We start from the raw sequence: 72,089 nt of genomic DNA on the forward strand, positions 1-72,089 counted from the left end.
AATTTGTTTGTCAATGATTGCATGATTGTTTAAGCTTGTTTTTCTTTAGTTAATGTTGTATGCAATTGTCGTATCATCAGATATGTATGTAATACCAACAATTAACGTTTTTGCTTGTTTATAATTATTCTATGAATTAGTAATAAGTTGTTATAGTTTTAATTTTTGTTTAAATGTATTTATTGTTATGTAATGTTTGTTTCAGATTATTTCCTTCTGTCTGATGCTGCATGGAAGAAAACTGCATGGCATCATGATGCATGACACTTTCTTTTCACGGGTTATGACATGACATGATGTAACTACTCTGACAATTATTTGATAATCTAATAACTTCTTCTTAAGAGTAGTTTATTCAATATGAACTTTCAAGTAATAGTAGGCATACAGTCTTATAAAATAATATTATTCAATTTAAGATGATATGATCATATGCTATGTTGGTTACTTAATATTGATAGTCACTTATGGACAGTAAATTGCAAAATGTATGTCAACATCAGCAACACATTAAAATGAATACATACATTAATTTCACTTTTGTAAAGAATTTATTGTTTGATGCCCTGGTTGAAAAAATGTTTTTTCTTTGTAGGCAATGGTGCTGGGATTTATAGCTGAGAATTCTCTTCCCTTCACCATGGCGCCAAAACGTGTGGGACTAAGCAAAGAGCTTGCAAGGGACCCTAAGGCTTTGAATGGACTGTCCATGGACCGAACAAGTGCTTCTTAAAAAATGAAGTATGGGCTTGCTGAAGGATGATACACTCCAGCATACTTGCCAACCTTGAGACCTCCAATATCGGGAGGTGGGGGGTAGGGGTGGGGCGTGGTTATTTACAGCTAGAATTCACCAACTCGAGTATTTCATATATATTTCATATATATATATATATATATATATATATATATATATATATATATATATATATATGTGTATGAAATACTTGACTTTCAGTGAATTCTAGCTATATATATATATATATATATATATATATATATATATATATATATATATATATATATATATATATATATATATACATATATATATATATATATATATATATATGTATATATATATATATATATATATATATATATATATATATATATATATATATATATATATATATATATATATATATATATATATATATATATATATATATATATATATATATATTTATTTTGTTTATTTTATTTACATAGAAAAAAAACAAAAAACTTGAATTTCAGTGTTCCGGTGGCTATCCATTAGATGGCAGTATTGTCCTGTTTAACTTCTCCGTTCATGATGAGTATATAATTTCGGCCACCGTGTTCAATGGAGAAGTCTGTTCTACAAAATTTACAGGCAACATACACCTTCCCCTTCGAACTGTCCTGGATGAACTGAAATTCTTGTTTCCATTAGTTTTGGAACTTGCAAGCGTATTTCTTCATCTTGCTCGTCGACGGCGTCGCCATGTCTGTAATTTCCTCGTTCTTCTGCTTCGTCTCCTTGTTGTGTGCGCAGTTGTGCACTCTACTCTCTAAAAGCCCTAGATGTTATGACGTCATTGGGCAGGCAAGCTGTTTATATTGTGGGAAAGTGGACGTGAGAACAGGCTGTCCCCACTCAGTCTCAGGTCCGCATTGAGCTGGAGGGGGCGTGGCCTCCAGCTCCGGCTGAATACCGGGAATTTGTCGGGAGAAAATCTCTGCCGGGAGGTTGTCGGGAGAGGCGCTGAATACCGGGATTCTCCCACTAAAAACGGGAGGGTTGGCAAGTATGCACTCCAGTCCCTACGATCCAACAAGTTCTCAATGAATATAGATGAGTCAACAAGCAACAACTTACACAGGGTTTTGTGCATCCTTGTGAGCTATTATTCACCATTGCTGAAGTCTGTCGTCGTGGAACACTTGACATCTCTGAGTGTCATTCGTGTAGATAGTCAGTCTCTATTTGACGAAATCTCTGACTTGATGTCAGCAAAGAAGATCCCGTGGACCAACCTTGTTTCTGTACTCATGGATTCTTGCAATGTCATGTGTGGTTCAAAGTCGGGAGTTGAAACGAGGCTCCGGGAAGGTCCAGCACCACATCTCCTTGATGTTGATGGGGACACATGCCACCACATTCACAATGCCATAAGCCGATTCTGTAAACCATTTGGATACAAGGTTGAAGGATTGCACGCTGATATCTTTGCCGATTTCAAGTGGTCCACTGATTTGAGGGAAGCCCTTAAAGAAATCTGTTTTCTCACAGGTGTACCCTTCACCATGCCAGAGAGATTTGTCAGCCATAGGTGGTTGTCCAATTATGATGTTTCCATGTCTAACCTGAGGCTCTGGGATGTCTACACACTATTTTACTCTACCTTCCTCAACAAAGAAGACAAAGCACTCTACATGCAAACAATGGTTCAAGTATTGCACAAGAAAGATGTTTCACAAGAGGCCAGAAGAAGGATAAGGGAGATCCTGTCCACAATTTCAAAAAAGAACATGACAGAAGAAGGCAAAGGAAGAAAGAAGAGGATCTGTGAGAAGATCTTTTACACCAGATTTGACACTCTTCTCACCCTGAACTTCTACTGTTCAGTATTGCCACTTCTTAAAAACTATGTCATGCTGTTTGAATCAAAGACTCCTCTGATCTATAAACTTCATGATAATCAACTAGATGTCTTCCGCAAATGTATGTCTTGTTTCATCAAACCAGAGGCACTTTTGAAAGCAACAAAACTGAAATGCCTTGATATTGAGAACAATATACTGCGACAGAGGGACATCTTCTATGGAGGAAGTACATCAAGCATCATGCAGGAATCTCACAAACACACAACTGTTAAACTGTTTCAAGAGAAGGTTAAGGAAGCATTCATAAGTTGTGGCAAGTACCTCCAGAAAAAGTTGCCACTTGAAAACAAACTTTTGGAGGCAGCCTCAGCAATTGACCCCCTAGCAAGAGGACACAGCAAGAGTTTGGGAATGTTGAAAATCTTGCCTTCCTTGGTAAGAAATGTGTTCAATGAAGATGAACTGAATACTTATGAACTTGAAAATCGTGGGTATCAGGTGGACACAACATTGCCTCCAGCAACTGACAAGGAAGGTGGTGAAATAGCACTTGATGTCTGGTGGTCAACTGTTTTCAGACAGGACACTTACCCTGCTTTGTCAAAGATGGTCAAGGCACTCATGAGCTGCTTCCATGGTCCACAGGTGGAAGGAGCATTCAAGACAATGGGAGATGTTCTTCATCAAAAAGCTTGTAGGATGGATATTTCCACATACAGTGCAATCCAAACAGTAAAGTATGGCCTAAGAGCTAAAAAGAAATCATCAGTTCAACATTTCTCAAGGAAAGACATTGTCATGGACCCTGTCAACGGAAAACTGTGTCTCAAGATCAGAACCTCAAGCAAGAGGTACAGGGATGATCTAGAGCAGATGGAAGAGGAGAGAGAGTCCAAGAGGCAGAAGTTGGCAGTGAAATCCAAAAAAGAAGCTACAAAAGCAGAGACCAAAAGGAAAATGCAGGCTGCTCAGAAATTTGCAAGGAAAGCTCATGTTAGGGCTCTCCGAGAAAGCTAATGTGTGAAGTGAACTGAAGTAATGTGGTAATACTGTAAATAAACTGTAGATAATAACACTGATCAATGTGACACTTGTGGATGTGAAATGAACACAAGATGTAAATATTAGTGACTAAATACTGTTGGGACTGAACCATATACAGTGATTCATTAGGATAATTGGGTTATGTATGTTTTATTAATGATGTTTTCATGTCTTTAAAAACTAAAATATTTTCTTCAAATGGTGCTGTCTTTGTTAATTTTAACATGTTAAATTGGTGAAAAACCAGGACCTTCGTCCCCCAGACCCCCGGAAATTTTGTCAGTCTTTTTCATTGTGGTCAAATCACATGCCTGAAAACATACTACACATCTCATGAACAACAAGATTGTTGTCTTTTTTCTTTAAAGTTTGTCAAATCACTTATATTAAAAGCAAACTAGTGAAAATTGCTGCTGTAATTTGATTCTTTCAATAAGCCATGTAACTTGCTATGATCCAAGGTTTTGAACAGGTGTGATACCGGTGTGTGGCCACAGCATGCATATCTGATGTTGCTCACAGTGGTCCTCAGTGTGCTCAGGGAGCTTGTGTGTATGCCCAGACACATAACAAATTAGAGGGAACATTGCTTGCACTGCATTCTAGTCCTTCACTCTAATGTTCCTCATCCACAAATCTTTCATCCTCGCTCAAATTAATGGGGTAATCGTCGCTTTCTCGGTCCGAATCGCTCTAGCTGCATTGAAAACAATAGGAAGATGTGAGGAGCCTTTCAACTGTTGACGTCACGCTACTTCCGGTACAGGCAAGGCTTTTTTTTTATCAGCGACCAAAAGTTGCAACTTTATCGTCGATGTACTCTACTAAATCCTTTCAGCAAAAATATGGCAATATCGCGAAATGATCAAGTATGACACATAGAATGGATCTGCAATCCCCGTTTAAATTTAAAAAAACATTTCAGTAGGCCTTTAAGGCTCTGGATGCTGTGGGGCTGTCTTGGTTGACAAGACTCTGCAGCATCGCATGGACATCGGGGGCGGTACCTCTGGATTGGCAGACCGGGGTGGTGGTTCCTCTCTTTAAAAAGGGGAACCGGAGGGTGTGTTCTAACTATCGTGGGATCACACTCCTCAGCCTTCCCGGTAAGGTCTATTCAGGTGTACTGGAGAGGAGGCTATGCCGGATAGTCGAACCTCGGATTCAGGAGGAACAGTGTGGTTTTCGTCCTGGTCGTGGAACTGTGGACCAGCTCTATACTCTCGGCAGGGTCCTTGAGGGTGCATGGGAGTTTGCCCAACCAGTCTACATGTGCTTTGTGGACTTGGAGAAGGCATTCGACCGTGTCCCTCAGGAAGTCCTGTGGGGAGTGCTCAGAGAGTATGGGGTATCGAACTGTCTGATTGTGGCGGTCCGCTCCCTGTATGATCAGTGTCAGAACTTGGTCCGCATTGCCGGCAGTAAGTCGGACACGTTTCCAGTGAGGGTTGGACTCTGCCAAGGCTGCCGTTTGTCACCGATTCTGTTCATAACTTTTATGGACAGAATTTGTAGGCGCAGTCAAGGCGTTGAGGGGATCCGGTTTGGTGGCTGCAGGATTAGGTCATCTGCTTTTTGCAGATGATGTGGTCCTGATGGCTTCATCTGGCCAGGATCTTCAGCTCTCACTGGATCGGTTTGCAGCTGAGTGTGAAGCAACTGGGATGAGAATCAGCACCTCCAAGTCCGAGTCCATGGTTCTCGCCCGGAAAAGGGTGGAGTGCCATCTCCGGGTTGCGGAGGAGACCCTGCCCCAAGTGGAGGAGTTCAGTACCTCGGAGTCTTGTTCACGAGTGAGGGAAGAGTGGATCGTGAGATCGACAGGCGGATCGGTGTGGCGTCTTCAGTAATGCGGACGCTGTATCGATCCGTTGTGGTGAAGAAGGAGCTGAGCCGGAAGGCAAAGCTCTCAATTTACCGGTCGATCTATGTTCCCATCCTCACCTATGGTCATGAGCTTTGGGTTATGACCGAAAGGACAAGATCACGGGTACAAGCGGCCGAAATGAGTTTCCTCCGCCGGGTGGCGGGGCTCTCCCTTAGAGATAGGGTGAGAAGCTGTACCATCTGGGTGGAGCTCAAAGTAAAGCCGCTGCTCCTCCACATCGAGAGGAGCCAGATGAGGTGGTTTAGGCATCTGGTCAGGATGCCACCCGAACGCCTCCCTAGGGAGGTGTTTAGGGCATGTCCAACCGGTAGGAGGCCACGGGAAGACTATGTCTGAGCTGGACGAAGTGGCTGGGGAGAGGGAAGTCTGGGCTTCCCTGCTTAGGCTGCTGCCCCCGCGACCCGACCTCGGATAAGCGGAAGAAGATGGATGGATGGATGGATGGATGGAGAAGCAAAGGTGGAGTGAAGTGATCATTTCACTAAATTTGCCCAGGCCTACGCCACACCAAACAAGTCAGGCAAAACAGCAGCATGCAAGATCTTTGATGACTTTGTCTTGAGATTCGGATTTCCTGGAAAGATCCATCATGACCAAGGAAAATCATTTGAGAATGAGCTATTCAAAAAGTTGCAAAAGTACAGTGGGATACAGCACTCAAGAACAACGCCGTATCACCCGCAGTCCAACCCAGCAGAATGCTTTAACAGAACATTACTTGGCATGCTACGGACACTGGAGGAGATCCAGAAACACCAACTGGAAGGACTACTTGAATAAAGTGGTTCATGCCTACAATTCCACCGTCAATGAAGCCACAGGGTTTACCCCGTACTTCTTGCTCTTTGGTAAAGAACCAACTTTGCCAATTTCAATCTCATGCAGCCTATGCTGAGAAATGGAAAGCGTCAATGCAAGAAGCTTATAACATCGCCCAGGAAAACCTGAGAAAATCCGGTGAAAGAGGACGGAAGTACTACAACCAGAAAGCGTGGAGTTCTGTTCTTCAACCTGGTGACCACATACTCATCCAGAACTTATCACGAAGAGGAGGACTAGGGAAGATTTGTGCGTATTGGGAGGACAAGGTTCACATCGTCAAAGAACGCAGAGGCACTGAAAGTCCAGTGTATGTGGTTCGACCTCTAGATGGAGAAGGAAGAGAAAGAGTTATTCACCGTAATCTTCTGCTACCCTGTCCTTACCTCATCGATGGCCCAACCAACAAACATTTTGGAAAGCCAGAGAAGAAAAGCAGACCCAACACAAAGACCAAGGTGCGTGAAATCCCTAGAGATGCAGAGAGCTCAAGTGAGGATGAGTATAACTTGTGGATCCCAAGGCAGTCTCAGGACACTCCCCTAAATCCACACGCACCAGTCTTCAAGCCTGTGGGTGAGAACCACTCCACAGTGGAACATGAAACAGAGGAACTCGACAACAGGAGTCGGCGACAAGATGGAGACAATGCCATTCAGCAAGGACAGCGAACATGACAGGACCAAGGACATGCAAGGGAGCAAAGACCAAGACATGGACCTTGACATCTCAGCACCAGAGCTTCAGGATGAAGATGGTGTCCTGTCTTCAGCAGATTCCACATCCTCAGATGACAGTGAACATGCCGAGAGAATAAGAACACGCCGACCAAGACATATCCTTTCATATGCTAGATTAGGACAACCTAGTAATGAATTAGTCTAAACATGATGTGTTTGTTGTATAGTAACCCCAAAAAAAGTTTGACTCTAGAGTGACATAGTTCATGTTTTGTAAATCTGTTCTGTAATGATTGAGTACTTCACACAATACTTAAATTATCACCAGTCTTTTTGTGTAAAGCCTTACAAAAGACTATGTCAGAGACTACACTGAAGGTGATGAGTGAAAAGAAAGAATGTCACCAGGTTTGAGTGACAAGTGATGGACTTTGCTGAACTATACTGAAAGCATGTATAATGTGAATACACATTAAGTATGGTGAAATAGTAGATTGCTATATGTGACTTAATGGACTTGGGAGACCTACCAACGAACCGTGAATAAGGACATTACACCAAACGCAGTGACAAATATGTGTTTATTTATACTGTGGTCATGCTGTGTAGTCAAAGTGTAGTCAATGGGATGTGAGTGTAATTGTGTTGTGTGTTGGTAAGTGGGTTGTGAAAAAGTTTGAGTTAAACAGACAGGTTTATGGGAACATATATTTTTTTTAGTGGGGGAGGGTGTAGCACCCTGACACTAGGGTTGGATGTAAAATCTAAAGTTGTATTAGTATGCATAAATATAATTATACTTATTCTATTTTTGTTAAATGCATTATGCAATGTTTTTAATTTGTCATATTCATCTCCGTGTATGATTCGTTATGAGTATTGGGAAGGGGAGCTGCGTCATTTCCGAGGTTATGTGTGTAATGTGCATGCTCGAGAAGAAAACTGGAAGTGAAACAGTGAGCGGGAAAAAGGAGGGATATCAGAAAATGCCTGTAATATGAACCGTGGGCTTGATTAAATATTGCACCAAAGAGACAACGTTTGGTCATTTTAAGGGTGCAACAAAACCCTACTCTATATTATTTTATTAGCCAAATCTTTTTTCAAAATGTATGTAATGCTTTGTATCCTACGTGTTCTAAGTGCAATCCTAAAATATCTTCCACTACTAACCGAACCTTCTCTTTTGCTATCTTATTTTCCAGTATTTCCCTTTCTCTATTGTATTAAAGCATGTCCTACACTTTCTATCTGATGACAACAGTCACACAGTCCTGTATTATGTTTCCCTATCAATTTCAATAAACTATTTAGATATGTATGTGCAGCTGAGATAGGCTCCAGGAACCCTAGCGACACCGAACGGGACAAGCGGTAGAAAATGGATGGATGGGATGTCCAAACCTCATTCTAGTGATAATGTCTTCTTCTTTCCTATTTCTATTCCCTCCTCTCGTCACACCTACTCTCCTCTGGACTTGTAATTTTCTGTACCTTATGTATCCTTATTCCAATTAGCCTGCCACTTTTTATTGTGTTCTGTCTTTATCAGGGGTGTCAAACTAATTTTAGCCGCATGAAGGAAAATCTATTCCCACGTGGGGAATAAATTTGGGGTAAAATCATGGCATAACAACTTAAAAGTACAACTACGAAAACTTCAGATTGTTTTCTTTGTTTTACTTGGGCCCAAAATAAAACAAGCACATTCTGAAAATGTACATATTACAAATAATCCTCTTGACAAAACACTTCAGGTTAGTTGAAAATTCTGAAGAAAAAAATTTGTGCAGTTTCAAATTCACCATGAAGAACTCAATGACTTCATCTCAATGTGTCCACAAAGCAATTATTTTTTAAGTCACAGCCCATCTAGTGTTGAACAAAACACAAAATAAAGCATAAATAAAATTGCTTCTATGTATCAACTACCTCATTTGTCATTTCCACTGTTAACTTACTTTAAATTTGCACAAAAGGACAATCATTTTCACTTCTCATGCAGCATTTTAAGTGGGCTTACCAATTGTTTGTTTATTTGCTTGCCTTACAGAATTGCTATTGCGACATCCAGTGGACACATTTAGAACAGCAGTTTCTTTCATTTAAAAATGCAGCTCAATTTTACACTTAGCAAACTCATCTCTGCATGTTTGACATCCCTGATCTCAACATACACTTCTGCTTTACTATGGTTAATCTCCATGTTTACTTCTGTTTTAGTGGTTGTTTGCTTTGCGTACCTATCTGCTAATTCATTCCCCACAATGAGCAGGTACCCAGAGAAATGTTACCACATTTCCCGCTTTATTTATTCTGTAGATTGCCTGAACTATTTCATATACCAAATATTGTCTTGTTTCTGATGTCGCTGATAAATGCACTGCTGGAGTCTGAGCACACAACTGCTTTTCTTGCTTCATTTTCCTCTACCCAATTAACTGCCATATAAATTCCGATCCATTACCCCGTAAAAAACGATAAATTGTCGGGGATTCTTTTATTCAATACTATGTTTCCTTGTGGAATAACTGCTGCAGCTCCTACTTTATTATTCATAGTTTTTGATGCATCTGTATATATTACGACATATTCTGAATACATTTCCTCAATCCATTTTTATATCTGGTAATTATTTAAACTTATATTATTCAATAACTGCATATCTACATTTGGGAAATTGTACATCCATGGTGGTATTGCAGGGATTGGTACTGTAGGGCTAACTTTAATTGTGTCAATTTGAACTTTTTCACATCAATCAATCAATCAATGTTTACTTATATAGCTCTAAATCACGAGTGTCTCAAAGGGCTGCACAAGCCACAACGACATCCTCGGCTCAGATCCCACATCAGGGCAAGGAAAAACTCAACCCAATGGGATAACAATGAGAAACCTTGGAGGAGACCGCAGATGTGGCGACCCCTCCCCCCCTTGGGCGACCGGTGCAATGGACGTCGAGTGGATCTAGCATAATATTGTGAGAGTCTAGTCCATAGTAGATCTAACATAATAGTGAGAGTCCAGTCCATAGTGGGGCCAGCAGGAGACCATCCCGAGCGGAGACAGGTTAGCAGCGCAGAGACGTCCCCAACCACATGTCTCCCATAGCTAACCTAACAGAAACTATTCATCTTTTTGTTCTCTTTTTCTTGGCAGTTTAGTAACACTTGGTGAGTTGGATGTCCTTGCCTGGACCCTTTTCAGTTTGATAAATAATAAATAAATGATAAATGGGTTATACCTGTATAGCGCTTTTCTACCTTCAAGGTACTCAAAGCGCTTTGACAGTATTTCCACATTCACCCATTCACACACACATTCACACACTGATGGTGGGAGCTGCCATGCAAGGCGCTAACCAGCAGCCATCAGGAGCAAGGGTGAAGTGTCTTGCCCAAGGACACAACGGACGTGACTAGGATGGTAGAAGGTGGGGATTGAACCCCAGTAACCAGCAACCCTCCGATTGCTGGCCCGGCCACTCTACCAACTTCGCCACGCTGCCCAATAAACTGCTGACAATTGAGCTCTTCTCATGTCTAAAGGTTTGTCATTTATTTCTACGTGTAATGCTGCCACTGGGGAGGAATTTGTAGCGCCACAACATAACCTTAATGCCTGTGACTGGATCGTGTCTATTTTCTTAAGTAATGTTTTTGAAGCAGATTTTTAGAAAATGGATGGATGGATGGATGCATCCATAATCAATTACAGATCAAATTAAAGCTATATATTGCTTTTAGTGTCTGTCTATCAGCCCCCCAATCTTTACCCCTCAAAGCCCTCATAATATTTAACACCTTTTTACTTCTCTCCACCAGGCACGTGCACACATGGCACCCTATGGGTGCCTGAGCCCCTGCCCTTTTTTGCCTCTTTTTAAAAAGTGCCCTCTGCCTGTGTGTGTGTGTGTGTGTGTGTTTTCTTTCTTTAAACAACATTAATAAATTCCTGTCAGGGATGTAAAAAAAAAAACAAAAAAAAAAACAGGGGTACAAAAACTCCACATTTTCTTGTAACACCGGGTTGTTTGAGCCTGCCGCTTCCTTTAAACGTTTAGCCCCTCCTCGATCTGCGGGCTGCAGCCAGGGTTACTCAGACGTGACAGTGGAGCAACTTGAACCTGTGAGTTATGGTCTAGTCGCTGTCCACTTATTCAGCATCTAATATGGGTAATATTTCAGAAAAACGCTGTATTATTCTATTAGTCAATGTGTCAGCTTCTGTTTTTGCCGGACGTCGGAGCACGGCGCATCAATTGAGCAGAGCGGATCGTGCGGGACAGGAAGTAATGTACAAAATAAAACACCGGGTTAATTTTCAAAATAAAATGCACGTTTATGGCGGATCACATTTCTCTCACAGTAGAGTTTTAGATATAAGGTTATTGTGACTTTGCTATTACTGTGTGGGTTAACAAAATAATAATAATCCATCCATCCATTTTCTACCGCTTATTCCCTTTGGGGTCGCGGGGGGCGCTGGAGCCTATCTCAGCTACAATCGGGCGGAAGGCGGGGTACACCCTGGACAAGTCGCCACCTCATCGCAGAAAATAATAATAATAATAATGATAATAATAACAATAAGAAGAAGAAGAACAATGATAATGATAATAATAATAATAATTATTATTATTATTATTAATAATAATAATAATAATTTCAGCATTCTGGGGATATAAGATGTAGGTTATCTGTTAGGAATATTGCCATCTGTATTTAAACTTGATTCATGTTGATTATGCCTGCAGCCCAATGCCAAAAAAAGAAAGGATACAGCCTTCTACTGGCCCCTGGTCCATATTTTTGGCCCTGTATTGGGTTTCAGTTGTTTAGTCTGAGCATTAAGTGAGATAGACCATAAGTTACAACTTGATGGTGTTTTCATCAAGTTAAGGGAAGAAGGACAGATTTTCACATTTAAGTTTTTTCCATTTGGGTATTTATTTTTGTATTTTTTTCAAAGTTCATGTTGCACTGTTCAATGTTCAATATTAAAGTGCTTATCTTTAACAAAAAATAGCCTAATAATAAACCAGTGTTTTGTTGCTTTTCATGTCTTCCAAGCCTATGATAATGTGAATTAACTCATTATGACCATAATTTGTTGACACAAAAGAAATGGCAATCACTTTTACCTACAAAGGACACACAGCTAAGTAGTTAGCTTCCTATTAGCACATTTAATTTTACATTAATTTCCATATTGTGTAAAGGACCAAAAAAAACATTCCTGCCCTTTTCTGACTTTGAGCCCCTGCCCCTCTATAATCATGTGCACGTCCCTGCTCTCCACAATTTTACTGATGTGGATTGACCAGTTAATATATTTATCGGAACATATACCTAAATATTTAAATACTTGTACTTCTTCTATATTTGGAGCTTGTATTGAACTTTCCTTTTTGTAACATTCATGACTTTAGTTTTCCCAACCGAGAATCTTAAACCCCAAGCTGTTCCCCATTCTTGAGCTTGATTTACCGCTTTTTGAATCTCCTTTTCTATATGATTTGTAATTCTACCTCTCTTCCACATCACTCCACCATCAGCAAACAGTGCCACCTCCACTAACCCTTCCACTTCACTAAACACTTCATTTATCCTTTTAAAAAACAGTACTGGATTTATTATACTTCCTTGTGGGGTTCCATTTTCCACTTCATATGTTATATTATATTAATTCTCTGTTTTTACAAAAAATTCCTGCTTGTTAAGAAGTCTTTTATCCATCTGTACTTTCTTCCTTTAATTCCAATTTTATTTGATTTAATCTGAAAACCCCTGTTTCCACAATATATCATAAACGTTCTCTTTGTCAAAAAATACTGCAATTATATTTCTTTATTCATTTGTCTTTTTCTAATTTCCTCTTCTAACTGCACTGCTCGGTTGTTTGTGTTATTTCCTTTCCGAAATCCACTTTGGTAGGTTTTTATTATTTCTTTTGACTCTAAATAATATACTACTCTTTCATTAATAATTGTTTCCATAACTATATCCAAATTTTCTGGTTTGCATATTGGAATTACTACAGCTTCTTTCCACTCTGCTGGTAATTTTCCTTCTTCATGTATCCTATTATATAATTTCAAAACCACTTCTTTGCCTATGTTACCTATACATTTTTGATCATCTGCTAACTCACCTTGTCTTTTCCTTTATCTATCGTGTTTCTAAAGTCATGACTGTTATCATCAGTCATTTCCCTAATATTTAAATTAGTTCTTCTCTCTTTTCTTTTTCTTAATTTCTCAAATTATCATTGCTGTGCAGTTTAACAAATGTTTTTCCTAAAAGTTCTGCCTTTGCTTTATTTCCTACCACACCCTGCGTCCCATCTTTCATCACATGATGTTTATGTTCTCTTCTGATCCCTGACGCCACCTGGCGGATTTCCTGGTCTTTCAGGAAATCTACAATAACAATCAGCAATTTGTGTTTTATCAATTATAAGGGAATGAGAGATCCAGGAGCGATGAGAAACTGCACCCCGCCTGCCTTACTTCTTGACGTCAAAGGCTGGATGACCTTCCACCTGCTGAGGAGGGGGGGTGACACAGGTGGAGGACTAAGGTCTCTGGACTCAACGGGCTTCAGGCGTTAGACATGGTAGACGGGATAGGAGTTGGGTACCTTGAGTCGAACGGTGGCACAGGGGTTAGTGTATGTGCCTCACAATATGATGCATGTTCTCCCAGTCACGGGACTGCGTGGGTCCCCTTCGGGTACTCCGGCTTCCTCCAACCTCCAAAGACATGCACCTGAGGGTAGGGACTGTTAGTTCATTATTTCAGTATGCACTAAGCATAAATAATTAGAATAAACAATTTATTTGGTTCGATTTATTGTTAAAATTATATACATATGCATTAGATTGTATATTACTGATATTTGGTGTAACTTTTTTCAAAATGAGAATAATTGAATATTCTGTGATATACATATACATTAGATTGTATATTGCTAATATTAAAACATATCAAAGTGTCATTTATGTTTCAAAATTAGATGTATAGAATATTCTGTGAACATCACATTATAGGATTACAGAACAATAACAACACCAAAATGTTAAATGTAAAAAAGCCACAGGAGATTAAATATTTATTTTCTCCACTGTATATGTCACAATGATATTTCTGTAGATTGTTGTACATTTATTAATTTAATACATTTCATAAGAACAGAGTCACTGTAATATTCCACCCGCATTCCAGTACAATTTTAATTATTAAATGTTTAAAAGGACCCTTAATGGAAAAATTGGGGATAGTCTCCTTAATTTCAGACTGCCTGTGTTGACAGAGACCTTGGTTGTACTCCCCTCCCTCCCCTCCCTCCCCCCCAACCTTATTTCCCTTTTTCCCTATCAGTCTTTAGTCAGCACCAGGGAATGTTCAGGACATGAATATACTGCTCACCATCCTATATGTGATATTTGACACTGCTGGAAGCGGGAAGGTTAAGGTAAGATCGATGGAGAGTTATTACCCAGATTTGACTGTATTTTATGAATCTGTTTAGGAAAAAGCATACCATAGAACACATAAATAAAATACAGACTAAGGTAACAGCATCCAACTTTTGAAGCATTCTTGATATTCAAAGTTGTAATCAGTATTTGAATGTGAAGCGGTTTAATATTCCAATGGATTTGACATGCATGCAGATAGTTTGATCACTTTGTTTAAATATTACCATTTTCTCACAGGGAGAGAAAAGAATAGAGAGTTCGTAACAAAAGATGGATTGCCGTTGCAAAAATGAGGGTGGGACTTGAGGCATTGAAATAAATACATAAATAGGTAAATCAATATTTAACAATAATAAATAGTGGCTAAAAATAATTCATAATTGATAATAATTAATAATACAAATATAATTGTGTTCAAATATGTGTCGGCTAAGCTAACGTGACATTTGAAAGTTAATGAATGTGACTTCCCTCATAAATGCTTAGCTAATTTACAAAAAATAAATGATCAAACCTCATCTAGTAAGCTGAAACAAACTAATTCAAAAAACTTGGTTTGAAATGTTTACTTGGAGCCTTAATAGGTCACAAGTGCCCATAGTGAAAACACCTCAGTGTCACCATATCAAACACTATTGTAATGTAAACATTAAAGCACCAAAAAGCAACCCCTGTGAACTCCTTCAGGAAGTATGGATCGCTCCTGTGTAAACTGCCTAAAAATTCTGATGATAGTTCTCAACTTTCTGTGTTGGGTAAGTGCTTAAATTTATAAATTGATCCTGGTAATATTGTTTATTAGGGCTGTCAAAGGTAACGCGTTAACTCACCCGTGTCAAACTCAAGGCCCGGGGGCCAGATGTGGCCCGCCACTTCATTTTATTTGTAGGTGGGATCTGTGTATTAGCGGCTGGCTGCAGCAACACAACCAGGAAGACTTTGAGTTGGATAGCAGACGCGCTATCAGACACTAGCCGCCGACCGCATCGATGATCGGGTGAAGTCCTTCGTCGCGCCGTCGATCGCTGGAACGCAGGTGAGCACGGGTGTTGATGAGCAGATGAGGGCTGGCGTAGATGGAGCGCTAATGTTTTTATCATAGCTCTGACGAGGTCCCGTAGCTAAGTTAGCTTTAATGGCGTCGTTAGCAACAGCATTGCTAGGCTTCGACAAGCGGCACAGCATTAACCGTGTAGTTACAGGTCCAGTGTTTGGTTCGGTGTCTCCTGATAGTAGTATTGTTGATCTTCTGTCTATCCTTCCAGTCAGGGGCTTATTTCTTTTGTTTCTATCTGCATTTAAGCACGATGCTATCACGTTAGCTCCGTAGCTAAAGTGCTTCACCGATGTATTGTCGTGGAGATAAAAGTCACTGTGAATGTCCATTTCGCGTTCTCGACTCTCATTTTCAAGAGGATATAGTATCCGAGGTGGTTTAAAATACAAATCAGTGATCCACAATAGAAAAAGGAGAAAGTGTGGAATCCAATGAGCCAGCTTGTACCTAAGTTACGGTCAGAGCAAAAAAAGATACGTCCTGCCCTGCACTCTAGTCCTTCACTCTTACGTTCCTCATCCACAAATCTTTCATCCTCGCTCAAATTAATGGGGTAATCGTCGCTTTCTCGGTCCGAATCGCTCTCGCTGCTGGTGTAAACAATGGGTAAATGTGAGGAGCCCTTCAACCTGCGACGCCACGCTACTTCCGGTACAGGCAAGGCTTTTTTTTATCAGCGACCAAAAGTTGCGAACTTTATCGTCGATGTTCTCTACTAAATCATTTCAGCAGGGTTACTGCCACTACAGGCACCAACTACCTTGCGGCCACAGCTCCAATTAGCCGCCTCAACAATAGAGGTGCGGAACATGGTCCACTCGGACTCAATGTCCAGCACCTCCCTCGTGACATGTTCAAAGTTCTTCCGGAGGCGGGAATTGAAACTCTCTCTGACAGGAGACTCTGCTAGGCGTTCCCAGCAGACCCTCACAATGCGTTTGGGCCTGCCAGGTCTGTCCGGCATCCTCCCCCACCATCGCAGCCAACTCACTACCAGGTGGTGATCGGTAGAAAGCTCCGCCCCTCTCTTCACCCGAGTGTCCAAAACATGAGGCCGCAAATCCGATGACACAACTACAAAGTCGATCATGGAACTGCGGCCTAGGGTGTCCTGGTGCCAAGTGCACATATGGACACCCTTATGCTTGAACATGGTGTTCGTCATGGACAATCCGTGACAGGCACAAAAGTCCAATAACAAAACACCACTCGGGTTCAGATCCGGGCGGCCATTCTTCCCAATCACGCCTCTCCAGGTTTCACTGTCGTTGCCAATATGAGCGTTGAAGTCCCCCAGTAGAACGAGGGAATCACCCGGGGGAGCACTCTCAAGTACTCCCTCGAGCGAATCCAAAAAGGGTGGGTACTCTGAGCTGCTGTTTGGCGCGTAAGCGCAAACAACAGTCAGGACCCGTCCCCCCCCCCCGAAGGCGGGGGAAGCTACCCTCTCGTCCACTGGGTTGAACTCCAACGTGCAGGCTCTGAGCCGAGGGGCAACAAGAATTGCCATCCCAGCCCGTGGCCTCTCACTGCGGAAGAGAGTCCAGCCCCTCTCGAGAGAACTGGTTCCAGAGCCCTTGCTGTGCATGGAAGTGAGTCCGACTATATCCAGCCGGAACTTCTCCACCTCGCGCGCTAGCTCAGGCTCCTTCCCCCCCAGCGAGGTGACGTTCCACGTCCCAAGAGCTAGCTTCTGTAGCCGAGGATCGGACCGCCAAGTGCCCTGCCTTCGGCTGCCGCCCAGCTCACATTGCACCCGACCTCTATGGCCCCTGCTATGGGTGCTGAGCCCATTGGAGGGGGGAACCCACGTTGCCTCTTTGAGCTGTGCCCGGCCAGGCCTCATGGGGACACGCTTGCCATCGTGCCCCAACTCCGGGCCTGGCTCCAGAGGGGGGCCCCGGTGACCCGCGTCTGGGCGAGGGAAATCTGAATCTCGGTTCTTGTACTTCCATAGAAGTCTTCGAGCTGCTCTTTGTCTGATCCCTCATCTAGGACCTGTTTGTCTTGGGAGACCCTACCAGGGGGCATGGAATTCCCAACATAGCTCCTAGGATCATTGAGACATGCAAACTCCTCTACCACGGTAAGGTGGCAGCTCAGAGAGGAGTATATATATATAAGGGCTGTGAATCTTTGGGTGTCCCACGATTCGATTCAATGTCGATTCTTGGGGTCACGGTTCACTTCAAAATCGATTTTTTTTCAATTCAACACGATTCTCAATTTAAAAATAATTTTTTCCCGATTCAAAACGATTCTCTATTCATTCAATACATAGGATTTCAGCAGGATCTACCCCAGTCTGCTGACATGCAAGCAGAGTAGTAGATTTTTGTAAAAAGCTTTTATAATTGTAAAGGACAATGTTTTATCAACTTATTGCAATAATGTAAATTTGTTTTGACTATTAAATTAACCAAAAATATCTCTTATTTTATCTTTGTGAAAATATTGGACACAGTGTGTTGTCAAGCTTATGAGATGCGATGCAAGTGTAAGCCACTGTGATAATATTGTTCTTTTTTTCATTTTTATAAATGTCTAATGATAATGTCAATGAGGGATTTTTAGTCACTGCTATGTTGAAATTGTAACTGATATTGATACTGTTGTTGATAGTATTCATTTTTGTTTCACTACTATTGGTTTGTTCTGTGTCGTGTTTGTGTCTCCTCTCAATTTCTCTATTTATTGCAGTTCTGAGTGTTGCTGGGTCGGGTTTGGTTTTGGAATTGGATTGCTTTGTTATGGTATTGCTGTGTATTGTTTTGTTGGATTGATTAATTTAAAAAAAATAAAAAATTAAAATTAAAAAATTATAAAAAATTTCATTTTTTTTAAATCGATTTTTTAAAAATGAGAATCAATTCTGAATCGCACAACGTGAGAATCGCGATTCGAATTCGAATAAATTTTTTCCCACACCCCTAATATATATATATATATATATATATATATATATATATATATATATATATATATATATATATATATATATATATATATATATATATATATATATATATATATAATGTATATATATATATATATGGGTTAAAAAAAATGTGGCCGGGGGCCGGGCTGTACGTATATATATATACGTATATATATATATATACGTACAGCCCGGCCCCCGGCCACATTTTTTTTAACCCAATGCGGCCCCCAAGTCAAAAAGTTTGGGGACCCTTGGATTACAGGAAAATTGGCGTTCCTATTAATATTCATTTTTTCACGTGGCAAGTGATTTCACGCTCACTTTCAGATTTAGATAAAAAATGTATATTTAGATTTAACATTTGGATTTCAAATTCACATTTAGCGCTCACATTTGGATTCAACATTTAGGTTAGGTTTTAACAAATGGATTAAGATGTAGCATTTCGGTCTAGCCCTGCGATCAGGTGGCGACTTGTCCAGGGTGTACCCCGCCTTCTGCCCATGTGCAGCTGGGATAGGCTCCAGCACCCCCCGCGACCCCGTAAGGACAAGCGGTAGAAAATAGATGGATGGATGGTATTTAGGTCTAAGGTTTATATTTAACATTTAGGTTTAGATTCAACATTTAATGCTCACACTTAGATTTAAATGTTAAGATTTAGATATGACATTTAGGTTCAGAATTAACATTTATATTTAGATGTAATGTTTAGATTTATATTTAACATTTAGATTTCACATTTATATTGCGTTTCAAGATTTATATTTAACATTTATATTTATATTTTACATTTAGATATAACAGGCAGCACGGTGGATAAGGGGTTTGTGCGTGTGCCTCATAATAAGAAGATCTTGGGTTCAATTTCTGTGTGGAATTTGCGTGTTCTCCCCGAGACAGTGTGGGTTCCCTATGGGTACTCCGGCTTCCGCCCATCTCCAAAGACATGCACCTGGGGATAGGTTGTTTGGCAACACACAATCCCCACCTTCTACCAGCCTAGTCACGTCCGTTGTGTCCCTGGGCAAGACACTTCACCCTTGCTCCTGATGGGTGCTGGTTAGCGCCTTGCATGGCAGCTCCCGCCATCAGTGTGTGAATGTGTGTGTGAATGGGTGAATGTGGAAATACTGTCAAAGCGCTTTGAGTACCTTGAAGGTAAAAAAAGCGCTATACAAGTATAACCCATTTATCATTTATTATAACACTAAATCGACCCTGTCTATCATTGTGAGCCCTGCAATGAGGTGGCGACTTGTCCTGGGTTTACCCCGGGACAAGCGGTAGAAAATGGATGGATGAATTTAGATATAACAGAGTCAACATTTAATTTAAACTTAAATGTGATGAAAATTAGCTATATGTGAAAAATATACCTGCTAGAAAAATGTGACTGAATTTTTACATTTAGCACCCCATAGTTTGCTGTTAATGGTGTTCGAACAAGATGCAATTAGCCACCCTCTTCATTGTCCGACACAGGTCACAACACTAATGCAAGTTAGATTCGTGCATTCAGTAAAAAGATGATGTTACCAAAAAAAACACCCAAAAAAAAAAAAGACTACTTTTGGATTGTTTTGTGTCATGTTTGTGTGTCCTCTCAATTGCTCTGTGATTGCTATTTTGAATGTTGCTGTGCCGGGTTTGGTATTGGAGTTGGAGTTGTATTGTTATGGTATTATTGTGTATTATTTTGTTGGACTGATTAATAAAAAAAAAAATTTAAATCCTGCTTTTACTCAACAGTTTAACAGCAACATAGCAACAATATCATACATTTTTAAAATTATGTTGTTCATGAAAATATCTCCTGTCGACTGGTGTATGCAGATGTGGTTGACAGCTATGAACCCCAATCATTGTATTCCGCCGTCAATATGGGAGGTCCCTAAACTGGGTGGGGCTTCTGGGCTTCAGCTCAGGAAAACCCATGCATCAAGGCGGCCTCGCAAGCACTGCACATTTCCACGCTCATTTCACTCTTGATACCGCTCAAACTCTGCCGCAAAAAAGTGTGTACGCCAGGTTTATATGCGTAGGCAAGCTTAATACATGAGGCCCCTGGTCAATGCATACGTCAGTGCAAAGATGAGTGACCAGACTCCGACTGGTGACAAATTACACTCCAAAATACACACAAACTTACTGTAAAGTACAAAACATGTCATTTAAAACTGTTAGCAAGTTTTGAACAACAAAATGATTCAATGAAAACATAAAACAAAAAATTCTGTATGTCATTCTTACAAAAATATTGTGTTTGTGTCAAAATATTGGGGCTTTTCTTGATGTTATTTAAAATTTTGCACTCAAGTACTTTTACTGCGAATAATAACGATTGATCACAATGTAAAAGTGTGATTAATCCTTTGACAGCACTAATTTATATCCACAATTTTGTCCAACCCATGAGTTAAATTCAAAGCCATGCTGTGACCAAATAACATGCCGTTTTGTGTTTTTCTGGAGCTCTGTGGCGCGTTTGTGGTCGCCTTTGGCATATTCCAGGGAATGCATTCCAGGTTCGCCTCTCTCATCACAACCTTCTGGTCTATCTATCCGGCTAACACCCTGGTGGTCACTGGTACCATTGTCACCTGTGTGTGTTATTTGGGTGTGCTGGGAGCCATTAAAGAGAACCGCTGCATGCTTATCAGCGTGAGTATAAATTACAATAATACATTTTTTAAATCACTTGACAGTAAATATTGGTAACTAAAATTTCCATGTCAGTGCTTTGTGGGGATGAACAATCAGCGTTCAGCTGAAGATGTTTGTAAAAACAGTTATGCCAGTAAAAAAAACTTAATTGTCTCCCAATGTCTTTGTAGACGTGCAACAATTACTTTAGAGGGGCCCTATACAAAATGTCTAACTTTTCAGACTGTTTAACGTGTTCTATGTACAGTGCAGTGACGTGCGGTGAGGTCCATGGCTGGTGAGGCACTGACTTCATCACAGTCAGATTTACAAACATATGAACCCTAAAGAGCAGGGGTGTCCAAACTTTTTCCACTGAGGGCCGCACACGGAAAAATTAAAGCATGTGGGGGCCATTTTGATATTTTTCATTTTCAAACCATAACAAAATATATGCATTTTTTATTTATTTTACCTTTAGGGGTCCCGGGGACCATAGAGGGTCTCAGTCATTAAAATGTAAAAAATAAGTCAGATTATTATTTTTTTTAAATTATTTAACGCTTACAGTAAATCTGCCCCACTCATAAAGTGATACATTTTTATTAGGTTTTTCTTTTACTTTCAACACTTAAGTTACGAGATCAACTTCGAGATCAGATATATCTGTCGATTTTATGCTGGAACTATTATTTTGTTTGTTTTATGCGCTTTTGTCAAAGAAAACTTTGATGTTTTTATATGGCAACCACACAATATATGCAATATTTACCACATAAAACATTTTAAAGTGAAATATTTGAAGTAATTTGAGCCCTGAAAATAATTCATTATAACATGGATTTTTTGTCATTATATATATTTTTTTGAGCAATGGCAAAAAAAAGAAAAATGAAGAAAGACAAAAGAAAAAAAAACAGCCTGCATGGCAGCTTTTGTGTCAACTTAGCAACTTTTTCTCGTTAGATTTCGCCTCATTCCACTTTTTTTAATGTTCTTTTTTATTTTTACAATAGTATTTCCAGAATGTGTGGCGGGCCGGTAAACAATTAGCTGCGGGCCGCAAATGGCCCCCGGGCCGCACTTTGGACACCCCTGCTAAAGAGTATATTATTCACCATGTGATTGGCAGCAGCTAACGGGTTATGTTTAAAAGCTCATACCAGCATTCTTTACACATACAAACTGTAGCACACAAAAGAGCACATTTAATTAAAAAAACATTATTATGGTCTTACCTTTCTTGCTGGACATCCACACAGCCAGCCTTTGCGTGTGTACCACACCGTTTGAAAAGAACGGGTCTTCTGTCCCGAAGTCAAAAGCAAACCTTTTAGCTCCGGCGTTGGTCTACCTTTAATTATTACCTCCTGCTTCCATTGAAAGTCCAGTTTAGAAAACTGTTTTATTTTACATATGTAATCCTCCATGTTTTTAATAAAAGTTCAGGCGAGAGGAAATAAACAATCACTGCACTTATTGCTAACTTTTTTCTTTTTTTTTTCTTCTGCGGCCGAGGAATGATCTCTGGGATCACTACCGCCCTCTACCATCAGGAGGCCGGATTACTGCGAGCTTTAGCCAGGACGTCTTTTGCAGCAGTTTTATGAATGCTAAGCACAAAAAATACGTTACACACATACAGTTGTTGACAAAATACACTGTATATTATATACCTCAGCTAACTAAACTATGGAAATGTATAATATAATTCATATAGCAATACGGTCTCACTGCACAGCAGGCCAGCAGTTAGCCGGGTCATTGCGCACAATCCATGTTGAGGCACAAATCAGTGACGTGCCTCAACTGGCTGCTGATCACCGCACCGTCTCTTCTCTGTATTTGAACGGCAAATGTGAAAATAAAAATAAAAATAATCTAAAACTGGTGAAGTTAAATGGAAAATAACTTTAGTATAATCTCTAGATACATATAACTATTTAATTATTTTTTTTTGTTTTTACATTTTTTTTCTTTCCATGATGGCAGGTGAGGCCCCGCCTCCCCTGCCTCTACTGACTGCATGTCACTGGTACAGTGCATAATATGAAGCTTTCATATCATGAGGTTAATGTATTTTTATAGTAAGTTATCCCTGGGTAAATGTAACCGGTGGTCTTTTCCTCTGCGTTGTGTGGCTTTAATGGAACACGACCAACACCATGGATTGCTCAGCTGCTCTTTACTGATAATACAAAATACACACTTGTCGTCAATAACTTTTTTTTTCCATTGTCGAGCCCCTCTCCCGTTATCGTGGACAAAAGGGCGTGTACAACAGTGAAATAAACATACCTGATAATACACAATACACACTAGTCGTCAATAACTTTTTTTTCCATTGTCGAGCCCCTACACAAATATAATAATGACAAAGATAGTGAACTTAAATTCTTAACATGACAATACAATTTCTGTCGTCGCATGCACGCCTACCTCTCCCGTTATCGTGGACAAAAGGGAAGTTGGAAGGCGTGTCCAACGCATATAAAAAGACAGGTGTCACAGTAATTATTGCAGTAGGAGGGACAACGAGACAATGGTTCCACATTGACAAAACATCGAACAATATCGAGGTATTTACATGTAACTTACACCTTTTGTGTAATTATAACAATAATAAAGCATTGTGTGAGTGCTCGCGTCAGTGCGTTAGATTTGTGGCAGAAGTGCTTGTAGTTAGTGCATGCTGCATGCTGCCCCTGCTTGCTACTCTCTGCTTACAGCTATCGCCGCCAGCTAGCCCCTGGGTGGGTGAAAATAGGAGCCGAGTGCGTAAGCCTCCTCCTGCTGGTACAAAGCCTCTCCACCACCAAGACCCCTGTGGTGCCTCCTCGTGGCCACGCACGGCAACTGCGTCTTTGCGGACGCAGGCTAAACTGTAGGGGATCTCGGAGCAGCAGTGGGCCCCAGAGGCAAGGCGTGCAGGCCCACCGGTGTGTGGACACGCCCTGGCGTCCGCCAACCACTGCAAATTATATGATGAGTTTAAGGCGACTGTGAGAAACATCCCCAAACAAGATCAGCTGTACTTGCTTGGTGACTTTAACGCAAGAGTTGGCTCAGATCATAAATCCTGGCCATCTTGCTTGGGTTACCATGGCATTGGTAGAATGAACGAGAATGGGCAGCGTCTCCTTGAGTTCTGCACATTTCACAATCTCTGCATCACTAACTCATACTTTCAGTCCAAACCCCGCCACAAAGTCTCCTGGAGAAACCCAAGATCTGGCCACTGGCACCAGTTGGACCTGATCATAACACAACGCTCTGAACTCAGAAGTGTCCTCCAAACCCGTACCTTTCACAGTGCAGACTGTGACACCGATCATTCCCTCGTCTGCTGTAAAGTCAAACTGCAGACAAAAATTATCTACAGAGCCATACCTAAAGGACCCCCCCCGTGTGGATTGCAGCAAAGCAGCCGATCCAACTAAAACTGCTTCCTTCAACCGTGCCTTAGAGGAATCCCTCCACCAACTACCCCAGTGCAGCTCTGCCCAGCAGTACTGGGAAGGCTTACGAGACACCATCCACACCACGGCCCTAACGGTTTTTGGCAAAAGATTGCGAAGGTCCAATGACTGGTTCGAAGCCAACGCATCTGTATTGGCACCGATACTGGAAGAAAAGCGCATCGCCCTTACCAACTACAAATGCACGTCGAGTGACAATACCCTACATGCTCTCAGGGCATCAAGGAAGAAACTGCAGAATGCCTCCCGTCGCTGTGCTAACAGCTACTGGCTACAGCTTTGCAGCAACATCCAATCAGCCGCTGACTCCGGTAACATCAAAGGCATGTACGACGGCATCAAAAAGGCGCTTGGACCATTACACCACACAACTGCTCCGCTGAAATCGGCACTGGGAGAAATCCTCACTGACCGCTCTAAACAACTCGACCGCTGGGTAGAACACTACTCCAAACTCTACGCCAGCAACAACACTGTCTCCGATGCAGCCCTCTGCCATGTTGAGTATCAACCCGTAATGGAAGAACTGGACATGGAACCAACAACTGAGGAGCTAAGCAAAGCGGTTGACAGCCTAGCATGCGGTAAATCACCTGGCAGTGACGGAATCGCAGCTGAAATCCTCAAGTGTGGAAAGCCTGCTCTCCTCGACCAACTTCACAAGCTCCTCTGTCTGTGCTGGAGTGAAGGTGCTGTCCCACAGGACATGAGGGATGCTACCATCATAATCCTGTACAAGAATAAGGGAGACAGGAGTGATTGTAACAACTACCGTGGTATCTCTCTACTCAGCACTACCGGCAAACTCTTTGCCAGAGTTGCACTGAATAGACTCCAGGTTCTCGCTGAGAAAATATACCCAGAATCTCAGGCAGGGTTCAGAGCTGGTAGGTCTACTACTGACATGATTTTCTCTCTGAGACAGCTGCAGGAGAAGTGTAGAGAGCAGAGAAAACCACTCTACATGGCATTTATTGACCTTACGGAAGCTTTCGACCTTGTGAGCAGGAGTGGCCTCTTTCAGCTGGTTGAACGAATAGGCTGTCCCCCCAAACTCCTTTGCATCCTCCAGTCCTTCCACACCGACATGCATGGCACCATCCAGTTCGATGGGTCCACATCAGACCCCTTCAAAATCTGCTGTGGTGTCAAGCAGGGATGCGTGCTGGCGCCCACCTTATTTAGGATCTTCTTTTCCCTCTTCCTGACTGAAGGAGTCTACCTTCACACAAGGACAGACGGTAAACTATTCAACCTTGCCCGTCTGAAAGCCAAAACAAAGGTCAGGCCACTCGTCATCCGGGACATGCTGTTTGCTGACGACGCAGCAGTGGTAGCACAGTCCCAGGAGCACCTGCAAACCCTAATGGACCAGTTCACCAAAGCCTGTCAGGACTTCAGCCTGACCATCAGTCTGAGCAAAACCAAGACGATGGGACAGGGAACTGAACCACCCCCCTCTATCACCATCAACAACTACACCCTGGAAGTCGTAAACACCTTCACCTACCTCGGTTCCACCATCACCGACAACCTGTCACTCGATGCCGAACGCAGTGGCCGCATCGGAAAAGCTGCCTCAACTTTTGGGAAGCTTACAGCGAGAGTATGGGAAAACAGCAAGCTCACTATCCGCACTAAGGTGCAGGTGTACAGAGCCTGTGTCACCAGCACTCTACTGTACAGCAGTGAAACCTGGACCCTATACTCCCACCAAGAGCGGCGGCTAAACATCTTTCATCTTCGCTGCCTTAGGCGTCTACTGGGCATCACCTGGAGGGACAGGATCACAAATCAATCAGTCCTGGAAAGAGCACAGCTTCCCAGCATGTGCTCCCTACTGAGGCAGCGACGTCTCCGCTGGCTGGGCCATGTCCGGCGGATGGACGATGGGCGAATCCCAAAGGACATCCTCTATGCTGAACTCACAACTGGCAAGAGGCAGATTGGCCGTCCCCAGCTGCGTTACAAGGACGTCTGCAAACAAGACCTCAAGTCTTTTGACATCAGCCCCAACAGCTGGGAAGATGCAGCGCAGGACCGCCTTCAGTGGCAGCAGGCACTCCGCAGCGGACTGCTCAAGTCAGAAACCACCCTGGCCCAACACCATGAGGCAAAGAGGGAAAAGAGAAAGAAACAGGGCTCTGCGACACCGGCAACATCTATGGGACCGGTCTGGATATGTGACATCTGTGGCCGGAAATGTCTCTCACGAATTGGCCTACACAGCCACAGGAGACGCTGCGACAAGACCTGACTCCGAGGCACAGGAAACCAATGGTCTTCCGAGACTGCGATGCCGATGATGATGAATAAAGCATTATAAAATACATTATTTACAAGACATAATTGACCCTGTTACATAAATTCTTACACATACCATTTCTAAATGGTGTCAGTCGGGTACAAAAACTTAACAAAATTTCCATGACATCCTGTGAATTTCTGATGTCACAACTTTAGGAAGCAGGTGTGGACTCGAGTCACATGACTTGGACTCGAGTTATACTCGAGTCATAAATTTGATGACTTTAGACTCGACTTGACAAAATGTAAAGAGACTTGCGACTCGACTTAGACTTTAACATCAATGACTTGTGACTTCACTTGGACTTGAGCCTTTTGACTTGACATGACTTGCTACTTTCCCCAAAACCCAAAGATTAAAAAGTTATTCAGGAGCGCTCCGTATCTTTCATTTTGTACGTGTCTGTCTATCAGCGTATTGTTCCTGTCAGCTTGTGTGCTCTCAGTACAACAGCCAATCAAATTAGATCCACGTTATTTTCATCCCACAGCATTCATCCAATCAAATTGCAGGACAACCACCAAACAAGAGCTGTCAAACAATGCGGCAGTGAGAAAAAATTTGGCCAAAGTTGGTTTCGTTCGGGTATAAAAACTACGACTTGGTCAACAAAAAACGAATTGCTGTATGCTAAACATGCAGTTCGAATATTACAGACGGAGACGCAACAACTTCCAACTTCATTCGACATTTGAAGATGCACAAAGAAGGGTAAGTTTTGAATGTAAGCTAACGTTTATTGGCTAAGTAACGTGACTTTTATTTGCTGTGTAGTTAAATCAGTGAGGCTGTAAACTCACTGCTAACGCTATAACCATAGACATCTTATAAGTAGACGCAGCATCGAACGCTACTGCCTACTGGCGCTGACGAGACGCGTGGCCGCCATCTTGGAGTGGTGATCCGCTCCACTCAGTGCAATTCATTTGGCAGGAGCAATGAACTGTCAGCGCATTTAATTCATTTTACCTCACTGAATACCACTGATTTTCACGCGGTTTTTTTGTTATACGTGTAGCTATGGTAAAGGACACATGTTTTATTATTCATAGTTTGCTTAACAGTAATATAATATTATTATATGCTATAAGTGACCAGACGTCCGAGATCAAAACTGGGAATATAATCCCAGAGAAGGGGGAAAAAAACGGTCAGCTATTTTTAAAGGCCTACTGAAATGAATTTTTTTTATTTAAACGGGGATAGCAGATCCATTCTATGTGTCATACTTGATCATTTCGCGATATTGCCATATTTTTGCCGAAAGGATTTAGCAGAGAACATCGACGATAAAGTTCGCAACTTTTGGTCGCTGATAAAAAAAAGCCTTGCCTGTACCGGAAGTAGCGTGACGTCACAGGCTGAAGGGCTCCTCACATTTCCCCATTGTTTACAATGCAGCGAGAGCGATTCGGACCGAGAAAGCGATGATTACCCCATTAATTTGAGCCAGGATGAAAGATTCGTGGATGAGGAAAGTGAGAGTGAAGGATTAGAGTGCAGTGCAGGACGTATCTTTTTTCGCTCTGACCGTAACTTAGGTACAAGCTGGCTCATTGGATTCCACACTTTCTCCTTTCTCTATTGTGGATCACGGATTTGTATTTTAAACCACCTCGGATACTATATCCTCTTGAAAATGAGAGTCGAGAACGCGAAATAGACATTCACAGTGACTTTTATCTCCACGACAATACATCGGTGAAGCACTTTAGCTACGGAGCTAACGTGATAGCATCGTGCTTAAATGCAGATAGAAACAAAAGAAATAAACCCCTGACTGGAAGGATAGACAAAAAATCAACAATACTATTAAACCATGGACCTGTAAATACACGGTTAATGCTTTCCAGCTTGGCGAAGCTTAACAATGTTGTTGCTAACGACGCCATTGAAACTAACTTAGCAATGGGACCTCACAGAGCTATGATAAAAACATTAGCGCTCCACCTACGCCAGCCAGCCCTCATCTGCTCATCAACACCCGTGCTCACCTGCGTTCCAGCGATCGACGGAAGGACGAAGGACTTCACCCGATCATCCGTGCGGTCGGCGGCTAGCGTCGGCTAACGCGTCTACTATCCAAGTCAATGTCCTCCTGGTTGTGTTGCTACAGCCAGCCGCTAATACACCGATCCCACCTACAAGTTTCTTCTTTGCAGTCTTCATTGTTCATTAAACAAATTGCAAAAGATTCACCAACACAGATGTCCAGAATACTGTGGAATTTTGAGATGAAAACAGAGCTTTTTTGTATTGGATTCAATGGTGTCCGAATATTTCCGTTTAACTACTGACGTCACACGCATACGTCATCATACATAGACGTTTTCAACCGGAAGTTTAGCGGGAAATTTAAAATTGCACTTTATAAGTTAACCCGGCCGTATTGGCATGTGTTGCAATGTTAAGATTTCATCATTGATATATAAACTATCAGACTGCGTGGTCGGTAGTAGTGGGTTTCAGTAGGCCTTTAAGTTGAAGAAACAATATGATTAGGTTATATATACATGCATGTATCTTACATAAACAATGTATGAATAAATTACATGTCTATATATCTTAGGGACCTATAGACTGTATGCTGTTCCTGCAGCAGCAGAGAGTTTATTGTCTTGACACTTTGTATTGATATTTTGTATTACATTCTTCCTTTAAATGATCATGTTTACAGTGATTGTTTTATATGTATTTTTTATGTAGGTCGCTTTGGATAAAAGCGTCTGCCAAATCCTTTAACATAAACATATATAAACACCTGAAAGTCTTTATATCAGCTAAAACCACCAATCTGTTTCACTGGATTCAGAATAAAACCAAATTCTGTCTTACCCAACAATGTTAGTATTTGAATATTGTTACTTGAAGACGTATTCCTGGTTAAAATTATACTGTTAAGAAAGTATTGTCTTATATTTTGCCTAAAATGAGAATGCATTATAATCAGTGGCTGGTGAATTTTGTTTTAGGTGGGGCTGAAAGTTTGTAAACCAAACCCCCGTATGGGCGTCATCCTCCCCCAGAAGATTTCTTTGTGATTTTCACATACAAATATTGAAGATCTTTGCTCCTTCTCAACTCTATGGTAATATTATTTTCACAAAATACAACCAATATTACGTCAATGTTAAATCTTACTTGTGAAAAGTAATCCCCCGATTCCTATTTTCAACAGTCCGCTCATTTGAGCAGGAAAACGCTGAACACCAGCCCGGCATCTTTGTTTTCTACCTGTCAACTGTCAGTTCAGGCTGCTCGCCGGCTCTTCATCACCACTTCAAGATGGCGGCCAAATTGCTCGCGTCACAGCAGCCAATGCTACGTCTACTTATAAGATGTCTATGGTTATAACGTCATTGCAAACACGGCAATCTGTTGCGTCCACTGCAGTTCGCTACCTTATTCATACTTTTTGTCGAGTGATTTTTTTTAAGCAGGGTTGCATGAGGTACCTATACAAAACGTTACGTTAGTCAATGTATCACACACAGTAAAGTAACGTTGGACGGCATTCAGCAGCACCGCATATTTTAACCACCTACAAAAAGACAAACATAGTCAAATAAAGGTCAGTTAAAAAGTATACTATATTAAGAATATGTGTACATATTGCATAGGGCCCAGACATCTAAAAAGTACAACTCTGTTCATTGTTATGTTCATGTATTTGTTATGTTTTTCATGTGTACGCACACATAAACACACATACAGTATGAGATGAGATCAATGAGATAAGGTAAGAACAGGATAGAAACTGCTGTGGAACTTGTTACAATGCAATATGCCATTGAAATACAATGTTAACACATTTGTGCAAATAAGTACAGTTGCACTTGTTTTTTCAAATGTATTTATTCTGTAAAGCAGTGGTCCCCAACCACCAGGCCGCGGCCCGGTACTGGTCCGTGGATCGATTGGTACCGGGCCGCACAAGAAATCAAAAAAGAAAAAAAAAAAAGAATGTATTATTTTTTAAATAAAAAAAAAAAAAGTTTTATTAAATCAACATAAAAAACACAAGATACACTTAAAATTAGTGCACCAACCCAAAAGACTTATTTCATCATTTCATCGTTTTTATCGACTATGCTGTAGCACCCTTAAAGCAGCAATGGTTTTTGAAGAAGCAAGAAAGAACCACAGTAGGTTGTTGCTATTTGCTCTTCCCATTCCACATGTGGAGTGGGAAGAGAAAGATGAGAGATTCTGGAATTATTCATCATATATATTGAGAGGGCTTGTTTCTATGCAGCGGTGGCAGAGCTTGGGGGTTGGGGCAAACCTTCCAGTGACGTGCAGTCAGTAGAGGCAGGGGAGTGGGGCCTCACCTGCCATCATGGAAAGAAAAAAAATGTAAAAAGAAAAAAAAAATAATTAAATTGTTATATGTATCCAGTGATTATACTAAAGTTATTTTCCATTAAACTTCACCAATTTTAGATTATTTTTATTTTTATTTTCACATTTGCCGTTCAAATACTGAGAAGAGACGGTGCGGTGATCAGCAGCCAGTTGAGGCACGTCACTCAGTTGTGCCTCAACATGGATTGTGCGCAATGACTCGGCTAACTGCTGGCCTGCTATGCAGTGAGACCGTATTGCTATATGAATTATATCAGCTAACTAAACTATGGCATAGTTTAGTTAGTTGAGGTATATAATATACAGTGTATTTTGTCAACAACTGTATGTGTGTAAAGTATTTTTTGTGCTGAGCATTCATAAAACTGCTGCAAAAGACGTCCTGGCTGAGGCTCGCAGTAATCCAGCCTCCTGGTGGTAGAGGGCGGTAGTGATCCCAGAGATCATTCCTCGGCCGTAGAAGAAGTGAGAACAAGCAACAGTTAGCAATAAGTGCAGCGATTTTTTATTTCCTCTCGCCTGAACTTTTATTAAAAACATGGAGGATTACATATGTAAAATAAAACAGTTTTCTAAACTGGACTTTCAATCGAAGCAGGAGGTAATAATTTAAGGTAGACCAACGCCGGAGCTAAAAGGTTTGCTTTTGACTTCGGGACATAAGACCCTTTCTTTTCAAACGGCGTGGTACACACGCAAAGGCTGGCTGTGTGGATGTCCAGCAAGAAAGGTAAGACCATAATAATGTTTTTTTTATTAAATGTGCTTTTTTGTGTGCTACAGTTTGTATGTGTAAAGAATGCTAGTATGAGCTTTTAAACCCGTTAACTGCTGCCAATCACATGGTGAATAAGATACTCTTTAGGGCAGTGGTTCCCAACCTTTTTGTAGCTGCGGACCGGTCAACTCTTGATAATTTGTCCAGCGGGGGGGGGGGGGGGGGGGGGGGGATGGGTTGTCATGAAAAAAGTAAAATAATAAACGTGAATCCACTGTGTACTCATATGGACCTTTATTAGCACATTACGCCAACAACGTAACGAGTATAATTTTTTTTTGTCATGACAAAAGTAAAATAATAAACGTGAATCCACTGTGTACTCATATGGACCTTTATTAGCACATTACGCCAACAACGTAACGAGTATATATATTTTTTTGTCATGAAAAAAGTAAAATAATAAACGTGAATCCACTGTGTACTCATATGGACCTTTATTAGCACATTACGCCAACAACATAACGAGTATAATTTTTTTTTTTGTCATGAAAAAATTTAAATAATAAACGTGAATCCACTGTGTACTCATATGGACCTTTATTAGCACATTGCGCCAACAACATAACATGAGTATAACATCGAAGTCTCTGGTAACTTCCTCTCTGCCCATTACATAAATAAAAAAATGACGTGGAAAAATATATAAATGACAAGAACCAGCAATTCCACACTACTGTCATTATGAATGTTATTTTTCAACAGCTGAAATAAAGTTGTCAGTTTGAACCGTCAGATAAGCCTCCAGCATGTTTGTGTGCCCGAGTCGACTCACAAGCTCTCCTCCTCTCCCTCTCCCTCACTTCCCTCTGCCCAAACGCGCTCTGATTTTCGTTGCTATGGTAACGTTTACATGCCCTCAAAATAAGATGCAGATACAACATTAAAAACGAATATAAAGTGCATGAGATTTTTAACTCACCGTTACGCTAAATCAATGGGAGCTCTGAGCTTGTTTCTCTGCAACGAGACAGTCCCAACTGGGGGTAATGGGAGACAAAGACACCCGATGTGTGTTGCTTATTTCCAGTCTGCTCCGTTGTTTTGTTTTGGTGGCTGTCACTGCAGAAAATCCCGCTTCACACAGATAGGATGTTGGAAATGGCAACAGTGTTTTCAGTGCTGTGGTGGCAAGCTCAGGGTATTCTGCCATGACTTTAATCCAGAAAACAGGCAGAGTTTTTGTCTGAAATACACTTTTAAGGCTGCCGTCATTTGCGATCTCCAGCATTTGATCTTCTTCTTGCACAGACATGCTGGATTCATCTGCTTTGTTGACAAATGGGTCGTGGATCCATTCCTTGGCAGTTCGTGGGTCTTTTGAAGTTGGGAAGTAGCGCTCAAACTCTTTTAAAAGCACAGACAGGTGATCGAGCAGCTTGGTGAATGAAGGCACAGGCTCAGTCTCACGCAAAAACCCCGCCAATGTTTGAAACATGTCCAGGTTTTTTGGGTTGGTGCACTAATTGTAAGTGTATCTTGTGTTTTGTATGTTGATTTAATTTTAAAAAAAATTTAAATAAAAAATGAATAAAAAATTATTCTGCGGACCGGGCCGCGGCCCGGTGGTTGGGGACCACTGCTTTAGGGTTCATATGTTTGTAAATCTGACTGTGATGAAGTCAGTGCCTCACCAGCCATGGACCTCACCGCACGTCACTGAAACCTTCAACCCCTGACCAATTGCAGCAGAGTAGAAGAGGCTGCTGAATTTAAGCGTTTAGTCCAAGAAGAGAAGAACGCAGAATTTCTCTGTATTTGCCCGGTACACAACTTATTTAAATAAACCTATGTAAGTGCCCCACTGGATCCAATACCATTTGAAAAGCTCTTGAAATGAGAAGGATAGGGCCCCTTTAGGAAATAATTCACAAACATTCTAAAAAATGTAAATGTGATTGTTCCCCAATTGCAGTTTTTTATCCTGCTCTTCATTCTGATGTTGGTGGAGCTGGCCATGGCCTGTGTGTTCCTGGTCTACAGCAGAGTGGTACTATAGTTTTTGAAATTATGCCTGTGCAAACAGCCTGATTGTCAGCACAGTATCCCCGTTTACAGATCACAGAGCATTTACTATATTTCTCTTGTGGCAATAGATCATTATGCCATTATTTATATACCGTATTTTTCAGACTATAAGGCGCACTTAAAATCCTTTCATTTTCATTTTCATTTACAACCCGGTGCGCCTATTGTACGGAATTATTTTGGTTGTGCTTACCGACCTCAAAGCTATTGTATTCGGTACATGGTGAAATGATAAGTGTGACCAGTAGATGGCAGTCACACATTAGAGACACGTGTAGTCTGCAATATGACTCAAGTAAACAAAACCAAAATGTTATATGTTCCATTGAAAATATAGAACATTACGCACGGCGCTCAAAAATCTATCAAAATGTTTCAGTACAACTTTGGTAAGCTATGAAGCTGCACCGCTTGATGGATTGTACTGTGCTTCAACAAATGAGTATTATTATGGTGTGTGTATAAGGTAAGACAATTATCTGGCGTTTTTTGTTTCGCAATATTATGCCAAAGCAACTTTTCTTACCTTCTGGTTCCTGCTGATCTGTATTTGGGATCTGCATAAATCCTGAAAAATTGTTCGTGTCCGCCTTTGTAGACCGTGCTGTATCTTCTTGATATGGGACATTCATCCTCTGCTGTTGCCATTCTAATATAAAGTAGTGTAAAGTTCTTACTTATATCTGCCATGAAAATGCTAAAACATACTGATGTAGTGAGTTTACATCATTCACCCAAGGAACTTTAGTTATTAGAGAGTTCCGGTCGGACCGTTTTTCACGAGACACATTTCTGGCGGATGAGGAGATGCTGCTTCGTTATTGATTTAAGTAAAGTCTGAATGTCATTAAAACAGTTAGCTCCATCTTTTGACACTTCTTCCACTCCCGTCCTTGCACGCTACACCGCTACAACAAAGAGACTGAGAAAAGATGCTGCCGAAGGTGAGTCACGTAAATAAGACCGTCCACCAAACGGCGCATCCTGAAGCGACTGTCAGAAAGCGGCTTGAAGATGATCTGTAAAACATAATCTATGCAACATTTTGACCAAAGAACCACCATTACATGTTATAGAGACCACAAGGAAGTGTTTTAAATTTAGAAAAAAAAAAATATATATACAGTATATGACCCCTTTAATGCGCCCAATGATCCGGTGCGCCTTTTGTATGAAAATTGACCTGAGTCGACCCGCTCATCGGCATTGCGCCTTATAATCCAGTGCGTCCTATGGTCCGTAAAATATGGTACATTTTAAATATTCTTGTAGTCAGACAATATTTTCGGTATATTAGATGGATTTTTTACCTGATATGTTTCGACTGTCATCAGCAGTCTTCTTCAGAAGGGTCACCTGACCATTGTGACGTGCTTGGTTGCTTGGTTGGCCACGCCTGTAGGAACAGGCAACACGTCACAGTGGTCAGGTGACCCTTCTGAAGACTGCAGATGACAGTCAAAACATGCTGGGATGAAAATGCCATCAAATATACCGAAAATATTGTCTCACTACAAGAACATTTGAAAAGTATTAAGGAGCAATGTGTCTATACTGTGTTATTGTTGACAATAGTTTCCTGTCTACATTGCAGATTGACACATACTTTGAGAGCGACCTAATGCAAAGTTTGCAGGTCTACAAACAATCCGGTCCAGAGGAAAACCAGATCATTAAAGATGATTTTGATTCTGTCCAGCACCTGGTAAATCCTGTTCATCCCCTCACTTTGATACAAATGTATTATTGCAGTGTTTGTCCTGTATTCTGTACACATTCGTCATTATTGTCTTTATCCTTATTTAATTTACTCTTATCATAACTCCTATTGTTTACACTTTATTATTACTCATATTGTGACTTGTCATACTGTGCAAATGTAATCTTCTGATGTTCATTAATGTAACTTGTTAGCCATGTACAAAACAAATATCCCATACCACCATTCTGATGTTCAAGGGGAACTGCACTTTTTTGGAATTTTTGCTACTGATGTGTATTTCTGGGCTTGTCACCCTCGTCCAGACAGAAGGGTGACACGGCAGTGTGGCTGGATCAAAAGAGACGTCAAAGATGCCTTACTGAACCAAAAGTTACTTTATTACAAGTGAGCGTCATTATACAGGACTGCAGTTCCTGGAAGAGGTCAGGTCAAAAATGAGGCACTCCTAACTTGGAGAAGTCAAACCATCAGCTTTTATATACCTACCTCCTGTCTGTGTGTGTGTGCTGGGTCAGGAGAGCGCATACTGACCATAAAGTGGATGTTTGTGTGTAAGTGACTGAAAAACAACATATGCTGGTCGTAACTTAGATGTTGACATTAAGCTAAACATGTAGTCTCTTTTCACGAATAGGGCCATCACCTTTGCATACAGAGGTCCAATTTTTTTGCCTTTTCTTCCGCGAGAACTAATCAAATCCACACACAAATGTCAACACTAAAGGACCCTATGTTATTATGTGCCCAAAACTGAAAACTGAAATGCCTACCATTGCCTACCTACTGGTAATTTGATTTCTCCAAGATGAATATAAACATTCACCATATGCAAAACATAATATGAGTTAATTAATTCACTTCACTATTGTTTACAATCATGAGAGACAAGAAGAGAATGCAGCTAATGGGAGCAATCAATTCTACCTCTAAATCACTTTTGAAATTAATTAAAAAAACATCACCAATACTCCATTAACTCCAATAACCTGTATAATAACCAAACTGCAGCGACACTGTTATTGTAAGAGCAAACACTGAGGAACTCTTATTCTAGTGTACTAACACATTGGTGTGCTTCGGTATTAGCCGTAAAAGCTAATTAAGGTAGGAGATAAGCTAGCCTCTACATTAGCACGAAACAAGTTTGAGTTTGTAATGCACAACACAATGCGATAAGACACTAATCTGTACTAACTGAAAAACATAAACAATCATATTGCAGTATCTGTAGAGTACTAGCCCACATTTTGCCAAGATGCAGAGATGGCAGGCTTGGTGCAGGAAACCATGATTTTAATGTCCAAAAAATGCAGGGAAAACACGAACCAGAAACCAGGAAACAGGCAAACTTGAGCAGCACCCAGGAACCAGGAAACAGGAAGCCTAATGGCCGCCCGTGCGTCAGGCCAGCTGGAGACGCTGGTGAAGCCGTGGGACGGCCCGTCAGAGACGAGGAAGCTGGCGACGCCGTGGGACGGTCCGCCAGAGACGAGGAAGCTGATGTCGTTGGCGTGGTCGAAGCCAGAGACGAGGAAGCTGGCGACGCAGTGGGACGGCCCGCCAGAGACGAAGAAGCTAATGTATTTGGCGTGGGCGCAGCCAACGACGAGGAAGACAATGTCGTCGGGGTCATGGGTGGAGCCCGAGGAACAGGCGGCTCGTCTGCCGGTGTGGGCGGAGCCTGAGGAGCAGGCGGCTTGTCTGCCGGTGTGGGCGGAGCCTGAGGAGCAGGCGGCTCGTCTGCCGGCGTGGGAGGGCTCACCGGGGTTGATGGCGCCGTCTGTAGGCCCACCGGGGTGGATGGCGGCAACTACGGCAGATCCACTGGAGTTAGAAGTAGCTGTGCCTCCCCAGCTACACAGCTACTCATAGCCCCCCCCCAACCCCCTCAAAGGACGGATCCAAGACATCCCCAAAGAGGCCCACAGACGACAGGGATGGGTGGGAGGGAGCTTGAAAGGAGGCAAAAGTTCTCCTTCATTCGGCCATCAGCGCCAGGATCCTGTCAAGCCTGTCCGCCATAGAAATGTCTGCGGGGTTCGTATTTGGCTGGAGTATTCTGTCAAGAAGTGGTGGTGACAAACCCCAAGATGCAGAGATGGCAGGCTCATGGCAGGCTCTGTGCAGGAAAACATTTTAATGTCCAAAAAATGCAGGGAAAACACGAACCAGAAACCAGGAAACAGGCAAGCTTGAGACAGCAAACAGGAACCAGAAAACAGGAAACCAGGAACCAAGGAGAACTGGAGACAGCAAACCGTCTAAAGCATTCAGCATACAGGAACAGCTCACAGTCCACAGCATACAGCTAGTAATACTCCAGCACTGACTGGAGGGAGAGGCAGGTATAAATAGGATCCTGATTGGCAATTGCCAACAGGTGTGCCAGACTGCCAATCAGGTACAGGGGAGGGAAAAAAGCGCTCAGGGAGACATGCAGGAAAAGGAACCAAAATAAGAGTGCTGACAGGAATTAAAACAAACAGAGAAAAAAACAAAACATAATCAAACTGTCAGTGACAAGCCTGACACATTTCATGTTTGTTTGTACACAGCTAGCCAGACAGCGTACTTGGTTGCCATTGGTGCTGATTATTTTCACCTGCCTCTGACTAGTGTTCGGGACGCTCACAAGCTCCTAATCAGAGAGCTATTTATTCCTGCTTTTTGCCACACTCAGCCTGGCTGTCTCCTGTTACGGCGGGGTCCCATGTTACAGCGCGGATCGTTTCCCCAAGATGCAGACGGAATTCCGGAGGCAGTGCGCAGGTAAGACAATGATTTATTTTTCATAAATCAGGCAAAATCCAAAAACACAGGAGAGCGTGCCGATAGCACGGGTAGCTATGGAAAAGCGAACGGGAAAGCTTAGCATGGGAAACAAGCAAACAAATGGCGAAGCTTAATTCAGGAATCAAACGGTAAACACATGTAACTTGTTGCATGGAGCAAACAAGACAGCCAGACTGTGTGTGGCGAAAAGCAGGAATAAACAGATAAATAAATCTGATTAGTGCCCGGGAGCAGGTGAGCATCCTGAACACTAACCAGAGGCAGGTGAAAATAATCAGCACCCATGGCAACCAAGAAAACACAAACCCAGGGGTGCTGAAACAGAACTAAGGGAGTCTTTAACTAAACAAAACATGATCCGAGCAACAGATCATGACACCGTCTGCTCCAACGTCTCACTCATCTTCATGCTTGCTTATAGAAGCGGTAGTTAATCCTTTGTTAATTCAGCTTTAAAAAGATAAGGTTGTGAATGCTCATTTGTCCAAAAAAGGTTGTATTCCTTGTTTGTTACCAAGTCTTCCATGATTAGAACACACACAAACGTTTTGTATCCGGAAGTAGAAACACACAGTTGTTGCTAGAAGTCGGACGCGCGTTCCTATGGAAACGGAAATCAATGCGAGGAAGAAGTCAGATTAAAAGGATCAAAATACGGTAAATATTGAACATGTTACATATTGTTATGAACGTGTCTGTTACTACATAGACTTGCAGTGTGTATACATAACATCGATAGTGGGTTTTGAAGTTGTCTTAGAAGGCCTTGAAGGCTACAACGGTGACTCCCATTAGCCGCATCTTCCATGCGTCTTTTTTAATCTTTAAACTCCTAATAAAAAAAATTACGTGCGTTCTTGTCTCTCATAAAAATTGTGAATGATAGGCAAAATTCCAAAAAAATAGCATAGTTCCCCTTAAAAATGTTCAAACATAGCAGTTCCCTTTCTTAAAATCTTTGCTTTTTTTCTCTGTTCAGTTTAGGTGTTGTGGAGTTCGTGGGGAGGCAGATTGGCTGGGTAACGCACCCATTTCCTGTTGTAGTCAGGATCCTTGCACCTCAACCCTTCATGCCAACTGGCAAGAGGTTATCCATCCCTCCATTCATTTTGTACCGCTTATGCGTTCTTGCTCACAGTAAAACTATCCCTGCTAACTTTGAATGTCCCCATTGGACTTGTCGCCAGTCAGTCAGATGACACATAGCCTATAGAAAAAAAAGCACTGACACTTCACGCCTATAAGCCAACACTGACTGCACTCAAGGTTTTTTTTTTAATACGCTCACTCAGGTAATAGTGTGTTAAAGAGCTTTTTTGTTGTTTTGTGTCCTCCTAATCTTTGACTCAATCCACACTTTTCCCGGGCGCGGCACCGCTGCTGCCCACTGCTCCCCACTGCTCCCCTCACCTCCCAGGGGGTGATCAAGGGGATGGGTCAAATGCAGAGGACAAATTTCACCACACCTAGTGTGTGTGTGTGTGACAATCATTGGTACTTCAACTTTAACTTTACTGTGTAAACAAGAACTGGCCTTTGTAATACATTAATCTCTTGGTGTCAAGGAATTCATGTTTCTGTCTTTTTTTAGGGTTGTCTCTATAAACTCAGGGACTGGTTTGCAGGAAACTACCGTAGCACGGGGGCAGGCGTTGTAACAATGTTTATCATACAGGTAAAGCAAATTTCAGCTTGTTATTCACAACTAAGAGTTACAATATAAAGGTAAAAGTGAAAGTCAACTTTATTTTTATTGTGCGTGCATGGTTAAAGCCAATTAAAGGCAGCAAGGTTGTAAACAGAAGAGCAAATGTAGGTTAAAATTTAGGTAAAGTGAATGTGAGAAAATGGATGTACATATATCGCAAAGTAAAGGTTGAGGGCTATTTTCTGCCATCAGCTAAATTTTCATTGGCCCTGAGCATAGTCCAAAGATAAAATTATTTCATTATTAACTAGCAAAGCACTTGGAGAGGGCAGACCTCCCAATAGTCAATAATCCTTTTTAAAAATCCCTGAATCCAGAGAGTAATCTGGATCACCCCCAAAAACTAATTACTTGTTCCTGATCCTATTTCTGACACTTCTTTTGAATGTAATCCAGATCTGTCCATACATTTTTGAGCTATGTTGCTAGCTAACAAACAGACGGACAGACAAACAAATCAAAAGATACATGGATTTTCCAAGACTCTGTGTGTTTGTTTTGTACATCTGTTGCTTCCAAACAGGAGGGTTCACTCACTGCATCGGTGTCAGGACCTAGTTCTATAGCGGAAACAAATAAACAGAGTGAACCCTCTTGTCAGTTGTCCACTCTCTTTGTCTACGTGGGTGGAGGCGGGGCCGCTAGCATACACACAGAGAGAACTGCAGTTTAGCAAAGTAAACATCCATCCATACATTTTCTACCACTTGTCCCTCTCGGGAAGGTTACATAAAATACATTTTCTCTAAAATCTATACGATTTATACAAACCACAAAACCAGTGAAGTTGGCAAGTTGTGTAAATCATAAATAAAAACAGAATATAATAATTTGCAAATTATTTTCAACCTATATTCAATTGAATAGACTGCAAAGACAAGATACTTAACGTTCAAAATGGAAACCTTTTTTTTTTTTTGCAAGTATTAGCTCATTTGGAATTTGATGTCTGCAACATGTTTCAAAAAAGCTGGCACAAGTGGCAATAAATACTGAGAAAGTTGAGGAATGCTCATCAAACACTTATTTGGAACATCCCATAGGTGAACAGGCTAATTGGGAACAGGTGGGTGCCATGATTGGGTATAAAAGCAGCTTCCATGAAACGCTCAGTCATTCGCAAACAAGGATGGGGCGAGGGTCATCACTTTGTGAACATGAGCAAATTGTCGAACAGTTTCAGAACAACATTTCTCAACCAGCTATTGCAAGGAATTTATGGATTTCACCATCTACGGTCCGTAATTTCATCAAAAGGTTTAGACAATCTGGAAAAATCACTGCACGTAACATTGAATGCCTGTGACCTTCAATCCCTCAGACGGTACTGCATCAAAAACCGACATCAGCATGTAAAGGATATCACCACATGGGCTCAGGAACACTTCAGAAAACCACTGTCAGTAACTACAGTTCATCGCTACGTCTGTAAGTGCAAGTTAAAACTCTACTATGCAAAGTGAAAGCCATTCATCAACAACACCCAGAAACGTCGCCGCTTCGAATATAAGTTGAAAAGGATTTGCAAATCATTGTATTCTGTTTTTATTTACAAATTACACTACGTGCCAACTTCACTGGTTTTGGGTCTTGTAAATTGCATGTTCCTTTTCCCATTTGAGCCATTTGCTGAACATTTCATCAGACCTTTTTTAGTTATATTGCTAACTAACTAACTAACTAACTAACCGGAAGACACACCTCAATGAATGCATAACCTCCTGAAGTAGGTAATAAGATATATTAGATTTACAGTAATTTATTTAATTTATTTACTAAGAAACAATTTGAGTCCACACAGAAGTGTTCATTTGTGGTAATATCCTTAATGGATTGTTTTAATATAATCTGATTATGTATTTTTTGTGTTTCTTTTGTTTGCAGTTCACTTGTCTGTGTTTCACCGTCCCTTTGTTTTGCCACTTCTGTCGAAACGAACTGGGATACTTGTAAAAGAAGACCCAATACAAAGAATGACCGTCTAGATGACTTCGCCGGTTGTTGAAATTGTCGACGCATGTCCATAATAGGCAGCACGGTGGCTGAGTAGACATTGTGTCTGCTGCACAATAAATAGATCTGGGTTCAAATCTCAATTGGAGCATCCCTGTATGGAGTTTGCATCTTGCATTGATTTTCTTCAGGTACTCGAGCTTCCTCCCAAACACCAAGTTAGATTAAATGACGACTCTAAATAGTCCTTAGGTGTCAATGATTGTTTTTCTAGCCCTTCGATTGCCTGGCGACCAGTCGATGGTGTGCCCTGCCTTACACCCGAAGTTAGCTTGGATAGGCTCAAATTCACCCATAAGTGACCTTAATGAGGATGTGCAGTATCAAATATGCTTGGGTGTCCATATTTTCATAACAAGGGTGTACTCAAACTAGGTGGTTCATAACGTGCGAGACTTGGGCAAGATTTTCCCTCACTCCTCTGGCATTTGTGCCTTGAGTTGTGTCATCATTTATACCCATACTTGCCAACCTTGAGACCTCCAATATCGGGAGGTGGGGGGTTGGGGGGGGCGCGTGGTCGGGGGGGGGGGGGGGGAGGGGCGTGGTTGGGGCGTCGCTAAGGGCGTGGTTAAGAGGAGAGTATATTTACAGCTAGAATTCACCAAATCAAGTATTTCATATATATATATATATATAATATATATATATATGTATGAAATACTTGACTTTCAGTGAATTCTAGCTATATATATTTTTATTTTATTTTTTTAATTTTATTATACATATAAATAAAAGACATACTTGAATTTCAGTGTTCTGCAGGCTATCCAGTAGGTGGCAGTATTGTCCTGTTTAAGAGTGTCACAACATTGCTGTTTATGGCAGACAAACTGCTTTACGGTAGACTAAACGTGACTGCTGTTGTTGTGTGTTGTTACCGCGCTGGGAGGACATTAATGAAACTGCCTAACAATAAACCCACATAAGAAACCAAGAACTCTCTCTCCTTGTTGTGCACTCTACTCTCTAAAAGCCGTAGATGTTATGACGTCATTGGGCAGGCAAGCTGCTGGGAAAGCGGACGTGAGAACGGCTGTCCCCACTCAGGTCCGCATTGAGCTGGAGGGGGCGTGGCCTCCAGCTCCGGCTGAATACCGGGAGTTTGTCGGGAGAAAATCTCTGCCGGAAGGTTGTCGGGAGAGGCGCTGAATACCGGGATTCTCCCGCTAAAAACGGGAGGGTTGGCAAGTATGTTTATACCAGACCAGGGCAAAATACGGCAAAATAAGCTTTTCCATCCGGCCCGCCGGATGTTCTACATAATTTTTTAGACCTTTAACATCAAAACTGTAGCCCCCATTATGATGTGCAGCGCTGTTTTTAAATGACCGTAAGTCTTGAACTATAGAAAGTATTTCAATGGTTGAAATCTTAGTTTTTGGGTGTTATACGAGTTGTTACGGTAATCTACGTCACAGCAGCTCAGACGAAGAACAAAGCAGAGTGGGCGGAGTTTGTTTTCGGAGCAGCCAGCCTGAAACGTGTGTATCAGAAACGGATGCGGAAGCAAATTTCTGCATAAAAATTATAATATTTCATATTGTAGGTGTTTATTACCCTTTACATTCATAATGTTAGAGCCATATACTATTTCTGTCTGTCAAGTTCATGACGTCACTAAGGGGTTGGCTCAAGGCCAAGTGCCAGTCTACTTGGGGAGGGGCTGGGATCTTGCTCAGGTGTTGCTGAGTGGAGGCGCAACAGTTTTGACTGTGCCAGGCTAGTATTTGTTTGCCGCTGTTTATTTTCCATTTGGTTACAAAGAGAGTTTTATTTACGTGACTTTATGATAATAAACATTTTTGTTAAACATGGACACAATTCTGGACATCGGTTGTTAGCCGGCTGCACACGTCTAAACTAGCTTCATTTATATTCGGCAACCAGTATCAGTAATAGTTTAGGACTTTACCGCTACATTAAGTCAAAAACTGCCTCACCGGAATGCGAGTTGTTTTATTGGGAAGCAACAAGCTTCGAGGCTCGTTTAGAAGAGGAACGCACGGGCCGCTGTCAGCGTTTGTTTGATGGCCGGCGGCGGAGGAAACAGATCGGCGAAGCGGCGGAGACATTTCTGCAATCAAGCTCTTTATCGACAGCTACGAGTCCCACTGGAGAGCTACAGGGTCGCTCATAGGGGACAAAAGCGAGCAGCAGCAGCAGATTATCCCACCGGACCAGACCGCGCACGTGCCATGCGTGGCGGAGGACGCAGGGCAGCGTTGAGGAAGTCTTTCAGCTGTGTGGTATGATTTAGCGTCGCGCCGACATAAAAAACGGCCATTGTTAAAATGTGTGCACACAAATATTGACAAATCCAATGCATTGGTGACTATTTGACAGGTTGACAAACTTTGACTTTTCCAAATGGAGGAGGAGGTAGCACAAACGTGCGCTGACGAACATAAACAGCCACAGGAGGACAATGTGGCTGAACGTGAAAATGATGGCAAGGGGTTGAGGGAAAAAAATATGTGGTAAAAATGACACCCAGGGCTCTAGGTCACAAAATTGAAAGTTTGCAGGAGGAAAAAAAATCTAAGTAGCAAAGACTCTCAATGCTGAAGAGGGGGTCATTGCCGTGTTAAATGACGAAACACGTTCACATGAGCTAAAGGAGGAATTTAGCAGGTTTATGGATTTATATCATGAAACCAGAAAAGTGCACATAACTTTGTTGGCTCTGTTGCCAGATGATGAGTGTACTAAACATGAGACATGGTACAAAGCAAAAATGTTGAATTGTGATGGTTTTATTGACAAGGTTGACAGGTTGATGTATTTTCAAAATGATGACAATGATGATCATGATGAGGTTGAAAATGAGGGTTCTGCTGTTGATGGTTTTGAAAATGAAAGTGTACAACCCCATGACAGCATTTCAAATGTCCCATCTAATGTATTATCAAAGCTCAATGAATCCACAGCATCAAACAAAAGCAAAAGGTCTTCCACTTCTTCTGCTCGCATAATAGGAGAGGCGGATAAGGCAGCACTTATCGCCCGCGCTATTGCTTTAAAAAAGATTCATGCATTGGAGGAGCATGCAGCAGCTCTAAAGAGGGAACAGGAGGAACAAGCAGAGGCTCTAAGGAGGAAAAAGGATCAAATGGAATTGGATGCTCAAATAGCAGCCCACAGTGCTAAATTGTCTGTCCTCCATGAAGCCAGTGTTTCTGGCAGAAGCAAGAGGTCTGATGGAATGGAGTCCTATTATAGACAAGGGACAAAACCGAGGAAAGTGCCTGCACAGCCTGTACAACAACTTCAGCCGTCTGTTAAAGCTGCTCCTTCAGAGCTTCACAAAGCCAATAATGTGCCAAACAAGGTTAATTCACACCCTCAACCAAACTAATAACCACTTCGCTCATCAACTTTGGATTATGTGGAAAACAAATCAAGGCAAAATTTACCTCAAGCAGCTCAATCATTTCAAGGCAATAACACAATACCAGATGAATTCCACACTGTACTAAAGGCAAAATGAAATGATGGCACTCCTGGTTCAAGCACAAACCTCCCAATTACTTCCACACAGACAAATTCCATTTTTTGAAGGTGACCCATTGCAGTTTCAGGCTTTCATAAAAGCATTTGAGCATTGTGTAGAGGCAAAAACCAATTATTGTGGTGACTGCTTATATTATCTGGAGCAGTTTACCAAAGGACAGCCGAGAGATTTGGTGCGCAGTTGCCTCTGTATGCCTACAGAGAGAAGCTATGCTACAGCAAAACGCCTACTAAGGGAACACTTCGGAAAACCTTCAAAAATAACAGTAGCCTACCTGGACAAAATCATGATTTGGCCAAACATCAAGTCTGACGATGTGAAAAATCTCCAAGCTTATGCACTCTACTTGCGAGAATGCTCCAATGCCATGGATGAGCTGCAGTACTTGGATGAGCTCAATATGCCAGCTATAGCATGAAGATGCTCATACAAAAGCTTCCTTACAAACTAAGGGACCAGCGGAGAGGAAAAGCAGCTGACATTGTTGACAAACAAAAGCGACACGCTCGTTTCACAGACATTGTGAAATTTATTGAACAGCAGGTCAGAATTGCTTCAGATCCTGTCTTTGACGTTCAGGACATTCCTCTGAATAAAACAATAATCAAACCCAAGCCTATACCTCAAAGCAAATCACAGTTCAGAAGAAATAGTTTCGCAACTCAGGTGACAGTTGCCACTGAACCTAAACCGGATCCACACCTGAATAAATTTGTGAACAGAGGCATCTCCTCCTCCAAGATAAACTGTATTTCCTGTCTTTATTGTAAAAGTGGACATGCATTGGAGCACTGTCCGATCCTGGGAAAGAAGGCACACAGGGAAAAGCCTGTGTTTTGGTTGCCTGTGCACAGGGCACCTGAGCAAGAGTTGTGACAGGCGCATCACTTGCTCTTACTGCAACAAGACACATCCTGATGTTCTACATATTGACAGGAGGAATCTGGAAAGTGGAGGAAATAGCCAACTGCCAAAGATAAAAGCAGAAAGTTGCACTATAGTATCAACTTGTGGCCATACAGGGGCTGGCAACTATGGAATTTTACCTATCCTGCCTGTTCAAGTGAAGTGCTCAAAGGGCAGCAAGATAGTCCAGACATATGCTTTCCTAGATCCAGGAAGCACAGGGACCTTCTGTTCTGAACAGCTAGTGAACAGACTGAACACAGAAGGCCAAAGAACAAGAGTCCACTTGCGCACCATGGGGCACAGTAAGGCGGTCTCTACTTGCATTGTAAATGGCCTGGAAATCTCTGAGCTTACTGGCAGTAAGTTTTTTGTTCACTCAAAGGCAGATGCCTGTGAGTACTAACAATTTGATCAGTGAAGCAGAGCTCGATAAGTGGCCTTACCTCCAAGGCATCAAAATCCCTTAAATAACTGCCAACGTGGACCTGCTAGTTGGTACCAACGCCTCCAAGTTAATGGAACCATGGGACGTGATTAACAGCCACGGAGACAGACCCTATGCTGTCAGAACCCTACTGGGGTGGGTAATTAATGGGCTATTACAAGGCAACTACCAGCATAATGGGAGCCCCACAGTTACTGTTAACGGATTGGAGGAACTGCTTAAGAACCAGTACATAAAGAACAAAGATAAGAGGTTCAAGACATTTGTTGCAAACAGGGTGACAACAATAATGGACCACACAGATGTGTTACAGTGGCGATACATCCCCACAAAACCCTGCCGACGATGCTTCAAGAGGATTGAAGGCAGAATGTCCAGAACCACACAGAGGTGGACACGTGGAGCGCAAACCTGGTTCATTAACCCTTCTGGCGCGTAAAATGGAATCAGAGGGCGCTTTCTCTGGAGCGAGTTGGCACGGTGTAATGGGGAAAGTGGCAGGAAAGACAGCATTTCACCATTGGCCACATCATTTTCTTGCACAGAGCACACTGGAGGTCTCATATCTGCCAACACTCACACGGACTCTACCGCAGGCCATGAGCTGTGTTCTATGGAACCAGGCATCATCAACCAGAGCATTGGCGGAACACATTCAGCCCAAAGTCCTATGAGTGGGCTCAAGGCTTCCGCATTGAAAAAGAGGCACAAGAAAAAGCTTTGCAGTTGGAGAAAAAACTTGCTTTGGAAAAGGAGAGGCAGGAGAGAACAAGCTCTGGCCAGAGAAAGAACTTTAGAGCTGGAAAGGCAAAGAGCCTTGGAGCAAGAACTTCTCCAGCAGCAACAAGAGGAGAAGGAAAAGAAAGAGAGAAATGGAAAAGGCAAGACTAAAGGCTTTGGAACGGGAACGAGAAAAGGCTCTTGAGAAAGAAAGGTTAGAAAGAGAAAAAGCTTTGGAAGCAGAAAGAAAAGAAAAGGATCTGTACTCAAAGAGAAAATGGAGGCAGAGTCAATATATCGCTGACCTTTTTTGGAAAAGGTGGATTCACGAGTATTTACCATTGCTACAAGAGCGACAAAAGTGGACAAATGAAAAAAGATGTTTCACGCCATGAGATATTGTTGCAGTAGTGGATGCTTCAGCACCAAGAGGAAGTTAGATCCTTGGAAGAATACTGGAAATCTTTCCTGATAGGAAAGGCCTCGTACGCTCTGTTCGTCTGCAAACCAAAACGAGCATAATTGAAAGATCTGTAACAAAGATATGCCTTCTATGTGAAGGTATGGAGTTAAACAACTGCATTATTGCAAAAAGGAACATGAAAACCAAAGAAAAAGGGTTTTGTTTTGGTATTATGGCTCTATTTTTATTTGTTTATTTGTAATTCAATTGCTCTGTTCGTCACGCCATGAGTAGCAATTAGGGGCTGGTGTGTTAGAGCCATATACTATTTCTGTCTTATCAAGTTCATGACGTCGACGGTGGCGGGGGTGTGGTTGAGGTGGGGGGGGGAGGTGTAAATTGTAGCGTCCTGGAAGAGTTAGTGCTGCAAAGTGTTCTGGGTATTTGTTCTGTTGTGTTCATGTTGTGTTACGGTGCGGATGTTCTCCCGAAATGTGTTTGTCATTCTTGTTTGGTGTGGGTTCACAGTGTGGCGCATATTTGTAACAGTGTTAAAGTTGTTTACACGGCTACCCTCAGTGTGACCTGTATGGCTGTTGATCAAGTATGCGTTGCATTCACTGGTGTGTGTGTAATTGGCGCATATACTGTGTGACTGGGCCGGCACGCTGTTAAAAATGGAGGAAAAGCGGACCTGACGACAGGTTGTAGAGGACGTTAAAGGCTGTGCCTTTAAGGCACGCCCCCATATTTGTTAACCGGGTGGAAATCAGGAGAAATTCGGGAGAATGGTTGCCCCGGGAGATTTTCGGGAGGGGTACTGAAATTCGTGAGTCTCCCGGGAAAATCGGGAGGGTTGGCAAGTATGCTACGGGTACTCCGGCTTCCTCCAACCGCCATAAACATGCACCTGGGGATAGGTTGATTGGCAACACTAAATTGGCCCTAGTGTGTGAATGTGAGTGTGAATGTTGTCTGTCTATTTGTGTTGGCTCTGCGATGAGGTGGCGACTTGTCCAGGGTGTACCCCGCCTTCCGCCCGAATGCAGCTGAGATAGGCTCCAGCACCCCCCGCAACCCCCCAAAAAAGGGACAAGCGGTAGAAAATGGATGGATGGGTCTTTACAATATGCCTGTCTGTGTGCTGCGCTGAGCGCAGCTCCGAGAGCGCGCAATGCGCGCGTCAGACCGGCGTCAGCGAGCAGCTGCAATCAATTGCCGGCAATCTACGCACCTGGTGCTAATGAGAGGTCCTGCCTTCCGTCGCCAGAACGTACTCTTCTGTTGATGTCCCGTAAGCTATCATCCTGCTCTATGAAAACCTTGCTTCGCTCTCTGTGTTTTCCACCGTCGTGTTTGTATGGTCTCACGTTTTCCCTTGTCGTCCTTTGTTCCACTTGTCGAGCTGTGCGTCTCGTCATTCCTCGTTTCCCCCCCTGCTTCCCGGACTGCCTCTTGGATCTCGACCTCCCGCTTGGACACGGACATTCTCTGCCTAGCCCCTTTGGATTCCTCACTCATCATTATGGTACCACACAGCAATTAATTCCTACACATAGTCTTACACCATACACACTCTTGGATTTTGTCACACACCATTCTATAGTTTATTTATTAGTATTCATTATTATATATATTATATTGTGTGTGTGTGTGTGTGTGTGTGTGTGTGTGTGTGTGTGTGTGTGTGTGTGTGTGTGTGTGTGTGTGTGTGTGTGTGTGTGTGTGTGTGTGTGTGTGTGTGTGTGTATGTGTGTGTATATATATATATATATATAGCCAGTAAAAAAAATTAACTGTGGGCGAAATATGGCCCTTGAACTGCACTTTGGACACCTTGCTGTAAACAAATAAGTGTTTTATTATTAATTCCGAACTCACTACTTTTCCTCTTGATTTTGTATTTTCTCTTGCTATTGTACAAAAGGTTGTGAATCGATTAATGTTCTTTATAAACAAGCCAACATAATGATTTTTTTGTAATCAAACCAAAAGTCACTGTGTATGTTGTGTGCATCAAAGGTGATATAAAAAAATACTGTATAGGTCAGGGGTCACCAACGCGGTGCCCGCGGGCACCAGGTCGCCCGTAAGGACCAGACGAGTCGCCCGCGGGCCTGTTCTTAAAAAAAAAAAAAAAAAAAAAAATGTAAAAAAAAATAAAAAATTTTATTTTATTTTTTTAAATTAAATCTACATAGAAAAAACACAAGATACTCTTTCAATCAGTGCATAAACCCAAACAACCTCCCCCATGCACACTCATCCACACCCACTCACACAAAAGGGGTTATTTCTTTCTGCTACCAATATTCTGGTTCCCACAACATAGACAACACATCTGCAAGGGACACAGTCCCTGAAGCACACATGATTGTATAGGCTGCTGGTCCACTAACATTCTTATTAATTACTATTTTTTTATGTAATTATTTTTATATTGTTTTACTTTCTTTTTTATCCAAGAAAATGTTTTTTATTTATTTGTCTTATTTTATTTTATTTTTAAAAAAAGGGCCTTATCTTCAACAGACCAGGTTGTCAATGAAATTAGATTTGTTTAAAGGGTTTTTTAAACCAGGCCCAGTCCAGATAATGTCCAAGTCGGACTCAGCAACACACACCTTCATTCATGTACACAGAAAAAAATTAGGGAACACAACAGATTGCATATAATTTATAAACAAAATTACATTTTCAAAATAAGCATTTATGTACAGTCCAGATTATGTCCAGGTCACTCAAATTAGGGAACACAACAACAGATATCATATAATCTATAAACATAATTATACTTTCAAAATAAGCCTTTGAGGACTTCTCATCTTTTCTTTAATGTTTTTTGGCATCATTATCGTTTTCAACCATGTAACTTTCTAAAATTAGAAAATACTGAATAAATGTTTTAAAGAAAGTAATACTAAGTGAATATCTGTTTTTGGCCTTAAAAATAAACATTTTACCGAGTACTATAATTAAATTGACTAAATCATGATTGTCAATGAACTCTCCTAAAATAACAGAAACCACATTAAGCTTCATAAACAAACCAATCCTTAAACACATTTTTTCAGCTTCCACCCAAAACAAAGACACAATATGACAATACCAAAACAAATGCAGGGTGGATTCAGGCTCCTGACAACAAAATCGGCAATCATCTGACTCTGTCATATTCCATAATTTTAACATTTTCCCTGTGGGTAAGAAGTTATAAATAATTTTAATTTGAAAATAACGATTTTGCACATCGATAGTGGTTTTATAGATTAGTTTGAATATGGCATCCCATGGCAACGGGCAGTCAAAAAAGTCCTCCCATTTTCCATTTGTGTTGTATGAGGCAGCCTTCAAAGATTTCTTTATTAAATAAAAATTATATCTTTTTCTATTTATTTTAGTTCCTTTTTGCCAACTAGAATTTCTTATTAGAGGTTTACAAACTAATAATTTAGTAGTTCCATAATTATTTATTTGTTTCCATCTTTTCCCAATTACTCCAGTTAGTTGATAAAATGAAAAGCTTGAGCAAGCATCACCATACATAGCTCTAAATTCATCATACTTCATAATTTTACCATTCTCATTGATAATATCATTGACAAAAATGATTCCTCTTTCAAACATATTTTTCCAAAAGAAAGGCTTTCCATCTATTACAATATTAGAGTTCATCCATATTAACTGCTGCAAAATATCGTCTCTTTTTTCTGGCACATAAAATTGAAAACACCACTATGAGTGGATTGTTTCCTTTATGAACCCTGCCATGTTTCCCAGCAGACTCTCTGGGAGGGGATCACTTGTAAAAAAGGATACAATTTCTTTTGATACAGTACATGTTTTTTGTCCAACAGGACATTTGTGTACCACTCAATGTTTAAATACATCTTTGGAACAATTGATGCTTTTAAAGACAGACACATAGCTTCAAGGTTGAGAAGTTTCAGGCCCCCATATTCACACTCTTTGTACAAAACCTTTCTTTTAATCTTTTCTGGTTTGCCGTTCCAGACAAAATCGAAGACCCTCCGCTCATAAATCTTGAAAAAGTTTTGTGATGGAGCTGGTAATGACAAAAACAAATAAATAAATTGAGGAATAATTAACGAGTTGGCAATAGACATTTTACCATACAAGGTTAGGGATTTCCCTTTCCATAATTGCATAATTTTGTCCAGCTTTCTTAGTCGATTATCATAATTTACTGAGCCTAGATCTTCCAGATTTTCTGGGACAACAACACCAAGTATGTTAACTGGTCCATCTGTCCACAAAACAGGCACTTTGCATTCCATTCGAAAGGACGTTCCCTTTAGATTTCCGATCCTTAACATTTTACATTTATCATAATTAAGCTTAAGGCCAGATTGCTGTGAAAATATGTCCAAAAGATTAAGAAGGTTCCGCAAACAATGAGGAAAAATCTTATCTTTGTGAATCAGCCTTTTCTGACATGAACTTCATCAAGAACAAACACAGAACACGCCTCACTGATGCACATCTGCAAGACTCACTCAGAGTTGCAGTGTCAAGTTACACACCAGAGTACAACACACTAGTTAACAGCATGCAATGCCAGGCTTCCCACTAACTGACAAAGAAACAGATAACAGATTTGGTGTCCAGTTCAAAGTGTGACATGATTTAAAAATTTGAGAGTTTACTTTTGTATTTTACATGAGTTATTATTTGTACAAACATGGTGCAAAGTAATTCATGATTTGTTAAAAAATGTTAGTGGCTAGCTAGTTAAAATGGGATATTGTGATTTCACAAGACTGTCTTAGAAGTGATCATTTGAAAATGTTCAATTTGAAAAATGTGCATTTAGGGAAAATATAAAAATAAAGTGTTGCATATTGATATTTATCTGTTTCTATATATATTTATTGTGAGAAATTATTAAGATGATCAGTGTTTCCACAAGGATAAATATAATTAATTATTAATAATAACAGAGTTAAAGGTAAATTGAGCAAATTGGCTACTTCTGGCAATTTATTTAGGTGTGTATCAAACTGGTAGCCCTTCGCATTAATCAGTACCCAAGAAGTAGCCCTTGGTTTCAAAAAGGTTGGTGACCCCTGGTATAGGTTATTAATAAATATTATGTCATTTGTGCAAATCGACCTTGGCTGACCAAAACTCAACAGCTGTTTTGCGGAAACAGACATGGATGCAACCAACCATTATTTCTCTTTATCAGAAACAAAATATACAGTGTTTTTTTTATATAATATAATAATTGTGTTCATATACTATTTTCTCTGTCCACAAAATGTATGCATACATGATTATAAATGTATAAGGATTACAGGCAACCATTTTTAAAACTCTTATTTTATTTTTAAAGAACAGTAACTCCTTGGTTAGCTACACTTGTTGTAGTAATCGACTGAATAAATAAATAAAAAAGACAATATTTGAAATGATTGTATTTTGAGTGAAGTGATCAAACAAACACGATTTGATGATGCTCAGGACCATTTACTGCAGTAAAAAAATGCCACAATACGTGCACTTATAATATTGTATTGTTACATTTAAATAATATGTTAGCACTGTTGGAGGGAAAAAGATGCTGTGACTGAGAAGAGACACGTGAGACATAGCTAAAAAAACCCCCACAGCAGTGCAATGTATCCTACTTGTTTGTGTGTCATGCATTGAAGGGGTCAAATTTTCATACATTATGGGAATCTATTTTATTATAAATCTTGCATAGGGTGATATTATCGTATAAATATGATAGTTATCTATACCTACGTCTGGCAACGTTAAGGTCTTCTTCGTCCCGTTGGGAATACACGCAGCGCAGCTCCGTGTCTTCTGCTGTGGTATGATGACAGCGCCACCCGCAGGCTGGCGTATGTATTCTTTGAGTGTTTTGCTTTGGCACGATTATCCCGAGTGGACAGACAACTCTTCGAAAAGTAATTTTTTGTAAGTACAAACACCTTATATTTTCCTTGTTTACTGGGACCTGTTTTTTAAAACCGAAAATCAGCCCACGAAGGAACTGTGGCGTGCTTCTTTCACGGGTGGGAGCGGAAGTGCAGAGTTCCGTCTTGTACAAAACCGTCGCAATTATTCTTCACCAGGACACTTCACTGCTTTTAGAGCATCATGGTGTTGACTCAAAGCTAGTCAAAAGTCCAAAGTTGTTGTTTTTTTAATTATGTGAATGCTAAAAGCTACTTATTTTTGAATCGCGGAGCAACTTTTTGAACTTACTGTAAAATTGTGTTTCAAACGTCATTTTTAGTCCACCCATGTTTGTGTCGTTTTGTCATAGTATTTTACTTTTGTGCTAATTTATATCAGTTATTGATACGTTATTTGGTTTGGTGCATGTGTACATTTGATGAGTATATTTGTTACAAACAGATAACCATGGATCAGAATGGAGCCCCTGAAGGTCCTGGACCCAAAAGAGATCTTGCCTACAATATTGGGACCGCCGTCGGAACTAAAATCCGACATAATGACAGACAAGATAAGGCAACTACTATCCACCTCGTCAGTGATCCAGGATTTAACTGTAGCAAACGACTTGGAAGCTCGTCTGTAAAAAAGTTGAGGTTGCCAGGTAGCCTGTTGCCATGCACATCTGGGGAGAAGAAAGTAGCTGCCGAATCTATGGGGAGCTCAAGAAACCAAAAACCCAGTGCCGGAGTTGATCAGGCCGTATCAGTTGAAACAACACTTTCGAGTCCGCTTGGTGATGAGGTAAGGACCTACTCATGCTCTTTGAAATATACAACTAGTGATGATGAACATGGTTAATTACTGACTTAATCTCCAAATCACCAAAAATGATTCCTGGGCGCGGCACCGCTGCTGCCCACTGCTCCCCTCACCTCCCAGGTGGTGAACAAGGGGATGGGTCAAATGCAGAGGACACCTTTCGCCACACCTAGTGTGTGTGTGACAATCATTGGTACTTTAACTTTAAGTAACTAGAGTCACTTACCAAAGTGAATCCATTCTCTCATTGCAAAGCGCAAATGCAGAACCTAATGATAATTAGTTATTAAAACAGACCTGGGCGAATTAAGGCCCGAGGGCCGCATGTGGCCCGTTAAGCTTTTCAATCTGGCCCGCCGGACATTCCCAAATAATTTTTTTAGATCTTTAAGATCGAAACTATAGCTGCCATTATAATGTGCAGTGATGTTTTCAAATGACCGTAAGTCTTAAACCATACAAAGTATTTCAATGGTTGGAATCTGCGCGTTTGCATTATATTCTAGTTACTATGGTAATCTAAGTCACCGATTTTTACAAGAATGTTTTTAAAGCTTAGTGATACATCAGATATATCAGATTGTAGGTTGTTTTTTTTTTACCCTTCGCGTTCATATTTTGCTGTGTTTGTTGCATTTTTGTTGCGTTTCGCTTGATTGTAAAATATGTCGATCGAGAGGGGGTGTGACGTTCATGTGTTGTCAATATTCAGTGTTTTATCATTCATAGTTAATATTTTAAATCCCACCTTCTTTATTTTCATGTACATTCTGAGAGTCTCATTCAGTAAAAAAAAAATAAAATTCCATTCCGTTGTTTCTGGCAGTCTGTAATAAAGTTTTTAGAATTCAATCAGACGTTATTGTGAGGTTTTGTATTAGTGTTCCAAAAAATCAGATATACCCGCCCCCAGACACATTTATTTTTCTAAATTTGCCCCACCCCCCCCCCCAATCTGGAACACACCATAACACCCGCAAAAGTAAATGCTGCACAATTTTAAAGGTAACAGTATTGATTCCACAATTGTGGAAACAATTAAAGATAAGTTCACCTTGTCTTGATAGACTGCAGCCTTTATTCACAATTAATAGGCAAATCACATGTATTTGATCTAATCCCCACACTCTCTTCCTGTCGAGTCTGGTGATGTGATGTGATTCCATTCCATCAATTGGATATTCACTATCAAAATAGTTAATGGCGATGCAGTTTTTGCAAACCACTCCGAATGTCTCTCTCTCTCTGCCTGTGGGTTACCTCATGCAACTAATGATGATAATAATTAGACTTAGACTTCCTCTTATTGTCATTCAAATTTGAACTTTTCAGTACAGATAAGAACAAAATTTCGTTGCATTAGCTCGTTGTAGTGCAGGATAAAAATAATAATTTTACACCTGCGGATTTTAAAACTAGATCTGGTCATATTGATGTTCGGAGTTTGTTCCCTAAACTGGATGTGATTAAGATCTGGATAAACTCAACAAATGCTGATATTGTAGTCCTATCACTGGTTTACATGTAACTTAGATATTGGGTTTCACTATGTAAAGCGCTTTGAGTCACTAGAGAAAAGCGCTGTATAAATATAATTCACTTCACTTCACTTCACTTATCTGAAACTTGGCTTAAACAATCTGTGCTTGATAAAGATATTTACATTCATGGCTATAATATCTATCGTACTGACCGACAAAGAAAAGGTGGTGGAGTGGCCATATATATTAAGCAGAGGTTTGATGTTAAATTAGTGCTCTCTGAATCAGTAAGTAAAGAACTTGAACTGTTAGCACTTGAAATTGAATTAGCTAGAAATCACCACATTATGGTAGTGGGGTGTTCTAGGCCTCCATCTGCCCCTAGTAATTCCCTATCTACTCTTGTGAAGCTTCTGTCTCAACTGAAATACAATGAAATAGTGATGGTTGGTGATTTGAACTGGGACTGGCTCACATCTGTGTCTGACTCCTTGAAAGCACAGTGTGAATCTCTAAATTTAACACAATTAATTAACTCAGCTACAAGACCTAATCCTAAATGCCCTCAAAAAGCTACACTCATTGACTTAATTTTAACAAATATGCCCTTTAAATTTGTTGCATCTGGTGTTTTCCCTAATGATGTGAGTGATCATTGTGTGATTGCAGTAGTGCGAGACACAAGGATTCCTAAAAGCAAGCATCGTCTTGTTGAAAAACGTAATATGAAATTATTTGAGACGCAAGCTTTTTTACATGACTTGCATCTTTTTAATTGGGATATAATTGCTCTTTTTGATAATGTTGAACTGGCTTGGAAATATTTTCACGAAAACTTCTTGAGTATAGTGAACAAACATGCCCCTTTTAGAAAATTTTGGGTTAATGGACGTGACAATCAGTGGTTTACAACGGACCTGTCAGATGTATTGCATGAGCATAATGCTGCTTGGGCCAGGGCACGCAAGTCAGGGTTAGAAGCAGATTGGTTGAATTTTAGACAATTAAGAAATCAATTTACCTCTCTCCTTCGGAAAGTCAAATCAGAATTTTATTTCTCCACAACAACTGAAAACCTCAAACACCCAAAAAAGTTTTGGAAAATCATCAAATCTTTGTCCGCCTGCTGTAATTCAGTCAATCTCCCACCTAGTATACTTGTTGATGGTGTCAGAGTAAGAGACAGAAGAGAAATGGGTAGTCATTTTAATAATAATTTTATTTCCTCTGGTTTTCTCTATAATTCTGACAACTCTACTGAAGTTCCGCTAACTCCGGAAAAAAACGTTGAAAATACCCAGGTTTTTAACTTTACGCCCTTTACCACAACAGAGGTCATGAGGGCTCTAAAACAACTTAAACCTAGAAAGCCAGCTGGCTCAGATAAGTTGGAGCCGCTCTTTTTAAAGTTGGCAGCTGAAATTATAGCTGAACCACTGACTCACATTTTTAACCTTACTCTAATTTCAAATGAAATCCCCTTGGATTGGACATCTGCCCTTGTAATCCCCCTATTAAAAGGAGGTGACCCTAGTAATCTAAATAATTACAGACCGATCTCTAAACTCTCTGTTCTGGCAAAAGTGCTTGAATCCATTATCAGTGAACAGATAAAAGACTTTTTGGACACCAACTTAACTCAGTCACCATTTCAGTCAGGTTTTCACAAAAATCCCAGTACTGTTACTGCTGCTATGAAGTTTATAAATGATGTAACAACAACATTTTAACAAGAAATGGGCAACAAATTATGTTAGTATCTGCTTTTAAATATTTAGGATTTTTAATTGATGACCACTTGAGTTTTAAGGAGCACATTCAGTATGTTGTAAAAAAACTGAAACTTTTACTGGGATTTTATTATAGAAACATGTCTTTCTTTTCTTTTACTGTGAAACAGAAATTGGTGGAAACAATCTTTTTACCTTTTATTGACTATGGAGATGTGTTGTACATGAATGCTACTGCTGGTTGTCTCCACAAGCTGGATAGTGTGTACCACGGTGCACTGAGATTCATCACCAACTGCGCTCCCCTTACTCACCATTGTGTGTTATACTCAATGGTTAACTGGACATCTTTATGTGCTCGACGCCTCAATCATTGGTATGTTTTCATCTACAAAACCATTCTTTGTATCACTCCATCCTATCTATCTTGTCTTTTAACAAAGAAACAAAGTCACAATCTTCGTTCAATGAATGTTCTGCAATTTGTCGTCCCCAAAGTAAGAACTGAACTAGGCAAGAAAGCATTTAGGTTTTCAGCACCGAAGGCTTGGAATAACCTACAATCCAATATTCAACTTCAAACCCTTGTTACATTGAATGAGTTTAAAGCTTCTGTGAAAGGACTGCAGTCTACCTTGTCTGTATGCACATGTGTTATGTGAGCAAGTTTTAATGTTGTAAATTTGATGTTTTATGTGTTGTTTACTGTTTTTAATGTAACCTTGCTGCTGCCCTCTTAGCCAGGTCTCCCTTGGAAAAGAGATCTTTGATCTCAATGGGATTTTACCTGGTTAAATAAAGGCTAAAAAAAATAAAATAATGCAATTTGAATAAGATTACTATGCACATACATGTTTAGCAAAGTGAATCTGCTGGACAAAATACAAACTAAATGCAAAACAATAACCCAAACAATATTGCAACATTACAATAATATTTAACAGTGCAATAATTTAAAAAAACAACTAACTATAACATAAATGAACCAGGATCACACATACCTGAATTCAATCAGTTTTCAATGATTCCTTTCTTACTCGCCAACGTTTATGGTCCTGCCCCCAATAACCAATGAGTGAGTGTCAGTGAATGGTCGTTCAGTGGCGAACAATGATTCAGTGGTTCATTCTCTTAATTTGGCTAGTGTAGCAGGGGTGAGTCATTGACCGAGTTAATGGGCACGAGAACCCTTGAGTGCCAATTCAGTAAAAAACTTTCAAGTTTTGAACGATGTGTTCATGACTCGCACATCACTAATAACATTCTGATTACCAAACGTCAGTCCTCGTCAATGCACCCAAAATTCAGACAGACAAATATATCAAGTCAGTGTCCACATAATAATAATAATAATACTAATAATAATAATAATACATTATTTATATAGCACTTTTCTAGACATGATTATCATGAAATTTTTACTTGGATTATTTGGGGTATTCATATATATTTCTGCTTAATTTATACTGCTTTCTGTCTAAAGATGGCCTTGAGGAAAGCAGCCAAGTTGCGCCTGGAAAACACACACACTTCTGCACCATTTACAACCTCAGAGATTGAAGATAGTAAAGGAAGAGATGCCATCCCCTCCACCAAACATCATTCAGGTAAAAAAAAATCATGTATGTATGTAACCAGAAAATAAACTATATAGGACATCTATAAAACAAAGAGGCAGAAAATAAGTTAAAAAAACTTACAAAAACAAGCTACCTAGCATCGTACAATAAAATAGATAAAAAAGCACAGTCTGTTATTAAATACGAACAAAAACAACTTGAGAGCAACATGGGGCATCCTATATATCATCATAAAAATGGTTTTCAAAAGGATTACCCTCATTATGTCTCAGATGAAAACATTATAAATGAATATATGAATAAAGTAGCTGAACGCTGCAATAAATACATTGTAAATATTGCACCAAATTTATAAGAAAAGATTCCGTATCCTGTGTCGATTGAGGATTTGAATAACAGACATAAATCCCAACTCGATGTTTTTTACAGATGTGACAGAAGAGAATTCCCCCCAAAAATAAAATTAGCAACAGTTAATAAATTAACGAACAATTTATAAAACTGAAGATTAACACCAGTTTACAAACTAACCTGTTTTATAACTTTGACAATTTTCTAAATTCCTCAAAAAGTTATTTAACAACAGATTGCACAAATTCATTAATATGAATGGAACGCTTGTGGACAACTGATACTGATACAGAACTAACATCTCAGAATCGAAGGCATTAATCGAAGGAAAACAGTGTGCAGCTGCAGTGTTTATGGACGTAACAAGAGCATTTGACACAATTGTTATTCGCTGACTGCGTTACAAAAGAGGTCTGTTAGCCAACGTTGTACTATATTATTCTATCGAGAACATTCAACCCTCTATATATTGAATCAAAACTATTGAAATCCAATGTTTTGGTGAATTTTGCAAAACAGCAAACATTATGCTCAAAGCAAACTGTAACCTGCTGCCCAAGAATGTAGAAATTATTTTTCTTAAAAAAAGTGGATAAAATATAGCCTTCAGGAAAAATCAAACTTCAAACATGTGTATGCACGTACACCACTTAAAACCTTTTAGTATAGCAGTATGTGGAATGAAATTATGGAATTGATTTGTCAAAGATGTTCAACAATGTACTAATCTAATCCAGTTTATGAAACTGTTTAAGTTTATAGTGTTTACAAAGTACAAAGAAGAGGAATCCTGATAAACATTTACAGTATTTCACCTTATTAAATAAGGTGATGGATGGATGCAAGTAAATTAAATCACAACTTGCAACTATCAATTCATGAGAACGTTATTATTTCTATGTTATTCCGATATTTGTTTGTTACAGATTGAGCACAGGAAGTGAACAAACAAATGTGTTCGTAATTGCTCTAATTCGGAAAAGTGGTAGGATTAAATAAGATCTGCTCATTCCGACTCCTTTTTCCGACATGTTGCTACGAGAAACTGGAAGTTTTTGATGCACCATATTGTAACTATGCATGTTCAAAATAAACTAATACCATTACCAATACCTAGATTCACAAAAACTGTACAGTCATAGAAGTTGATAAATTGTATATAATGTTCTTCACGTGACCAGTGTTTCTTTGTGTAAATACTGTTTTCCCTAGTGACAAAGAGGAAGAAAAGGAAGATGGGACTATACAACCTTGTCCCGAAAAAGAAGACAAAGCCCCTAAAAAAGCAGGTACAGGTTTGTGTATATAAATCAATGTTTAAAGGAGTTTTTGCTCTCAAAAAAGACTATTTCCTCTCTCGTTGTTTTACATGTAGCCTCCATTCAATATCCATTTACTGGCGTGAATGTTTTGATCAAACTCCAAATGTACGATGGTCTTTGACTTACTGTATCTAAATTGCGGCCGTTCAGAGATTCAAGGGTTCCCGGTACGAATTCAACTTCCGCGATCCTAGTCACTGATGTTGTGTCCTTGGACAAGACACTTCACCCACACCTTGCTCCCAATGCCACTCACACTCATGTATGAATGTGAATGAATGTTTAATGGTGGTTGGTGAGGCTGTTGGGGCAAATTGGCAGCCATGTTTCCGTCAGTCTACACCAGGGCAGCTCACATTCACTGTGTGAATATGAATGAATGATGGGTTCTTAGTGTCACACACTTTGAATCTCTAGAAAAAATAACTACGGTATATTAATACAATCCATTGTTATTATTGTTATTATTATTCATTCTGAAGAACTACATACAATAAACTTTAGCTAATCATGTTTAATTGTTTCTGTCACAAATTACTGAATGCAAACTGGTTTTATTCACCGGTGGTAAAGCGATTGAATTATATTCTGTACTTGGATTCTGTTATATTGAATTGTGGTCCAACTTAATTTTGTATGTCCTGACTCATGATTATTAATCCGACTTAATTTACAGATAACATAGAGAGACTTGGGGTCTTTCTGTGAGGAGTTTGCATGTTCTCCCCGTGACTGCGTGGGTTCCCTCCGGGTACTTTGACTTCCTCCCACCGCCAAAGACATGCATCTGTAGATAGGTTGATTGGCAACACTAAATGGTCCCTAGTGTGTGAATGTGAGTGTGAATGTTGTCTATCTGTGTTGGCCCTGCGATGAGGTGGCGACTTGTTCAGGGTGTACTCCGCCTTCCGCCCAAATGCAGCTGGGATAGGCTCCAGCACCCACGCAACCCCGAGAGGGACAAGCGGTAGAAAATGGATGGATGGCATTTCCTACCAGCAGGACTTTGACACTGATGACCTTCAGTTATATCATCAAAACATCTCTCGTTACATTTGTAATTTTTGTTGTACTCAATGACTTCGGACGGCCGAGGTGGTGCTACAAGCACGGGCTGACCTGTATATCAACAAAGTCACAAGGAAAACCAAGTACACACACATCTCTGACGTACAGTGCTGTCCTTTCATTATTAATTCCTTCATAGGAGATTCAATAATCAAGCCTTTAACAGATAAACAGAACACAGCCACTTTTGGCTTTCATGTGCCTCCATGACCATTGTTATAAGTGATTGGAATACATACGGGGGTGATTCTAATTAGATGACTGCCGTTGGGTGGCAGCAGACTCACCTCACGATATCTTAATGAATGAGGGCTCCGGGCACGCGGCCCAAATTCGGCCCCAGAATGGCTCCAGACTGGCCCGTGAGTTCATTTAAAAAACTTAACCCAAAAAGACTAACATTTTTGCAGCAGAATCCTAAAACAAGTAAAGTTCTGGCATTTAGAAGATCTTGTCTAGCTTTTTGGTAGTAGGTCCTTAAAAACAGTAGAGCGTTTTTTATTCTATTCTATTCTATTCTATTCTATTCTATTCTATATTATTTAATACAGACAGAGCTATTTTTCCTCGAACATTGTGACACTGAAAGAATAAATAAACAAAAATTAAATGTACACTATATTGGAAACTGGTTCTCAGGAAAATATAAAATAAGAATGTGAGTGAAGGGAAAAGTTCGGCTCCCCGGTACTTAGCGTTCTGGAAATTTGGCCCCAAAACAATTTAGTTGAACGGTCCTGTTTTAAGAGTAATAACTGAACAGTCCATTTGCGATATTTGTATACCGTGATTCTGTAGTTTGTTTGACACTTTAAAAGTGCATTTACAGTCCAGTAACCAACCGGTCAACCACAGATTGTAGACTCTTACTGCTTACTTACAGTCTCAGGGCGGACACTCTAACCACAAGGCCACTGAGCAGGTAACGTAACTTTCTGTGAATGTTATACATCATCTTAATGTCTCCCATTAACACAACTAAAATGTCCGAACAAAAAAAAAATTAATTTGCTCCAGTGGCATCTTACTCTCCCAAGGATAAACACATTCACCAGCTGTCATGAGAAGCTTGACAAAACAACCACATTTGACTTGGTCACACATTTTAACGCCTATTTTAATCAAAATAGTTATATATTAGAAATGCACTGCAGTGTACATGATTCTTAAAATCAGCGCCTATTAACAGGGATACCAGAGGTCAAGATTAATTTTTGACAATTTGTATTTTTGTTATAAATCTACCACTGCAGAAAAGAAAATCAGTGGCCATAAATTAATATTGTTAGATAAGGTTTGAATGCATAGTATAATATTGCAAATTTTGTTGTGACACAAGAAAACAGCGTTTAAATCCAGCACCATTTGACTTTGTAGGTTCTTTTGTATCTGAATTAGTTATCTATGTTAAATAATTGTTTTATGTTGATTTGAACATAACACATTCCTGTCCATACAGTAATTATCTAAGCTTTAATTTTCACTTTTTTAAATGCAACAAAATCATGAATATGCTAATTAACACATTTTTATTTTCAATCAGGAAAATGATTGTCACAATGTGCAGACAACCAATGCTACAGCCGATGGGGTTATATGGGACATTACAAAATCCACAGAAACCTCAAGTACTACAAAGGAATTAGCTGGAGAAGCAAGCCATGTTGAATACACAGAGCTGAATTTGGACTGTCTTGATCTGCAAGCTCAGGAAAAGTTGCTATTACCACACTCAACAGGTAACTGCTTTCAGAAATGATACATATAGTTTTGTAAATATATGTGAATTATGGGGTGCTTGTGCCCCATCAACAGCACTTGCAGATGTGAGTCGATCAGACTTAGTTGAAGAGTTACCATTGTGCTGCTGTCGTATGGAGACTCCCCCCAGCGGACCTACATTGTCTAAACTGGATCAGTCCTGTATGGCCATGGAACTGACAGATGGAATGGTAAACCTAAAGTACATTATTACATAAACATTTACAGCTTGTTTTCAACTCAATTTGTTTAATCAAAACTACTAGGGGTGTAAAAATATACTCATTTTCGAATTAATCGCGATTCTTACTTGTAACTATTCTTAATTGATTCCAAAAAAATCATAAATCGATGTTTTATGTTTTTTTTTTCTGTCCTGTCCAGACACCATATTGTTGATGTAGATTCCCATATCTGTTGTACAGATTTACTTTAGAAAAGAAAAGTGTGGGATACTTCTCTTGTTGCCTTATTTGTATTTTACTTCATTAAATGTTTGGGTGGATTTACTTAAAAGAAAACCAGTTTTCTTTTAAGTAATATAGAAAATGATCAAGGCTGTTATCTATTTCATAGAGGAATCTAGTTAATCATAGAACTGGCACCTAATGTTATTAAAAAAGTATTGATTTTGAATGAAGAATCGTTTTGAATCAAGAATCGATTTCGAATCGAATTGTCATACCCAAGAATTAAGTTAAAGTTAAAGTACCAATGATTGTCACACACACACAAGGTGTGGCGAAATTATTCTCTGTCAGATCGAATCGAATTATGTGGTGCCTAAAGATTCACAGCCCTAAAAAATTACATTATCCACCAAGGATGTACAGTATACAGTGCATCTAGAAAGTATTCACAGCGCTTCACTTTTTTCACATTTATATGTTACAGCCTTATTCCAATATGGATCAAATTCATTTGTCCTCAAAATTCTACAGACAATACTTTATAATGGCAATGATTTTTTTTTCTGAATTTTCAAATGTCTTAAAAATAGAACAAATAATAATTTACTTAAGTATTCACAATCTTTGTTGAATAGTTTGTTGATGCACATTTTGCAGCAATTAAAGCATTAAGTATTTTTAAATAAGATGCCACAAGCTTAGCACACCTATCTTTGGGCAGTTTCGCCCATTCCTCTCTGCCCATTCCTCTTTGTAGCACCTCTCAAGATCTATCACGTTGGATGGGAAGCGTTGGTTTTCATCCAGGATATCTATGTACTCTGCTGCATTCATATTTTCCTCTATCCTGACTAGTCTCCTGGTTCCTGCCGCTGAAAACAATCACAGCATGATGCTGCCACCACCATGCTACATTGTAGGGATGGTATTAGCCTGGTGATGAGTGGTGCCTGGTTTCCTACAAACATGATGTCTGGCATTCACGCCAAAGAGTTCAATCTTTGTCTCATCAGACTAGAGAATTTAGTTTCTCATGGTCTGAGAGTATTTCAGTTGCATTTTGGCAAACATTTTTTTACTAAGAAATGGCTTCTCTCTGGCCACTATACCATACGGCCTGATTGACTGTGGTTTGCTGCAGAGATGGTTGTATTTCTGGAAGGTTTTCCTCTCTCCACAGAGGAACGCTGTAGCTCTGACGGAGTGACCATCGGGTTCTTGGTCACCTTCCTGACTACACTAAGATGTATGCAGAAATGTATAGAGACATTCTGTACGAAAACTAACGCTTCCCATCCAAACTGATGGAGCTTGAAAGGTACTGCAAAGAAGAATGGGCAAAGAGGAATAGGGGAAAATGCCCAAAGATAGGTGTGCCCAGCTTGTGGCATCGTATTCAGAAAAACCTTGAGGCTTTAATTGCTGCCAAACGTACATCAACAAAGTATTGAGCAAAGACTGTCAATACTTAAGTACATCTATTATTTCTTCATTATTTTTTCTATTTTTAATACATTTGAAAATAAAAAAAAACAGATCAACAGAGTATTGAGCAAAGGCTGTGATTATTTATGTACATGTGATTTCAATTTTAAAACATTTTAATACATTAGCACTTTTTTGGAAAACATTCCTTTTCACATTGTCATTATGTTTTTAGAATTTTGAGGACAAAAATGAATGTACCGGTATTCGATTTTGGAGTAAGGCTGTAACATAAGAAAATGTGGAAACAGTGAAGCCACAACCTGAGTAATTGGAAAATAATAATAATAATATGGATTAAATGTATATAGCGCTTTTCTAGACACTCAAAGCGCTTCACAAAGAAGTGAGAACCCATTATTCATTCACACCTGGTGGTGGTAAGCTACTTTCGTAGCCACAGCTGCCCTGGGGTAGACTGACGGAAGCATGGCTGCCAGTTTGCGCCTATGGCCCCTCTGACCACCACCTATCATTCATCATTCATTCACCGGTGTGAGCGGCACCGGGGGAAAGGGTGAAGTGTCCTGCCCAAGGACACAACGGTAGCGATTTAGATGGTAAGAGGCGGGGAGCGAACCTGCAACCCTCAGGTTTCTGGCACGGCCGCTCAACCCACTACGCCATGCCGTTCCTACATGTAATACAATGGATTCAGGCTGAAGCCCAAAATGTATTTTTATTTGAGAAAAATGGTGTCATGATAAATTGTTGATTTAGCCAGGTCAGTAATGTTATTTATTGTATCCCAACTGGGGAAACCAATTTATTTTTGTTAATATTGGATCGCTATCATGTCTAACTTCTATAGACATATTTGTGTTTGCAGTATGAGTTAAAATTAAAATTAAAGTTAAAGAGTGTGGGATGTGGAGGTGGGCATAGTGAAACATCAATATACAAATTTTTCTCCTACCAAACTGCAATGATTATTTCATACAATGTTTTTCGTATTGTTTATGGGCAAGTAAAGTATTTATTATGGAGAGATTGAAGTGTTTCTTACTTTTTAATTTGTCCTAATTACTGTTAGAATTGTACAGTATCTTTAACAATTAAAGGGTACCGTTATTGCTTTCTATGGGTATGTTTTTAAACGTTTATACAGTTTGATAATGAACGTCCTTTTTCCTGTCCACAGCTGAGTCGTTGCCACAGACAAGTGATGAAACATGAAAGGATGAGACCATCCAATATGGTTCATTTGTTATTTCTGTGTGAGAACCACAGGACAAGTATGGTAAAACACCAATGCTGTCCCGGCTGTGGGCTCTTCTGTAATGTGGTGAGGGTAATCCCACACAAGTCTTTTTTCCCCCCTTGATGTCTGTCCATTTTCTGTCTGTTTTATTGCAGTGCTGCTTCTACATAATTAATTGTTGTGCTTGGTCATCTCTCAGGGTACCTTCATCGAGTGCCAACCGTATGGCAGCATTTCCCACCGCTTTCACAGGGATTGTGCGTCCATTTTGAAAGATCGCCAGTTTTGCCCCCACTGTGGCGAGGATGCCAGTGAGGCGAAGGAGGTCACTGTGCTGAAGAACAACCTCTCGTCCTCCTTCCCTACATCAAATGCAATATCATCATTTCCAGCTGTACAACCAGTTCCTACTCCACAGCCACTCCGAGCTAAAAAGACCAGCGAGCCACAAAGAAGTAGAGAGCTGAACCTTGGCAGGTGAAACTGAATTGTCTTTTCAAACTATTCTTAAGAATATTCAAAAATACGCTGACTATTCACTTCCATCGCAAAACACTTGTTCAATTCCTACAGGGATGATGCGGTGTATACTGCAGACATGCGACCTAAAGAATCAATGGAGACTATACTGATGGGACTGAATGATGAAAAGTAATATTACATTATAATAAATAGTTTGTCATTTCGGAAACGAGCACTGTTTGGAAAACAATTTTCAGCTTAAATAATATGACCTTTTTTTTTTCAGCCTGAAATTAACCGAAGACAATTCCCCTACCAGACAGCTCTTCATTTCTTCAAAAAAAGGAGCACTCCAGAGGGTCATTCATCTTTTGGGTATTTGAAGTTTTTCTTTTCTCACAAAGTAGAACCAACTACTTTGTATAAAGAGAGTGTTTTAGTGCAATACTGTACATACGTTTTATACTGCAGTTGAGGGAAAGGATCCCAACTTTTTGATGGATGGACAAAGAAGATGCTCACCCCTACATGCTGCTGCTGCTGGAGGTCATCAGGAGATTTGCCATGTGTTGATCCAGGTATGGAGATTTCCTATGCTTTACTGAATTTGCTAAATCCATCGATTCATGACTTGATAAATATTAATTATGTTTTGTTATCAATTAGTAATATTTTAATTCACCAATTATACATATGTAGAGTTTTCTAAACTATGTATTGTATACCACAAATATACAAACTGAATCCTGCTGCTTGAGTTCTGACTAGAATTAGGAAATACACAGTGATGGGCAAGCTACTTGGAAAATGTAGTAAGCTAAGCTACAAGTTACTCTCAATTAAATGTAGCTAAGCTACAGGGGAAGCTATCCCCGAAGAATTGTAGCATGCTACACTACAAGCTACACAGCAAAAGTAGCTGGCTACATCAAAGCTACATTTAACGACATTTTGGGCCCACATGTATAATATCAATGCTAATGTAACAGAGTGTACAAATGGCCTCATTAGGGTCTATTACTATTAACTATCTGTCATTTAGCTGGGGACTCCCAACAACCACCTCTAGGGGTCCCCACACCCCACTCTATGTATTTATTTAATTTGGCTTTTCTTTGGCCCACCCCTATAATGTTATTCATTCTCTCTACCAACAGTAAAACATAGCATCTATCTATATCTTGACAAAAAACAATGACTTGTGTGTTGTTTGGAAACAGTTAGCAGTGTTGGCGCTAGGAATAATCAAAATGGGATCATCAACTCATAAAAATGGGGTCCCACAGTAAATTTTTGGGGTCCCATTTTTTTGTAACCGTTTTGAAAACAAATGATAAATGTATGCATTATCCTCATATATCTGTCATTCTATATTGTGTTTTGGTAAAAGGTTGTCATAAACGTTACTTGATTCATTAAAAAAATTATACAAAAGAAAACACATTTTTATGCATATGTACATTTATTCAGTTTTAAACATTCATTCACTTTCTTCTTTCCTTCATGGATCTAAACTTTATCGCTGCCGGTATTTTTTTCTATAATTTCATATAATAAGTTGTAGGTGTATTTATTTCAGTATAAAAGTGTACAAAGTTTTTTGCTTCGGTCATGAAATGATGATAATCGTGTGCCAGGGCATACATGCATATGACACATTTAATTGATTATTCTCACCTGTGTGTAAATCATCAGTCGTTTAAAAACAGCCACATTTACACTTTCATGGCAAATAATGCCAACAAACTTAGAATTTTGCAAGTTAGTTTCAATGTCATTTAATACATTTAATACTTCAGACCGGCCTAAAATAAAAAAATAGTGGGGTCATGATCTGTGGTCTTAGCGACCACTATCTAACCTTCTGCACCCGTAAAATAGCTAAACCTAAAGCCAATGGCCACATAACAGCCCAATCCAGATCCCTCAAAAAATACTCCAATGACAATTTCAATTTAAAATTAGATGAGTGGGACTGGTCCCCTGTGCTCGCGAGCAACCTGGTCGATGTCGCTTGGGATCGCTTCAAAACGGCGTTCCTAAAGATACTAAATGACATGGCTCCCGTGAAAACAGTCAGGATCAAAGCCCGCTCGGAACCATGGATGAATCCGGACCTATTAGCTGCCATAAAAGACAGAGACAGGAAATACTCTGAATACCAAAAATGTAAAACAGAAGTAGATAAACAACCCAATAATATCAACCTCAAATTACTCCTTTCAACTCTCAAAAAGCAATGCAATAAATTAAGAAATAAGTCAACCAACCTGACTAAATCCTTAAAAAAAAATTACATTAACGACAAAATAGAGGAAAACACGAATAAGCCATGTGAGCTCTGGAAAATTCTCAACAACCAGCTTCCTGGTTGCAGCCAGAAACTTAAAACAAGACTCACCAACATCAGCATCAAGGAGGGTGACTCCCTCATTACAGACAAAATGGAGGTAGCTAGCAGACTTAACATCTTTTTCAACAGCATAGCCGCAACTCTTGTCAACAAGCTGTCCCACCACTCTGGTCGCTTTGGTGTAGAACACATTAAAGCCTTCTACAGAAAGCTAGGAGTATCCAACGATGATTTCAAATTAGAAATGGTCACAGCTGATGAGGTGTTTAAAAAATTGAGCGCGCTCCACCCTAACAAGGCCACCGGCCTTGATAATATTCCCTCCAGATTCCTCAGGGACTCTGCCTCCATCATTGCCCCGATCATCACGCACATAATAAACCTATCAATTACACAAGGCCAAGTACCAAAAGATTTTAAGATAGCAAGAGTAACTCCCCTCTTTAAAAAAGGAAGCAAATTGGAACCTGGCAACTACCGACCTGTTTCTATTCTCAGCTCCATTTCGAAAGTAATGGAGAAAATAGTTTATGAACAGGTCGATAGTTACCTTGCCACTAATAAACTGATGTACAAATTCCAATCCGGCTTCAGAACTAACCACTCCACTGACACATGCCTTCTCTATCTGACCGACCACATCAAACATGAGGTGGACGCGGGCAAATACTGCGGCATGGTCATGCTGGACCTTCAGAAGGCCTTTGACACCGTTAACCACGCTATACTGTTGGATAAGCTCAGAGCAATCGGATTTAACAAAACCTCTTGGAGCTGGATGCAGTCTTACTTGGAGGGGAGGGAGCAGGTGGTAGAGGTGAACGGCACCGTGTCCCCCCCCCTCTCGGTGAGCTGTGGAGTCCCCCAAGACAGTATATTGGGACCTTTACTGTTCCTAATATACATAAACGACATGTCATCGGCATGCGACTGTGAATTGTTTTTGTTTGCGGATGACTCTGCCTTGCTGGTATCAGACAAGGACAAGTCACAGGTGGAGAAAATCCTCAGTGCTGAGCTCTGTAGAACTTGCACCTGGCTCGCTGACAACAAGCTATCCATCCACTTGGGTAAAACAGAATCCATCCTGTTTGGGTCCCACATCAAACTTAAGAGAGTCAATGACTTCACCATAAAAGTAGGTGACAGTGTCATCACCAGGAAAGATGAGGTCACCTACCTAGGTTCCATTCTAGAGGCTAACCTTTCCTGTGACAAAATGGCAACCAAGGTAATCAAAAAGGTTAACCAACGAACGAGATTTCTCTACAGAATTTCCTCTCTGGTCAACAAAAGCATCTTGAGGATTCTGGCGGGAACTCTCGTTCAACCCTTTTTCGATTATGCATGCACCTCCTGGTACCCTAGCACCTCCAAAACCCTCAAATCTAAACTCCAAACATCTCAGAACAAGCTAGTCAGGTTACTTCTAGACCTCCACCCCAGATCCCACCTCACTCCTACCCACTTCTCTAAAGTGGGCTGGCTCAAGGTGGAGGACAGAGTTAAACAACTTGCACTGAGCCTAGTCTATAAAATCCGCTACACCTCCCTGATACCGAAGTACATGTCAAACTACTTCCTTAATGTAAATGACCGCCATAACCACAACACCAGGGGGTGCTCCACTAACCACGTTAAACCCAGATTCCGAACTAACAAAGGTCTTAACTCATTCTCTTTCTATGCCACATCAATGTGGAATGCGCTCCCAACAGGTATAAAAGAAAGGGCATCTCTATCCTCCTTCAAAACCGCAATAAAGTTCACCTCCAGGCAGCTACAACCCTAAACTAACACCCTCCCCGGATTGCTAAT

The 72,089-nt window shown here is 40.5% G+C and overlaps 2 protein-coding genes across 5 annotated transcripts in view; both read left to right on the plus strand.

Annotated features, from left to right (window-relative positions):
• Positions 1-14,397: 14,397 nt before the first annotated feature.
• On the plus strand, positions 14,398-42,780 carry LOC133651605 (leukocyte surface antigen CD53-like). 2 transcript variants are annotated; one of them, XM_062049584.1, is made up of 9 exons: positions 14,398-14,480; positions 15,175-15,242; positions 20,961-21,149; positions 33,977-34,051; positions 35,684-35,794; positions 38,493-38,581; positions 39,585-39,692; positions 40,197-40,280; positions 42,198-42,780. In XM_062049584.1, the coding sequence occupies exons 2-8, from the start codon at positions 15,180-15,182 to the stop codon at positions 40,261-40,263; spliced, it is 702 nt and encodes a 233-aa protein (XP_061905568.1). In that variant the 5' UTR covers positions 14,398-14,480; positions 15,175-15,179; the 3' UTR covers positions 40,264-40,280; positions 42,198-42,780. The 2 variants fall into 2 exon arrangements, with proteins under 2 accessions (XP_061905568.1, XP_061905570.1); XM_062049586.1 differs by lacking the exon at positions 38,493-38,581 and having other exon boundaries at positions 42,198-42,777.
• An 11,324-nt stretch (positions 42,781-54,104) lies between these two features.
• The window catches only part of LOC133652374 (histone-lysine N-methyltransferase EHMT1-like), an 89,705-nt gene continuing 71,720 nt past the window's right edge, over positions 54,105-72,089 (plus strand). For all 3 annotated transcript variants that reach the window (XM_062051063.1, XM_062051064.1, XM_062051065.1), the window contains exons 1-11: positions 54,105-54,263; positions 54,708-55,049; positions 59,762-59,885; positions 61,422-61,498; positions 64,143-64,338; positions 64,415-64,551; positions 67,397-67,540; positions 67,656-67,933; positions 68,030-68,107; positions 68,205-68,293; positions 68,390-68,496. In XM_062051063.1, the coding sequence (XP_061907047.1) occupies positions 54,714-55,049; positions 59,762-59,885; positions 61,422-61,498; positions 64,143-64,338; positions 64,415-64,551; positions 67,397-67,540; positions 67,656-67,933; positions 68,030-68,107; positions 68,205-68,293; positions 68,390-68,496 (1,566 nt within the window). In that variant the 5' untranslated portion in view covers positions 54,105-54,263; positions 54,708-54,713. The remainder of the gene's footprint in view (positions 54,264-54,707; positions 55,050-59,761; positions 59,886-61,421; positions 61,499-64,142; positions 64,339-64,414; positions 64,552-67,396; positions 67,541-67,655; positions 67,934-68,029; positions 68,108-68,204; positions 68,294-68,389; positions 68,497-72,089) is intronic.

The sequence above is a fragment of the Entelurus aequoreus genome, linkage group LG06 (assembly GCF_033978785.1).
Source record: "Entelurus aequoreus isolate RoL-2023_Sb linkage group LG06, RoL_Eaeq_v1.1, whole genome shotgun sequence".
NCBI lineage: Eukaryota > Metazoa > Chordata > Actinopteri > Syngnathiformes > Syngnathidae > Entelurus > Entelurus aequoreus.

Bases quoted from the DNA above. Each gene is read 5' to 3' on its own strand.
- LOC133651605 (XM_062049584.1), top strand. From the start codon at position 15,180: ATGGATCGCTCCTGTGTAAACTGCCTAAAAATTCTGATGATAGTTCTC. The intron at 38,582-39,584 runs GTAAGACAATGA...TTCTCTGTTCAG, and splicing joins ATTCCGGAGGCAGTGCGCAG to TTTAGGTGTTGTGGAGTTCG. The intron at 39,693-40,196 runs GTTATCCATCCC...GTCTTTTTTTAG, and splicing joins TTCATGCCAACTGGCAAGAG to GGTTGTCTCTATAAACTCAG.